The 72,089-nt window shown below is 31.6% G+C and overlaps 3 protein-coding genes and 1 non-coding gene across 4 annotated transcripts; 1 reads left to right on the top strand and 3 right to left on the bottom strand.

Annotated features, from left to right (window-relative positions):
* Positions 1–25,507: 25,507 nt before the first annotated feature.
* TRNAS-AGA (transfer RNA serine (anticodon AGA)) lies at positions 25,508–25,589 on the bottom strand. Its single transcript has one exon. It is a non-coding gene; the product is annotated as a tRNA-Ser (tRNA).
* A 5,269-nt stretch (positions 25,590–30,858) lies between these two features.
* On the top strand, positions 30,859–33,217 carry LOC108475211 (uncharacterized). Its single transcript, XM_017777195.2, has 2 exons — positions 30,859–31,445; positions 32,885–33,217. The coding sequence occupies exons 1-2, from the start codon at positions 31,021–31,023 to the stop codon at positions 33,048–33,050; spliced, it is 591 nt and encodes a 196-aa protein (XP_017632684.1). The 5' UTR covers positions 30,859–31,020; the 3' UTR covers positions 33,051–33,217.
* A 1,519-nt stretch (positions 33,218–34,736) lies between these two features.
* On the bottom strand, positions 34,737–37,197 carry LOC108475404 (uncharacterized). Its single transcript, XM_017777367.2, has 7 exons — positions 36,766–37,197; positions 36,302–36,371; positions 35,932–35,987; positions 35,713–35,788; positions 35,569–35,605; positions 35,278–35,392; positions 34,737–35,186 (listed from the first exon to the last, which is right to left on the bottom strand). Exons 1-7 carry the CDS (start codon positions 37,050–37,052, stop codon positions 34,946–34,948), a joined length of 882 nt encoding a protein of 293 aa, XP_017632856.1. The 5' UTR covers positions 37,053–37,197; the 3' UTR covers positions 34,737–34,945.
* Positions 37,198–57,995: 20,798 nt separating this feature from the next.
* Positions 57,996–61,185, bottom strand: LOC108475212 (2-oxoglutarate-dependent dioxygenase 21, chloroplastic-like). Its single transcript, XM_017777196.1, has 3 exons — positions 61,038–61,185; positions 58,332–58,462; positions 57,996–58,253 (listed from the first exon to the last, which is right to left on the bottom strand). The coding sequence occupies exons 1-3, from the start codon at positions 61,183–61,185 to the stop codon at positions 57,996–57,998; spliced, it is 537 nt and encodes a 178-aa protein (XP_017632685.1).
* Positions 61,186–72,089: the final 10,904 nt, after the last annotated feature.

Raw genomic sequence — 72,089 nt, 5'->3', positions numbered from 1 at the left:
CCCGAACCCGTTCTTTTATTTCGTGGACAAAAACTAATGATTTTAAAACAAAATGTTTTAAAGGTGATCCAATCACACCTAAAAAGATTGATGGCGACTCCCATTTTCGTTTTTAAAATCGATTCTTATTTTCTAAAACTCGATTTGAAAATGGTTTCGACAATTAATATACAAAAGATTTTAAATAAAATAAGAAACTTACAATATATAATATATAATATATAATATATAATATATAATACTTTGAAATTACATGCAAAAGGTTTAAAACATGTAAAAGGAATCTTAATATAAACAGTATACATACGATAAAAGGTTTAGTATAAATAATATATATAAAAAATAATGTATAAAGAATTTAGGATGAATTTTATATGAAAATTGAAATAGACAATCCATAAAAGGAGTTTAAGAATAAAGTATATATAAATTTATGATAATAAATAGTCCAAAAAAATAAAAAGATAGTAATAATAATAATAATAATAATAATAATATGTGAAATGAGTTTAAATTAAAAAATAAAACAATGTAAAGTAATTAATATATATAAAAATATTTAAAGTGACATACGTTAAAACAATTTGAGAAGAATACTAAATAAAAGTTTAAGAATGAATACTATATAAAGTAGTTTAAACTAAATATTATATGTAAAGATTTAAAATACATAACATGTAAAAATGATTTAAAACAAATGACTTATATAAAAACAATATCTAAGGTAGATAATACTAGAAGTTAATAGTCAATATACAACAAGATTTAAAATAAATAAAACAAGTGAATTTAATAAAATTGGTAAAGCAAATTTAGAACACGGTTCATAAAACAAATCTAAAGAATTAACATGTAAATCCAAAATAAATAATGTGCACAGAAAATGAATAAATAAACGATGGAAGAAATAACAAAGAAAATCAAACTATTTAGGGATTAAACTGGAAATAAAATAAAATTGAAAGCAAAAATAATGATAAAATAGGAGCACAGGGGTCGAAATAAAAAAAAAACGCAAGATTTGAGGACTAGATGGGCAAAAATCCAGCTTCTGGACACGTGTCCGTTATCCATTGCGTCCACGCGTTTGGGACCAAAATGATAATCGAGCAGATTTGTGAGGCCGAATTTGAAAATAAAAGGAAAATAAACAAGCGAATTAAATAAAGACAAATGAGAACGTGGAGGGACTGGGTTATAAATAACCCTTTTGTATATTAATAGGAGAACGTGTCCGTTTTGTACTGTTGTTTAAACTAATTTTTTTTTACTCTTTTATTTCTTCCCTTTTTTTTTTTTTTGCAAAACAAACAGAAGGAGAGTAGCCCCCTCTTCCCCATTTTCGTTTGTGCTCTGCTAGGGTTTCAAAAGAAACCCATATCACCATCATCACACAAAGCCACCGAGGGCGGTGGCTGGAGCCACACGAAGACCAGATTTTCAGCCCTTTTAAAGAGAGCTCGAAAGCAAAGCGCCTCCCAAACTCAGAAAATGCAAAAGAAAAGGTCTCTCTCTTTTCCCTTTAAGTCAGATTCTGACGACGGAGAATAGATCCGTCGAGGTGACACGAGATTCCGATGAGATTCCTTCTATTATTTTTTAAAAATAGATTCGTAATAGAAACAAAAGAAAAATAATAGTAATAAACGAAATGAAACCAAAAAATAAAGAAAGAAAATGAACAGTCAACCTTTTGTTTTTTTTTTTATTGCTCAATTATGCTGTGTGTATAATCGTTTTTTTTCTCGGTCTTATATAGTCAATTTACAAGTCATTATTTTTCTATTATTTAGCCACTGTTCATACTACTCTAATTTGATGTTTCTCTGCTACTTTTTCTGCTGTTGTTTCTTTGTTGCCCTTTTTGTTCTTGTTTCTGTTTCTTCCTTTTTTGCAAGCAAAGTCAACGAGGCAGGAGCTACTATTTTGGTGCAAACAGTACCAAGGGCGGTGGTTTTCGGGAGACGAGCGCACTGACCTAGCATGTGGAAGCAGCGGCGCAATTAGAAACCCTAGGGTTAGGGTTCGGGTTAATTTTTGGGCCACTGAGCCTTTAATTTATTTTGATTTATTTTTTGTGGGCTGTAGTTTTAATTGGTTTTCTTTTGTTTTTGTTTTTGTGTCTGATTTGGGCTTGTTGGGCCAGGGTAAATTTGGGTTCTTACACCCATCGTCTTCGATCTACTCCACTACTGCTTAGGGAGACAAGATTTGTAATTTTTAGCCTGTTACCCTACTGCTTAGGGGGTTAAGGCTTACGAATTCACTAATCTAGGGACATGACCTGTAGAGTCGGCTTCATGTATCTATGCTTATACGAAATAATTAGGATACTATGATCAAAATGAATCAAATGCTCCTAACTAGATATGTTATGAATGATTTATAAATGCATGAGCATAGCATGTTATGAGAATGATCCCTTTTTAATGTTTGGGTTGTCATTGCTCTTTGTTCAACAAGGTTCTATCACTGAAATAGTACCCTGTCTTCTTGTTCAGCTTAGATCATTGAACAGAAAATCGAAAGAGGTAGTCCTAATTTAAACTCTTCTTTCTCAAATGTTTCCAATCCTTAAGTTTGGTTAGTTCTAAATAACAGTCCTGTTTTAGGTTCCTGTACTATTTAGAAACTTTCAGAGTAATATGTAGAACTCCTTTTGTGAAAGTATTATTGGTCCATTAATCATTATTTCGATGCAAAATGCTTGAAAAAGATTGTAACAATGACAGAACTGAAATTTGTCAGAATGTTTAGGGGATCTAGAGTACTTTTGTAGATGCTCCAAGGTATAACATCTCTCCTCCTTGTTAATTTAGGTATCGTAAGACTACCGCATGCTCCACCTTCGATCAAAATTTGAATCGCCCTTTACGGGTTTTCAATTCAAAATCCCTTTGGTTTCAAAGTGTCCTTTGCAAGTTTTCACCTTGGCCTCTCCTCCCTTTTTTTTAGGTGAAATATTTTTTAACTGAATCTGAATTCACAGGATTGGGTAAAGTCTTGTCATCCATTTCGGTCAATATCAACGCTCCTCCAGAAAATGCCTTTTTTACCACATAAGGTACTTCCCAATTCGGCATCCATTTTCCTCTGAAATCCTTTTGTATGGGCAGGATTTTTTTCAATACTAGGTTTCCCTCGTAGAAATATCTGGGACGAACATTTTTGTTGTAAGCTCGCATCATTCGCCTTTGGTACATCTGACCATGACGGATAGCCCTTAGCCTCTTTTCTTCAATAAAATTCAACTGATCGTATCGGGACCGGATCCATTTTGCTTCATCCAACTTTACTTCTGACAAAACTCTGAGGGAAGGAATCTCGACCTCGATAGGTAAAACCGCCTCTATTCCATAGACCAATGAGAAAGGCGTTGCCCCGATGGAAGTCCTGACAGACGTTTGATAAGTATAGAGGGCGAATGGTAACTTTTCATGCTAGTCTTTATAAGTCTCAGTTATTTTTCCCACAATCTTCTTAATGTTTTTATTAGTTGCCTCAACTGTACCGTTCATTTTTGGGCGATACGGTACTAGTTGTAGTGTCTGATCTTGAACTGACTGCAGACCTCTGCTATCGTGCTGTTGTTCAAGTTCAATGCATTGTCAGATATGATCTTTTCTGGCATTCCATATTGACAAATTTCCTTTTTTAGGAACTTGCTAACTGCCAATTTTGTAATGTTGGCATATGAAGCGGCCTCTTGGTGAAATAGTCAATGACCACAAAGATGAATCGATGCCCATTTGAAGCTTTTGGCAAAATTGGCCCAATCACATCCATGTCTCACATCGAGAAAGGCCATGGAGAAGTCATAACATGCAGAGGTGAATGAGGCACATGAATTTTGTCTCATTAGATGTGGCACTTATGACATCTTTTGGCGTAGTTAATACAGTCTCCTTCCTTGGTGGACTAATAATAACCAAACCTTATAATTTGCCTGGCCATTGTAAAGCAATTATTGTGTGTCCTACAAACGCCCTTATGGACTTCTTCTAAGATTTTCTTAGCCTCTATAGCGTCTACACATCTTAACAGTACTTGATCCTTCCTTCTTTTGTATAGGATCTCCCCGTCCAAGACATAGTCATTGGCCAGTCTTCTTAACGTCCTTCTTTCATTCTCAGTAGCTTGGTCGGGGTACTCACGATTCTTCACATATCACAGTATATCGTGGTATAGGGATGATTATCCTTTTCTTCTTCTTCTTCGATGTTGTAACAATAAGCCGGAGCCTCGTAAATACTCATTTGGATTGGTTTCACATCCTCTTGCTTATTCACATTGATCATAGAAGCTAAAGTTGCTAGAGCGTCAGCCATCTAATTTTCTTCTCGCGGGAGGTAGCATAAGACAATATCATTAAACTCTTTAATTAATTCAAGGATCAGACTTCGATAATTGATCAACTTGGGGTCTCTCGTCTCCCATTCACCTTTGAGTTGATAAATCACTAGGGCAGAATCTTCATATACCTCTAACACCTTGATTTTACGTTCTATGGCCACACGAATTCCCATGATGCATGCTTCGTATTCTGCCATATTGTTCGTGCAATCAAAATCCAATTTACAAGTGAAGGGATAATGATCTCCGTTTGGGGATACCAGGACTGCCCCGATTTCGTTACCTACAGCATTTGATGCTCCGTCAAAGTTTAGCTTCCAAGGATAACCTTCTTGAGGGTCTTCTTCAGTGGTTGCTACGTATATTAGATCTTCATTTGGGAAATCAAAGTTCAGAGGCTCGTAGTCTTCTAGAGCTCTACTAGCTAGAAAATCTACTATTGCACTCCCTTTTACAGCTTTCTAGTTCACATAAACTATATCGAATTCGGAAAGTAGAATTTGCCATCGGGCCATTCTCCCATTTAAAGCAGTTGATTCCATCAAGTACTTCAGAGGATCTATTTTAGAAATTAGCCAAGTTGTATGGTACAACATGTATTATCTCGGTTTTCGGGTTGTTCAGATCAGGGCACAAACACAACTTTTCAATTGGTGAGTATCATGTTTCACACTCAGTGAACTTCTTTATGAGGTAATATATCGCTCTTTCTTTCCTTCCTGACTCATCGTGTTGGCCAAGCACACATCCCATAAAATTTTCAAATACTGCTAAATACAATATCAGTGGCTTATCTGGACTAAGTGGTGTCAACACTGGGGCATTTGACAAATATTGCTTAATCTTGTCAAAAGTCTTCTGGCACTCCTTATCCTAAACACCAAGGTTGTGTTTCTTAAGGAGACGGAATATGAGGTCACATTTCTCGGTTAGATGTGAAATGAACCGAGCGATGTAATTTAGTCTTCCTAAGAATCCCCGAACTTCCTTTTGAGTATGCGGTGGAGGTAGCTCTTGTATGGCTTTAACTTTATCTGGGTCAATCTCAATCCCTTTTTCACTGACTACAAATCCTAGCAATTTTCCTGACCTGGCCTTGAAGGTGCATTTTGCTGGATTGAGTTTCAGCTAGAATTTCCTCAACCTCAAAAATAATTTCCTCAAGACTTGCACATGCTCCTCTTCTATCCGGGATTTGGTGATCATGTCGTCGACATAGACTTCAATTTCTTTGTGCATCATATCATGGAACAAGGTTACCATGGCTCTTTGATATGTTGCTCCCGCATTTTTCAGTCCAAACGGCATCACCTTATAGCAAAAGGTTCCCCACACGGTTACAAATATGGTCTTATTCATGTCTTCAGGATTCATCTTTATCTGATTGTACCTTAAGAAACCATCCATAAAGGAGAACAATGAGTAACCTGCCATGTTGTCCACTAAGGTGTCAATATGAGGCAACGGAAAATTATCCTTCAGACTGGCTTTGTTCAAATCCCTGTAGTCAACACATATTCGTACTTTTCCATATTTTTTAGGGACGGAGACGATATTGGTTACCCATTTCGAGTACTTAACTACTTGTAAGAAACCAACATCGAATTGCTTCTTGACCTCCTCTTTTATTTTCAACAAAACATCTGGCCTTATCCTTCGGAGTTTCTGTTGAACTAGCTTGCATTCTTCTTTAATGGGAAGCCTGTGTACCACAATGTCAGTACTTAGCCCAGACATATCTTGATACGACCATGCAAAGACATCCTTGAGCTCTTGGAGTAACTTAATAAGGTCTCGCTTTGTCTCTGTGGTAATGCAAGCTCCGATCTTTACTTCTTCCTTTTCTAGTTCATCTCCCAAGTTCACAACTTCTACTGACTCTTTGTGAGGTAGAATTTGTTTCTCCTCTTGTTCTACCATCCTTAACAAATCAGAGGATAAGTTAGATTCTCAAAGTCCCGAGATCCCTCTAGACACATATCCCGCTTCAGAGGAGACTCTGAGTTAGTAGCAACATCGCTCATATCGTTGATATCTGAAGACCTGTTGTGGGTGCAAAGGAAGATACAAAGAACAAGAGAATCTAAGAACAATGATATGTATGGTATGATTATGAATGAAAGAATAAAAGAATATTTGCACGGAATAAGACAAAAGGATGCATTTTATTGAAATAACGATTTTGAACATAAGCCTATTTCACAAAAGGGACTCTTATTACTCCTAGGCTTAGAGCAATAAGCGTGTTTTGAACATTACTCTGTGTTAGTTCTAAAGACTACAGGAATCTCTTCCACAGTCTAATTATTCAGAACACTTCCCGGCTCATAAGGGCAAATGCCCGACAAAATCTCTACTCCAGTTCCTTCTTCGTATGTAGCGTTGATGTCCAAATTTTCCAATATTCCTTCCACGATTTCCTTTCCTGACATCCCCCGCTCATTGTGAATGACTTCTCCAGACACAAAAGTTTTCGATATATAGGGAAAGATTATTGGTTCCTATTCGATTTCTTCCCCGCTCAATCGCACTCTCTTTCTCTCTTGCTTCTTCTCCAGTTTTTTTTTCTTTGTTTCGTGTCTGGCTTAAATCCTAACCCAAAATGGTCTTGTTTTTCCTTCATTATGGGTGCCTTAATCTTTCCTTAGAGGTATCTTCCAAGTCCTCTTCCCGGTAGGGCTCCTTTTCCAACAGTTAGCCGTAGGCCCATTTTTGTGGTTTTAGAGAACCTGGGCGTTAGAATCCTATTGCCTTCGGTGACGAATGTCGCATTCACAAACTCTAAAGATCGAAAGGAACATTTGATTGCTTCATCGTTTGCCTCTATATAGGGCGCGTTGCTGGTCACCGCTGCGATGATGTCTTATTCAGCATTTATTGTTACCAACCGACCTTCGGTTACCAATTTTAGCTTTTGGTGTAGAGATGAAAGGACTGCCCCTGCTGAGTGTATCCATGGCCTCCCCAATAGGCAATTATACGAAGGCTTAATGTCCATGACTAGGAAATCTACCTCGTACTTGCTCGGCCCGATTAGAAAGTGTATTTCGATTTTGCCCATTACCTTCCTTTCTGTTCCATTGAATGCCCTCACTATGTTTTGGTAGACCTTCATGTGAGAACTATCTACAGGTAGTCTATTCAGTGTAGACAATGGTAGAATATTTAAGGCTGATCCATTGTCAATCAATACCCCCAGTAATGTATACCCTTTACAGCGAGTCGTGATATGCAAAGCCTTAGTCGATCCCCTGCCTCCTGGCGGTACTTCATCATCATTGAAGAATATGAAGTTTTCGGCACTTATGTTGTTGACTAAGCCGTCCAGTTTGTTTATAGAAATATCGTTAGCAACATAAGTTTCATTCAGCACCTTCATCAATACGCTGCGATGGGTTTCTGAGCTTAAGAGTAAGGCCAGTATCGATATACGAGCTGGCTGTTTGTGCAACTGTTCCACAACACTATATTCGCTATGCTTTAAAAATTTTAGGAATTCCTTTGCTTCTTTTTCTGTCACTGATTCATTGATAATCGGTTCAAGTCCTGCCGGCTTCTCTTTCTTTTACTTAATCGCCAATGATTTTCCTTTAACATGCTTTACTTTTGTATTTGGGGTATCATAATGCCTTCCACTGTGCGTATAAAAACCTTCGTCTTGACCTTCCTCTGATGCATTAACCGGGATCTCCTCTCCCGGGATCATCACATTACAGTTATAGTTCCACGATACCCTTTTGCTATCTTTATAAGGGAAGGCAACGGGCTTCTGGATTACAACTATTGGTACAACTTGTGCCCCGGCTTCATTAATTCTCAGACGTGATATGATAACCACTGGGTGGTTGACTTTGTAAACATTCTTCGTCGACCCCTCTTCTGAAGCACACACATCTGTTCCTTCTGGGCTCCCGACATACTCGAAGAATTCTAGCTCCTTATTATCCATCAATCCTTGTACTAAAGCCTTGAATTCGCTGCATTTCTGAATCTCATGATCCTCTTGATTATGGAACTCACAATAATTCTTTACTTTTCGGGGTCTGACCCTTGAATTCTGTGTTATCAACCCTCTTTCCACCATTTTCTTCCATACTTCCTTCAGCGGGGTATTCACTTCTGTGATATTCATCTTAATTTCTTTTCCCGAACTCTCGATTATCGCATTTATTGCATTTACGGGTAAAAGAGTAATTGAGCAAACATTGAATAAAACAATACCAGAAGGTTCCCCTTATCCACATAGTTAGGTAATGGATTCTCTGCACTAGATGTATCATCAAATTTCACGATGCCCATGTTGATGAGTCTTTCAACCAATTTCTTGAAAGTGGTGCAGTTTTCTATTGAGTGTCTTGTGGCTTCCGCATGGTATTTGCATTGGGCATTTACGTCATACCATTTGGGGTATAGGGGTTGCATTGGCTTTAGATAGAAGGGGGACACAACATGTGCATCAAATAAACTTTGATATAACTCCTTATACGTCATTGGGTTGGGCGTAAATTGGAGTTTCTCTCTATTTTACTTTATGTTGGGCTCTTGTCTGGGTGGGCCCTGCTGACCAGTGGTTGTCGACCTTGGTTGGCTTACGGTGATCGATTTCAGATATGTGCTCACATTATTTAGCTCGTGCTCTTTCTTTCTCGGTGCTGACCTTTTGACATTTTCTCCGGCATCTATTTTCCCACACCTTATCGCGTTTTCTATCATTTCTCCATACATCACTATGTCTGAAAAACTCTGGGTTGTGCTACCTAGCATGTGATTAATGAAAGGTGCTTTCAGTGCATTAATGAAGAGCATGGTGGTTTCTTTTTCTAGCAAATGTGGTTGAACTTGTGTGGCCACTTCTCTCCATTGTTGGGCATATTGTCTAAAGCTTTCATTATGCTTTTTCTCTATGCTCTGTAAAGTGATTCTATCAGGGGCTATGTCCGCCACATGACCGTATTGCTTCATGAAAGCTTGTGCTAGATCCTTCTATGAATTAATCTGGGTACGACTCAGTTGGTTGTACCATTTAAAAGCTGCCCCAACCAGGCTTTCTTGGAAGCAGTGAATCAATAGTTGGTCATTATTGGCCTGCTATTCGTCTGCAGAAAATAGTGATGCGGGCTTCAGGACAGCTAGTCCCATTGTACTTCTCAAATTCCAGAGTTTTGAACTTGGGGGGAAGCACCAAGTCCAGAACCAAACTTAATTTCTTAGCATCGATTCCACCACGATAGTCGACGTTTTCTATTTCTTTAATTTTTTCTTCTAACCATCTACACCGTTCTTTGAATTCTTTCGAGAGCTCTACATTTGTCTTTTCTGTTTACTTCATCGAGATCGGGGACAACAGGGTTAGTCGGGTTATCCGCTAGATTAGAGCCCGAGCCAGCCTGATAGTTCATCGGTACCAAAACACTAGCCTGAAATGGCTGGGGTCTAATTGTGACCGATGGCCTTCTTGGGTACATATCAGGTTGTGTCTGAACGTTTGTTGGGGCAAAACCCGGAGGGTAGATAAGATCTTGATTATCATCTCCAGCATTGATCATGGGGCTTTTCCCTTTTTCTAATCTGCCAGCCAATAGTTACGTTAATTGATCCATCACACTTTTTTGGGATTCCAGCATCTGGTCCCTCACATCTTGCTAGATTTTGGCCAGCTGTTCTTGCATATGTGTTTGTAGTTGATCCTGCATCTCTTTTTGCATTTGTTCCAATCTCTCTAACCTTTAGTCCATTGCTTTTATTTTTCCTCTTGTACCGTAATGATGTTCCAAGGTAACTGCCATGATTTTTAGGGTTTTTTGTGAGTTTTAGTGCATATAATGTACTGCTAATGCATGAATACAATGAATGCAATGATTACAAAAAAGGCGTTGATTCTAATTCGATTTCATTAGATTAAATTTTCTAAAAAACAAGTTTCTTTACATAAAACAGATTATATATAAGGCTTGGCCCTGATACTTAAGGCCTTTGCCTACCTAAGCAGCCAAGCTAGCTCTCAGCCTCGGTCCGATTCTGACTCGTATTTTAAACTCAGCACATCGACCTGTACTGCTAATGTTTGTAAGTGACCAGCCACTTCTTGCACTTGAGTCAAAGCTTTGCCCATGGCGTAATCCCTATTCTTGACTTGGTCTTGAGATTGATGAAGTTGCTCTTTCCATCGCTCGTTATTTACCTTAAGGAGTTCAATCTGAAGTTCACGATTTTGCAGCCCTATTTTAAGTTCTTCTATCTTCTCTTTTCATTCTTCAATTCTGTTCTGACTAGCCTTCAACTTGATTATAGAGTTACGCGTACGATACTGATACAAGGACCTCTCTAACTCTGACACCCGAATATTTAATCCCTCCTTCTTGTTTTGGCTTTCTACCAAACTTCTTTTCAGAGCACCTTCTCGAGCTTGAGTATCCCGAAATTTTTCTTCCCATTGGTTGGCTTTACTTTTCTATTCTTTAACATCTTGTCACCACTGTTCAGATGTTTTTCCTAACCCATCGGTTCTCATTGACCTTTACAGCTTCTTGTAGTCTGTTTTCAAACTGTCCCAATTATCTTCAGCCTTGTTTTTTTTCCTTTTCTGAGTCTTTCAGCTTCTAGTTTCTGGAAATCGACATCTAACACCAGCTACATTTTTTCTTCCTCCAATTGCTCGATCCTTTTTTCTAACTCCAGGCTCTTTCTCTCGAAATCTTGTCTGATTATCTCTAGCTCAGATAGGATCACTTTCAAATGTTCTTCCATCGATCGAGTGTTTTCTTGATCTACATAGGAATATTGTCGTTGATCCTATGATCCCACCACCGGTCATACTCAGGGATAGTCATAGGATTGGCTGCAAACCTTTTCATTCTACGATTCTGGTTCCAGGCATTTGATATCTCGCGAACTTTATTTTTTAGTTATTCGCTATGTATACGAACTCGCACTGAGCTAACCTATGTGTTGGTGGATTAAACTGTCTGGATATGTACTGCCTTAATGTAAGCAGAGGAGCATATCCGATGGCTCTCCATATTCCTAACGAGGGAACCCAATCGAAATCTCCGCATCGATATAATATTTCATTAGGAACCATCCTCGGGGCTCTGCATTCAACGTCTTCCTCTTGCAAATTCTGAAGAACCATCATCCAATTTTCTTCTGTAATATCATCTCGTCTCGGCGTAGCCACTAACTCTTTCAGTGGAGAGTAGTTTTCAGAGAAGATGCAATACGAGACCTTTTCCACTTTCCAAAAATGGCTGTGAACACCCAATAAATCTCCCTTCACCCGTTCTTCGACAAGCATTCAATGATCTGAAAGTTTCAGCCAAGATCGCGGGTACAGGTGTGGCCCCTTTATTAAGCCTATCAAAAATATCAGAAACCGCCTCGTCTATATACCCCAAAGCTTTGGGGAATATAACTAGTCCATAAATGCTCAAAGCAAACACATCTACCCTCTTCTTCACATCAGGATGCGCTAAGATTAGATCCCTCAAGTTCCTCCAAGGAATGCACTTACAATCTTCTTTTTGTTTGATCCGGGTTATAACCCACTGTTCGCTCATCCTAGTGATGTTCATCAGCCTTTTTGAGAATGCTGGGACGTTGGCGGCTCTGGAATAAATTCTGTCAACTCATTTTTTAAAAATAGTTTTGCATAATATTTATTTATTACTAGCTTCTTTATTGTCAAATACTTTTAACTTATTTAATATTTCTCTCTTATTTCTTTTAGCTCATCCGTTTTATTTTTGCTTTTATCGCTATCATTCACATTCACGTTTATATTCATTCTGTCATACCTGTCAATACCGAAATTTGTATTTGTTTATGCATTCTTTATTATCTCGTTTCATTACGAATTTATGTTTTATCCAACCCAATATTAATTCTTTCATAAAGGTAATATTTCGTATTTAAAAATTCGAGAAAATAGTGCCTTAACTTACTGGGTTTCGATTTTTCTCGTTTAGCCTAAATAACAGAATATTCTTTTAAACCGCAATACGGGTTTTTGAATAGAAAGGTTTACTCTCGGACGTACGAAGTGTTGTGCCCCAACTTAGCGGGTATGATAGCTTATTACCTCGAGATAAGATTTTGGTAAACAAAGGCAATATCTGGTATTTGAAAGTTCGAGATATCGTGCCCTAACTTATTGGGTTTCGATTTTTCTCGTTTACCCTAAATAACCAAATATCCTTTTAAAAATGGGGTTAAAATACATGAATTTTAAATAAAAGGCAACTCATTCTTGAAGGCTCGAGATGTCGTGTCCTAACTTACTGGGTGTGACATTTTATTACTTCGAGATGAGAAGGTCTTTAACATCCATTTCAATTTATTCGATCATTTTTAAATTAGCATTAATAAAAAGAGGGATCGTATTTTAAATTTTTTCAAGTTTTCAATTTTCGACACTAAGACACTAATTAATCAACTAGGTAACAATTTTTGGGCGTATCGAGGATGCTAATCCATCCTTGTGCATAACTGACTCCCGAACTCATTTTTTGATTTTTGTAGACCAAAAATTATCATTTTAGTAAATCTTAACTTTTATTAAAATGATTAATTTGAGGTGACCTGATCACACCTCATCAAAAAGGATCGGTGGCGACTCCTCTGTTCGTTTTTTCATTTTCAAAATCAAAGTCGATCCCGTTTTCAAAAAATGGTTTCGACAATATACATGGAGGATCATACCACATAGTTTCATGTTATACTTTAATACATGTTGAACCTAAATTCTAGACATGAGTATTTAATACAAGCATCAGATTTTGCATAAACTAAACACACTTGATTGCAAACAACTTGAAATCTAACTATTATTCAGTCCTATATACTTGTTTTTTGAAGGTTGTAATTCTATATACTTGTAAATCCCAAGCATAAAAGTGGAAAGATTTTGCAGGTTGGGTGAACTACTTGAGGCTGGATATCAATAGACAACAAAAGCAACATCTAGAGATGAGTTTCATTGGTTAAGTTCAAAATTTTCAACTGCAATGTAGGGGGCTAAGCTAAGAATTCATATGTAAAATCATAAAATGATAAAGTTTGGAGGGTCAAAATAGAATTTTAACTATTTTTAAAGTAAAATACTAAGATCTGTAGGTGCTTGAAGGAAGACAAAGGCCACTTCATGCAGCCCTTGGGATCCTCCCCTGTTCTAACGTTACTTCTTCTATGCAAGCTTTCATGGATGAATAGGCTGCTTGAGAGCTGATCGATTGATGGATCTCCTTCGCATCTCATAATAAGTTTCAAATTGTATAGTATAATCTCAAAAGGCTAACAAAGTGTTACATGTTTGAAAAAAGGTTAAGGCGCAGGAAAAGATTATAGATATCCACTCATCCAACTTGAGAAAAGAAAAAAAACCAAAAGTTACTTACAGAGAAGTCAGGCTGCAGCAGCATCAGCATCAGCATCAGCATTCAGGGTTTCCCTCACCAGCATGCTCGACATTAGTATCATTTTGCCAACGTTTCATACATTTGAGTATGATTAATGCTACGACAAGAGCAGAAAATATTGCTAGCGAAAGCAAAGCTTTCCTCTTAAATTTCAAGGTTTCAGACATGGAAAAACTCACTGTTGTTGTTGTTGATGATGATGATGATCTACTGCCTGAGTCCATTGTTTTCTTTTTCTTTCCTATCTTCAATCAATACAGTAACGATATTAGATTATAAAGAGAATCCATATGACATATCATTACTATCTGAAGACCCCAAGCATAAACGTAAACAGATTTTTGTATGAAAGCCATAGGCGTAGACCTGGGGGGATGTGGATCGTGTGAGACAGATAGCAGACTAACATTTGGTTATCATTGTTAGATACTATGTCTAATATTTTATCCAATAATATCTCAATGAGTGTCAAAAGCGACTGGGGTGGGGGGATCGTGTGAGAAATAGCAGGTTAAAATAGAGGCAAAAAACCCACCCCTAGGTATTAAAACTTATTGTTTGTCAAAAAGATTGACAATGAGGACCACAAAAAAAATTTATTGATTGTAAGTGAATGCCGGAAATACCCTTAGAACAGGGGAGGATCCCAACTTTCATAAACAACTGTGTTTAGTTTATGCGCAAGCGAATCTAGGACGTAAGGCCGGTCCTGGAAAAATATTATTTAGGTTTTTTAAAAATTTTAAAAAATTTAAATTAGTAAAAGTAAAGTTATATTTTACCCCTAAAATTATAAAAATTTAATTTAGTCCTTTAAAAATTATAAAGATATAGATTATAAAAATTAAAATTTCATTTGACCCCTAAAAAATTATTCTAGCTTCACCCCTAAGTTTATACAAAATCTAATGCTTGTATTAAATACTCATGTCTAGAATTTAGGTTCAATATGTATTAAAATATAACATGAAATTATGTGGTATGATCCTCCAAATACATAATTAATTATACCCATATCACTTTACTAGATATTATTTATCTCGTTTGCAATGTGATCCTAATTCTGTGGTAACTCAAATTGTTCCTAATAAAATCATTTGCATATCATTGCTTTGCGTCAAATATGAACACATTTGCCCAATGAAAAATATGTAACAATTTTTATTAGATACTAAGATGTTTCCTTTTATTTTCTTGAATGCCAAATAAGTTGTAGTTCCAGGAAGCATATATTCCATGATGGGCTTTGTACGTTGTTGAATTATATGAACGTGATGTGGATTTTAACTTTACTACATTTTTAATTATATCAATGATTTGTTAAATTTCAGTGTGTTTATTTTCTCTTTATATTTTTACTTAGATTGGATTTTTATGAAATAAGATGTAATTTTATGTTATAGGTTCTGCTCCATTATATGCCTCTTTACATGCTCCACTAATTTTTTTTTTTTTAACATATGGATTATGAATTGTGAGTAAATTAACTGAAGTGAGTGCCGTTAACCTTTTACTTTCCACTTCAAATTATATGTTGTTTGTAATGGGCCAATTTAGTTTGGACCCAAATAATAAAAATAAATTAAACCAGAAAAATAAAAATATAATAACAAAATCTACAGTCTAAGTCTATTTACAATATAACCCAATATGGCCTAAATGAAGAAACCTTAAAGTCTAACAACCTAAATCTCTTTTCAGTAAAATAAAAAAACCCTAAAGTCCTTGCGTCGTTGCCCTTGTCCACTTCAGCACGTGCGCGCCCCAAAGCCTAACGCGCCTTGGCCGCTGTTGCACCGAAATGGCAAGGGCTTGCTAGGGGTGTGCAAATTTCGGGTAAAACTGAATTAATTTGGTTAACTGATCGAATTCGGTTAATCGGTCGGTTAACCAAATTAATTTGATCGGGGGTTAGTTAATATTTTTTTGAAAGTTAGGGTAACGATTAATTCGGTTTGAAATCGGTCGGCTAACTGAATTTAATAAATAATGTTATGATATATAAGTACTCGGTTGGTTTGGTTAATTTTTTGGAAATATAAATTAATCGGTCGGTTAAGTAGGTTAATTCTTTATATGTTTTATACTTGTTTTAACCAAAAATAATATATATATATATATATAAATTTCGATTAGTTCTATTAACCGACTGAGTTAACGAAAAAGTTCAGTTCGGTTAATTTTTTTGAAAAAATTTCAGTTCGGTTAATGGTTAAGGGTTTAAAAGGTTCAATTAATTCGGTTAACGGTAGTTTGGGTCGGTTAACCGATTGAACACCCCTAGTGCCTGCTTTTCTCCTCGTCATTGACTTCACCGCCGCCTACAAAAATGGAAAGAATGAAAAGACAAGAAGAAGATGAACAGTAGATATAATAAAAAGAAAATATGTAAATAAACTATAAAGGCTGAATTCAAGATGTAATTTTTTTACACGAAAAAATACAAAAAAAAATCAAGTTTCAAAAGGTAGCACTCTATTTTCTGATTTTTACTTTCGAAGCAAATAAAAAAATAATAAGTAAAAATAAAAAAGGTTACCTGCCTTTTCGTCTTCGCACTGCCGTTGGTGTCTTTTTCGATCCGAGAGGCCTTCAAATCCTAGGGGATTCGACTAAGGCTACGACTGAGGGTGTCGAGAGTCGAAGAGTTTCTTCTTTTTTGGGGGTTTTGGCTTTAGTTTTTGGTCGTTTGAACTCTAAATCGGAGTTCTACGCAAAGAAATAAGAAAAAAGGAGGATTGTGATTTTTTTGGCCACTGGAGGCGGTGGTCATTGAGCAAATGACCTGTGGCCATGGCGAACGGGCGACGGCCTTGTGGCTGGAAGGGGAGAAGGTTTTGAGAGAAAAAAAAATAAGAGAAGAGTTTTTTTTTTAAACAAGGTTCAAAATGATTTTTGGGTCTGATTTTTTTTTTCTTTTTTTACTTTTATATAGAGTTCTATACGATGTTGTTTTGGGCTTAATTTTGAGAAGTCAAACGACATCGTTTTGACACAACCTGAATATCCAACCCGACCTGATCCTAATTTTGGACCCTTTTTAATTTGGTCCTAATTTCACTTTTTTTCTTTTTTTAGATTGTACCTTTTGATTTTAATCCATTTTCAATTTAGTCCTTATACCGTTGGCCCCCCGGGGAGTGACACGTGTACTGTTTTGGACTAATTGTCCTCGGCGTCCCTGAACTTTTGCTCTACATTTTAATTTAGCCCTTTTTTATCCTATTTTTCAATTTAGACATTAGATTTTCTTGGACCTTCAATTTCGTCCTTGATTCCCTATTTCTTTAATTATTTTGCGATTTATGACTTAATTTTTATTTAAATTTCAATTTAATCCCTCACTTGATTAATTTTGTCTCTTTCATTTATATTAACACTTAAAATTTATGTTGTTTACGTGTCCTTTTTTTTTATACGTTTGATTATTATTATTATTATTATTATTATTATTGTTATTACTTATCGTATTTTGATTATTTATATTAGAATTAGAATAGTAATTATGGATTGATTAATTTATTTGTTTATTTATTTATGTATTATTTCCTTACCTTTTTTATTTTAAAACTTTTATTACTCATTTTCTTTTATTTGCACATTTTTGTTGCCCCTATTATTATTATTATTATTATTATTATTATTATTATTATTATTATTATTATTATTATTGTCATTATTTATTTTTCTTTGATTATTTATATTAGTATTAGAGTAGTAAACATTATGTGATTATTGCCATTATTTTTATTACTTAATTGGTTTTATTATTATATTTGTATTATTGTCATTCATTAGCACGACATTTTTATTTTTCATATATTCATCTTTCTATTTTAATATACTACCATTTCATTTTATTTCATTATAACCGTGTCATTTAACTGTATTTAGATATATTTATCCATTGTTGTACTATACCTGAATAAGATAAATACACATTATTTTAGATGTTATATTTGTTATTACTCGATGGAGGAAATTTAAAAATTAAAGTAATGTTCCGTATTTGGAGATTCGAGAAGTCGTACTCTAACTTACAGGGTTAAACCTTCTTCTTGAATCTAGATAGCCAAATATTCCTTTTAAAACTAAAACATATGAGATTTAATTAATAATTAAATAATGAGCAAGCTTATTTTTTAGGATTCGAGTCGTCGTGTTCTAACTTATTGGAGTTAACCTTCCTGTTTACCTTGAGATAAGAATGCGTATGTTTTAATTCACTTAAATGATTTTAATTAAAAATATCATTATGCAATGTGGGATCGTGTTTTAAATTTTTTTCAAATTTTCAATTCTCGATACTAAGACATTAAGTAATCAATTAGGTATTAATTTTGGGCGTAACGAGGGTGCTAACCCTTCCTTATGGGTAACGAACTCCCGAACCAATTTTCTAGATTTTGTAGACTAAAAAATATTATTTTAGTAAATCAAACCTCTTATTAAAATGATTAAATTACGAGATGATCCGATCACACATCATGAAAGTGATTGGCGGCAACTCCTATTTTCATTCGTTTTTTAATAAAAAAGTAGAATTAAAAAAAAAAGTTACGACATTCTTGGCTTTGAAACTTTGGATTTATGGAAAAACAATTGATTTTCAAAGAATCAATTCATGTTAGAGGTACATGATGAAGAAATACAAGTTTTTAACCAATGATTCAAACATGGCTTCTGTCATTGTCGTCTGGTTTAGATATTTGTCAGTATCTATCTATAGGGATTCAATACATGAATGAGAGAATTGGATATTTTGTAGGTTTAGATCTTGGTTTTTAGCTTATTGGTTGAGATTTCAAGAGAAAATTCGTTAGGAAATCTAACTGGAGAAGCAAGTTTAGACTTTTACAAGCCTAACAGCATGTCGACATTAACAATCAAATCAGGGATACAGGAAAAACGACATTGTTGTTCCATCCTTCAACCAATGATCAAGTTCTTCAATGGCAGAATTTGATGAGAACCATCAAACCCAATTAATCAGGCTCAAGAACCTGACATAAAGATTCAACAAGGAATAAGATCATTCGCCTTTTAAATTATTATTATATATTTATGTTAGAAGTTACAAAGATGTGAATACCTATAATGCAAATATTTTACGAAAGGGTATCTTGAACTTTTTGCAAAAAAAGATATATATATATATATATATATATACATATATTATGAAGAATAAATCATGAACCACTCAAAAATCAAAGTGCCTAAACTTTAATAAAGAATGATGTAAATCATTGTTCATCAAAAATCAAAGTGACTTGATTTATATCATCACGTTCACTATTCCAACCTGAAAGTTTTATGGGTTTTTGAAAGACAAAATCAAAGCTAGAAATAAAGAGCTCACTAAGGTAACAATGGTGTTTTTCTTACCCTTCTAGCTTGATATCTGAAATTAGATATTACGAGAAAGTTTAGAAATTTTATTTATTTATTTTGGATGTAATTTTATGTGTATAAAAATGAGGAAATGTTGACATTGAGGTTTAAACTTTAAAATGTTTCGGCAATATCTTTCATTTATAGAGTTGGTCGAGACGGGTGAGGGTGCTATAGTTTAAAAAATGATATGAATATATTTTTCTCATTTCCAGGTTAGTTTTGTTGGATATTTTATATTTAGAATTAAATTGATATAATGTGTAAATATTAGAGGCTAAATTTGTTATTAGACTAATAAAAAAGCAAATATTAGACCAAAATATTTTATTTCGAAAAGTTTGAGGACTAAACCAATATAATTAATAATTCAATGACCAAAATAGAGAAAATGCAAATTAACCAAAATATAAAATTAATTTTTTTTTATCCCATATATAGAAGAGATTTGTAACAAGAAGTAAAGCGTGAGCGACAGGATTCGAACCTGCGCGGGCAAAGCCCACATGATTTCTACGGCACGCCCACATTAGTGATGGCAATTCTTCTTTATATATTTAATAGATTAGTAAAAATCTTCAGATATTTACTATATGGTATCAGTACTGGGGTTTTATAATTTGTTTTTGTTTTTGTTTTTGTGTTATATTTTTTATTAAATACTACATCCAGTTTTTTATATTTACTTATAAAAATTAAAACAATTTCATCAGTGTGCCCAATAAAAAAATGTTAATATTTACAAGTTTCTTGAGTTTGATATTAAAATAGTTAAATGTACTCATTTATTAAATTAGTCCATTTATAATTAAATGAATTAATTTAGTTTATATACTATTAAAAATTTAAATAAAGTTAAATTGCGATAGAGTTAATATTTACTATTTAAAAATGAAAAGAAAATTGTTATTTTTCATTTATAGTTCAACTTCAAATAAAAATTTCATTTGCAAAACTATAAAATCTATTAACTTCATTTGACTTTATATAATTCTTTTTAATGGTACATAAATTAAATTGATCTATTTAATAATAAAAAATTAAATTAATAAAATTCCTATAATAGCGGGACATTCCAACTATTTTCACCTATTAAAATACTATAACTCAAATCTGTACCAGTACATAAAAGTTGTCCACACTATAATAATATTTATTTTGAATTGGGGGTGGTTGATTTGGAGGCATCTAAGCAAAGGAAAAATTATTATTTATTGGGTATAATGTTAAAATATATTTTAAATTCCTATATATATATATTTTTACACTTAAAATTTAGTCTCTCAATTTTTATCGTAAAGAAATTAGTTTCTCTATTTTTAGATTTAAAATATAAGTCTAATTGTTAATACCAATAATTTTTTTGATAAATTATGGTTTATTATAGTGTCATTCTTTTTATTACATAGTTACATAGTGATTTTTAAATTTCAAGATATCCTAATATCAAACTTAACAAAAAATTTAGTAAAATTGATAATTGAACATTAATTTTGAAATTTAAAAATAAATAATTAAAATTTTAAATATTAAAATAGAACCAAATTTTAAATATACAAAAATATAGCCCTTAAAGTATATTTTAATTGAGGTATAATAGTTTCTTTTCAAAAAAAAAAAATCGAGGTATAATAGTTATTTGCTATTTAGGTTTAATAATTAAATAATCATATCTATTATACATTTCTATAAGGAAGGTGATCTGGCACACCCACATTTTTTTTTCATTTTATAAAAAAGGTTAATTCTCAATTTTGGCCTTTTGTTTTTAATATAATTTGATCTCTATTTTAATATTATCAATTAGTTGACTTGACACATGTTTTTTCCTTTTTTGAGTTTTTTATTTTTATTTTTATATTATAAAATAGTGGTCAAATTTTAGTTCACCATGATGAAATTAAAGGTTATACTTTTCTTTATTTAATTTCTTTCATCTACTTTTATATTGTTATTATTTAGTCTAAATAGTTAATATTGTTTAGAGGTGTTTAATCGATTAACTGACCCGAACTACTATTAACTGAATTAACTGACCCTTTTAAATCCTTAACCGTTAACCAAACCGAAATTTTTTTAAAAAAAATTTACTGAATCGAACTTTTTTGTTAATTTGGTCGGTTAACCGAATTAACCGAAATTTATATGTTTTCTTATTTTTGGTTTAAACAAGTATAAAACATATAAAAAATTAACCGACTTAATCAACCGATTAATTTATGTTTTCAAAAAATTAACCGAACTGACCGAATACTTATTTATTATCATATTATTTATTAAATTCGATTAATTCGGTTAACCGATTGATTTCGAACTGAATTAACTGTTAACCGAACTTCCAAAAAATTATTAATCAACCCCTGACTAAATTAATTCGGTTAACCGACCGATTAACCGAATTCGGTCAGTTAACTGAATTAATGCAGTTTTACCCAAAATTTGCACACCCCTAATATTGTTAACTACTTCAATCAATATGTTAATGAGTTTGAATGAGTGCTTTTAAGAAAAAAATATTAATCAATATTTTTAACATTTTTTTTATTGTTACATGACTTCCAAGTGAATCTTTTTCTTTCAAAATGTCATAGTGGTGAATTTAGTAGAAGAATTTTTTAACAGTGGTGACTATTGCACCTAAATTTTTAAAATTCAGAAAGTAAAAAGACTAAATTCTAGAAAATAAAAGTAGGGGACCAAATTCCAAATGTAAAAAGTGTATAGAGATTTAAAGCATATTTTAACCTTCAAATTTTTACTCTATAATTTGATAAAACAATTAATCAATCTAATGCAAAGAGTGGAAACCATACTAATTGTAGCGACGTAAAAAAAATTCTCTTTCGGTCGCTAATTGTGGTGATTTATTAAACATTTGAAAACCAACTTTCGATTTTATTAACAAAGGAGTCGCCACCGATCTTTTTTCCAGTGTGACCGGACACCTAATAAATCATCCTTTTAGAAAAGAAAACTTATTCTTGCACAAAAATGAAGGCGAATTTAGGTCTCGTCAAAAGCCAAAGTAAAGTTGGGTTCGAGTCGATTCTGCGAGAAAGGTATTAGCACCCTCGCGACGCCCAAAATTGGTATCTTATTAAACAAGTATTGTCTTAATTTTCAAAATTGCAAGTTCAAAGTAACATTGAATCGTGATCCAATCAAAACACGAAAAATTTCAAGTTTCGTTTTACGTGCCGTTTTAACACGAGTCGATTGATATTCACCCAACATAGCGATGAAATCGATGACTTAATATTAAATCGGCATGTTGCCTTATTTATTGAAATTAAAAATTATGAGTAAAACATTATTTAAAATAAGAATTAAGTAAATAATACAAAACAACGATGCAATTAATAATGAAATATTAAAACGAGAATATTAAAACAACAATATTAATATTTACAAAAAAATAGAAATGATGTACTACCAATATAATAAGAAAAATAATATATTCATAATGACAATAGAAAATAACAATATATACATAAAACATACATATACATATATATATATACATGACATACCAAAATGAAAATATACAACATATATTAGAAATATTAATAACAGAAAAATATATTTTATATATATATATGCTAACGACACTACATGAATATGTACTTATATGTATTAAAAATATCTACATATATAATGGACATGTACTAATAATGATAATAAGAGTAATAATAAAAGACGATATATACCAAATAATACATAATAATTTAAAACAAAATAGTAAGTAACAATAGAGAAAAATGATAAGTATAATAATAAATATAACGATATATGAAAATAATACTATATAAAGAAAAGAATATATATACTCCTATAATAAAATATGTGTACTAATATTAATAATAAGTATAATAGGGATAAAATAAATATAATAATATATACATGATATGGTATTAAAAATACATATATATATAATAGTATTTGAGTATGTACATGAGACAATATAAAATATATACATGGAAATATACAAGAAGTATACAACTAATAACATTAAGAATATATATATAATATAAATATAATATATACAATATACACATATGATAAAAACTATTAATATGTACATGTATATCTACATACACATTAAGTAAAAGTACTAATGCTAACAATATTAATAATAAATATAATAATAGATATATATGCATACAATAGTAAGAAACGGAATATAAAGAAAATATATATATATATAGCTAAACATAATATAATAATAACAATATATAAAATAATAGTGATAACAATATTACATATATAACATGATTAATATTTAAAGCTAAATTAAATAGCAAAATAATATGAAATCTAAGGTAAATACGAAAAATAAATGAAAAAGAAGAGAGAGGAAGAGAGAAGGAGGGGAAGGGAATCGCCAGGGGCAATCAATGGTCGACTTTCAATTTGTCAATCCGTCATTGGCGCCGCCACCATGAAAAATGTAATTTTTTTATATTTGTTTTGTATATATATTTTATTATATTTTTTATTATGATGTATATATATAGATTAATAGATTCGAAAAAGGAAAAAAATAAAAATAAAAATAAAAATAAGAATAAAATAATAAAGAAGATAAAATCACCTTTAGGTATTTTTGAAGATAAATTCTTTGTATTGATCAAAATTCCTCCTCTCTTTTACATGATTTTTGAATGGCTTTTTATAGCCATCTTTACATGATTTTCTATTTTTTTTTCTATTTTGTAGGTGGTGGTGGTAGACAATCGGAGGAAAAATGGGGCAAGTGGGAAAGTGGTTAGGTGGCTAGGTTTTTTATTTTTTATTTTTGGTTAGGTTTTTTTTTTCTTTTTTTTTTTGGGGGTTAGGTTTTTTTGGGGGCTTAATGGGCTTTTGAATTGGGTTTAATGTTTAGGTTTTGTAATGGGTTTGGGTAGATGTAAATGGGTCATGAGTTAAGGGTTTTAGTGGATTTAGAGGTTTGGTTGGATTTTGATGAAATCGGGCCCGGACAATTTGGGCTTCTACACTAATTAATATAAATCTTATGTTCAGAATTTTAATCTGAATTTTCAAAATATAGTGAGGGCTATATTTTAGTTTTAGGTTAGATAAAGCGAATCAACAATGGTGATTTTATGCTTACAGTATGCTATCGGTTGTTATACTATGCATTGCATTTATTTTTTTGTACTTTAATTTGATTTTTTTTAAGATTAGTTTGATGTTGTTTTTGTGGTTAAAGTGCTTTTGAAAATCTATATTTAGAAGAAGTATTTTTAAAGAGTGTCGTGAAAAAGTATAATTTGTTAATTTCATATGTTTGATATTGCTTCAAAAATAATAGTTTAAGGTTAAAATATTCATTTGAAACATGACATTGAAAGGTAAAAGAATCTATATAATAACAATTACTATTAGTTGGATAATAATCATTACTATTAAATTAATATTCTGAAGGATATTTTAAGTAATTTAATTTAATTTAATTTAATTTAATAAAAAAATTAACTGCTACTGTATAGTTAAAATTAAAATTAAAAATTAAAAATATAAAAATTAAAATGAATCAATTTAAAAATACGTAAAATACAAAAATTAATAGCAAAATTTCAACAAAACATAGAAACTCAACATTCCTCGTGGAATAACGGTGTGTTATCTGTTTGCAAATGGTTTTATTCGTTTTGGACATACATTAGGATGTATTAATTCAGTCCGATTTTTGTTTTAAAATTATAATATTTTAATTTTCTAAGAACTAAATCAATCTAAATAATCATATAGCTTAATTATTATTAAAAATAATTATATGGCATAACGATATTTTTTAATTTAAATATTTAGTATACAAAGAATAATTTCCACTTTAATCTTCCCATTTTAAAATCAATTTAATTTTGTTCAACTTTTAATTATTTTTAGAATAAAGTTATTGGCATGATTTTTTTCCTTTTGAAATTAAAAATTATTTTCAAAAAGAGCTAAAGCAATTTATTTAAAGTTAACATATAAATATAAATTTTAGAATTGAACTAAAATTGTAAATTTTATAAACATTGAATGCTAATTTTGTTGAATATTTTATATTTAGGAACAAATTGATATAATGTGTAAACAATAGAGGGAAAAATTTGTTATTAGACGAATAAAAAAGAACAAATAAGCTTTGATTGACCGAAATGTTTGATTTCGAAAAGTTTGAAGACTAAATCAAAATAATTAATAGTTCAGTGACCAAAATAGACCAAATGCAGTAATGTAATGACCATTTTTATAATTTACCCCTTTTTTACATAAATTAATGAGACCAAACAGAATATAAATTAATTTTGTTTTTATTTAACCCATATATTGAAGAGGTTTGTAACAAAAAATTAATACGTGAGCGGCAGGATTCGAACCTGCGCGGGCAAAGCCCACATGATTTCTAGTCATGCCCGATAACCACTCCAGCACGCCCACATTGGTGTGGACGTTTCTTCCTTATCTTTTTAATACCTTCTTCAGATATTTACTACATAGTGTATCAGTAATGCGGTTTTATATTTTGTTTTACTTTTTTTATGTTATATTATTTATTAAATACTACATCCAGTTTTTTAAAATTTACTTATAAAATTAAAACAGTTTCATCAATGTGCCCAATAAAAATATATTAATATTTACAAGTTTCTTTAGTTTAATATTAAAATAGCTAAAAGTATGTGGCAGATGTCTTATTTATAAGGTATCAAATTAGTTCATTTACACTTAAATGTATTAATTTTATCCATGTACTATTAAAAAGTCGAATAAAATTAAATTGTGATAGAGTTGATATTTACTATTTAAAAATAACATGAAAATTATTATTTTTCATTTGCAGTTCAACTTTAAATAAAAGATTTTATTTCCAAAACCATAAAATCTATAAAGCTATTAACTTTGTTAGACAGTAAAAGTTAACTCTACTAAAATTTGCCCTTAAATGATTTCTTTTAATAATATATAAATTAAATTAATCCATTTAATAATAAAAAGGACTAAATTAATAAGATTTCTATAACATAGGGACCTTTCAACTACTTTCACGTATTAAAATACTATAACTCAAATATGTACCAATAATAAAAGTTGTCCACAATATAATATAATTGCAGAATTTTGAATTGAGGATGGTTGATTAGGATGCCGCTTGAGAAAGGAAAACATTATTTATCGGGTATAATGTTAAAATATGTTTTAAGTCCCTATATTCTTTATACATTTAAAATTTAGCCTTTCAATTTTATTTTAAAGAAGTTTGTTTTTCTACTTTTTAAATTCAAAACACAAATTTATTGTTATTTTTAATATCAATATTTTTGGCCCTTCTAATATGTTTAAGTTTTAAATTTAATTAATATACTTTAATTTTTAACATAATTTGATCTCTATATTTTTTAATGTTATTAATTAGTCCACTTGGCAAGTGTTTTTCTTTTCTCTTTTTGGATTTGCCTTTTTTTTTAATATTATAAGATAATAGTCAAATTTCAATTGACCCTATTGTAACGCCCCAATTTTCGGGAATCCTGTGAATGTTGGTATAGGTTTAATTATGTTAGTGGGCCTCTAGAAGGCCCAAGCTTAAGATAGAACCCGGTAATTTTAGTTAATTTTTGTTCCATAAGAAAAATGGAGTGAAATTATGAAATAGGACCTATGTGAAAATGTTTGAAAATGCTATAGGCTAAATTGAAGTGGTCAAATAAATAGGAGTGCAAAATAGGAGGATTTGCATGACAAACCTCCCATTTTACATGAAGTGGCCAGCCATCATGTTGTTGTAGACAAAATGTGCACTTGATATCCATAATTGATGGTACAAATTGATACAAATTGATAATAGGTTAGGTAAATGTTCCATGATAATAGGTTAGGTAAATGTTCCATGATAATGGGTTAGGTAAATGTTTCATGATAATGGGTTAGGTAAATGTTTCATGATAAGAATTTCATGTCTTTTGTATTAAAGAATTAAATGGATGAAATATGAAGTTTTATTAAAAGAAAAAGGGGTGAAAAGAACAAAGTTTTGTTCATCTTTGTTCATCATAGCCTAAAGTTAGAGAAGAGAAAGGAGAGGAGAAAGCTCTTAAATGTTTGGTCACTTGGGGAAGAAAATTGAAGGTAAGTTCATGGTAGTTTGCTTCTATCTTGATGTTCATGAGTTCTTCTTGATTCTACCTTAACTCTTGAAGTATATTTTGATTTTTGGTTGTGTTGTGAGCATTTGGTCATGAATTAAAATGAAGGAAATGGTTGTTGTTTCATGTTCTTTTGATGAAAAATGGAAGATATGTGAAGTTGAGCCAAACAAATGAGCATGCATGTGCCTTAGATGCTAAAGGGAAAAATCGGCTAACATGTTGTACTTTAAAATGATGAAATGGAGATTATGCTTAAGTAAAAATCATAGATATGTGATGATTGATTGGTGATATACATGTTTAAATAACATGCATGCAAGATAGGTGTATGAAAGACTGATTTGGTAATAAATCTGCTTGGGACAGCAGCAGTAACGTGACTTTAGAAAATCACCATAAATTGTGAAAGATGAATTAGAAGCTGAATAAATTATGTAATTAAAGATTGTTGAGTCTAGTTTCAAATTAAATAAACGAGAACATATTTTGAATTCTGTACAATGATAAATTTGATTCGTAATGACGAGTGGTCAGATTAGTCAAACAGTGAAACATGCGAAACTTTGAGAAAAATCTGGTATTGATTGGCCAAACCAAAAATTCTGAAAATTTTATGGATAGAAGATATATGAGTCTATTTTCAAGGAAAATTAACGGAACTTTATTTGGAGTTTCGTAGCTCCAGTTATAAATGATTTAGTGACTGTTGCTCAGGAAGACAGCTTGCTGTGAAATTATGATTATGTGGTAAACATTGACAAAAATTTGTTAATGAGTTACTTATTGTTTTCTTATAAGCTTACTATGATCTGTAGGTGTGGTTGGCCGAATATTGTAAGGGGTTAATACGTAGTTTGTATTTGAATAGTTAGATTAACGTGTTAGTAATCCAATTGTAGGCGGTTCGTGTGTGGATCTCAAAGATATCGTCGCAAAACAGTGTGTAATTAACACCTCTTTCTTAGTCTAGATCGGCAAAAGTCGAAAAGCCGAAATGTCGAAAACCGGTATTTTGTAGATTTGCGAGTGTGCGAATGCTCGTGAGGTAAATCGATTAATGTTTTTGGTAAGCTGCAATGTTTGGACTGCAAAGTGCATGATTTCTGTGCCCTCGATATTTTTGGGCTTAATGGGCCAAAATTGGAATGATGGGCCAACGGGCCCAATTCGGTAAGAATCCTCGGTACGTGATTTTGTAGTACGTAAAAGGTAGAAATATGCATGAAAAACCCTAAAATAGATAAATTACTGAAATACCTTTAAAAGTGAAAAATTTACAGTTTTACCCTTAGGAGATAAATTACCAAAATACCCCTAGGGTTAAATTGACCTAAATGCATGTTTGATGTTGTTATTTATCGCATGCCATGTTGTTATTATCTCGATGCATGGACTGGGATATTGACGGAGGAAGTCTTGAAAGTGGCTTGTCCATGTCTTGGAGGCTTTGCCTCAATTTATGATAATCGAGCAAAGCAAGGTCGCAATCTGTGGAGTGTTAGGTGGGTGGGTTGAGCTATTCCCACATGGAGTGTAGGGCTGGTACGGGTGGAGTGTAGTGGTTGGTGGGTTGAGTAGTCTCCCAAATGGGCTTGCATATGTTTCTTGATGTTGCATGTATTTTGAAATGGGACTATGGGCCATCTTGTTATCTGAATAAAGGGCTAAGGCCCGTTTATTGTAATCTGAAAAGGGCTCGCCCAAGACCACTTATTACTGAATGGGCTTAGGCCCAATAGGCTTGAGCTGACTTGGGCTTTGAAATGGGTTTTCCTTACACATCGAGTTTCCCCAAACTCACCCCTTTTATTTTCGCTCACGCAGAAATCCCCAACCATAGAGGGCTTGAGTCGTGAGGGAATTCGGAGTGGCCACCCGCTCGAAAGTTTGATTTTCTTCGTGAACTGGACATCCTTTTAATTACGTTTGAGGTTTTGGGCTTTTAAATGTAATAAGGCCGCTTATTTATTTTTGATGGTTTTTATATGTTTTATTAATATAGGTAATATTTATATTTTAAATGTTGAAATTAGATAGCTTTAGGGCGCGTTTTCAAAAACAGTAATTAATTTCAAAATAACACGAAAACAAGCAAAGCTTCCGCAATGAAGATATTTTCCAAAATTAATCACTTTTCCTAAAAAGGATTTAATCAAATCGGTTTCCTAGAAATATACATGACGTTAAGGTATGGCAATGGCGGTTTGCATGTCTAGGATTGGATCCGAAGGGAGTTTGGTACTTAAGCAGTCCGATGGACTCACCTCCTCTTTCCCGGTTTCCTACCTGGTGCACAGCTTCCATTCACTTTAACCTATAATGAAATCATCTTTTAAAACACTCAATAAGTTTTCTTTCTGGATCGGAAATGTTTTGAATGCTTCGATGTTGCATGTCGGATCCGACCATAACGTCTATGCCGGGTTTGGGGTGTTACACCTATAGTTTGTTCAAACTTAAGGTTGAATCTATACACTTAAGTTTTTTTATTTAATTTGATTCATCTATTTTTATAATGTCATTATTTAGTCTAAATAGTTAATATTGTTAATTGTTTCAATCAAAATATTGACGAGTTCAAATGAGTTTTTTAAGAAAAATCTTAATCAATATTTTCAATATTATTTTTATTGTTATATGACTACCAAATGTTTTTTTTTATTTCAAATGTCACAACGGTGAGTTTAGTAGAAGAATTTTAATGGTGAATTTTAAACTCAAAAAGTGGAGAGACTAAATTTCAGAAAATAAAAGTAAGAGACTAAATTCTAAATGTATGAAGTGTATAAAGACTTAAAGCATGCTTTAACCTTCAAATATTTACTCTATAATTTGACAAAACAATTAATGAATCCAATACAAAGTGTGAAAACCATACTAATTAATATAAATTTTAGGTTCAAAATTTTAATCTAATTTTTCAAAACATAATGAAGGCTATATTCTAATTTTAAGTTAAATCAAAAGAATCAACAATGGTTAAAGTCTACTATTAGTCGTTGTATTATGTATTTTTTAGACTTTGTATTTTAATTTAATTATTTTAGGGTTAATTTGACATTGTTGTTGTGATTGGAAAAAGTGCGGTGAAAAAGTATAATTTGTTAATTTCATGTGTTCGATATTGTTTTCAAAAATTATAATTGAAGATTAAAATGTTTATTTTAGACATGATATTAAATAGTAAAAAATTTATATAATAAAAAATAGTATTAGTTGGATAATAACCATTACTATTAAATTAATAATTTAAAGGATATTTTAAGTAAATTAATTTAAGTATATAAACCATATATTATACAGTAGTAACATGATAACAATTCCTCGTCGAATAAAACAGTGTCATTTGTTTGCAAATGGTTTTATTCGAATTTTTTAAAATTATGATATTTTAATATTCTAAGAACTAAATCAATCTAAAATAATTAAACCCTAAATCCTAAATTAAATATAAATTTACTATTAAAATCAAATCTCAATTTTCTGGATTTTGTTAATTCACTAAATTTAGTCACCTTCTCAAAATAACTCAAAAGCCACCAAAATCTCAACCTGTTATTCACAAAATCAAAGCTAACTGTTTGTTAACATGGTTAAACTTCCCAATAAGTTCATAAACCCTAAAAAATGATCCCATCATATTTCATGCCATTGTTTTTCACCACAATCCCAAACATCTCCTTCACGGTGGTGTTGGTGATTCTTTTCGACCGTGGCCAATCATGGTGACTTCACCTTCACGGTCACGAAACGTAATGGTGGTGGTTGACCCGACACCGCAGTCGGCAGCAGCCCTCCAATACGCTCTTTCCCATGCATTGGTAGAGCAAGACAAACTGATCCTTTTCTACATTGAAAACCCTAGTTCGTGGAAAAACGCTCTTGCCACCTTCCTTCGGAAATCGAGTAATTCTTCATCCTCGGCTCCAAACTCCATCTCCGAGGGAGCTTTCGGTACCGACGCTGATTTTCTCGATCAAATGAGACGCGCTTGCGAAGTCGCTCAGCCAAAAATCAATATAAAAATCGAGAAAACCGACATGGATGGCAAAGATAAAGCTAGTGTGATTCTTTCAAAGAGCAAAGATTTGAGAATTGATCTCATTATCATAGGGCAAAAACGGAGTCTCTCTTCGGCAATACTCGGGTGAGTTTTCATACACCTTCTCTTTCTATTAACTACTAACTTAACCTAAATTGATTTCAAGGGATGACAAAAATCCCCAACCCCATCATATCTGATTTGCTCCGATGATTTTTCAATCAAATTTCGAGGGTCGATTTTACTTAAAATTTGTCTGCCTCAATATATTATTTCTTATATAAGAAATTATAACATTTACTTTGATTTTATGATTTTTAAAATTTTTTATTAACTTTGATTTTTTACAAGATTTTGGTTTCTCTTTGTGAAAGAAAAATAAAAATATTATAAAACAATATTTAAAATTTTGAGGTGGGATTAAAGAAACTATTTCGAGGTTATGTAAGGGTTGGGGATGAAAATGCTTAATAAAATCGAGTTCGAGGTAGGATCAAGATTCGGGCGAGTAAAAAAACCGTTTCACCTTAATCACAGGTGAAGTTAGAAAATTTTTTTAAAGGGTCAAAAGTAAATTGTAACTTTTACGATAATAACATATATTTTTATAATTTTTAAAAGATTAAATTATATTTTTATTATTTTTAGGGAGATTAAAGTGTAATTTTATCTTTACTAATTTAAAATTTTAAAAGATCTAAATAAAAAAATTTTTATTTTAAGAGGAACAGTCCTGCTAGCCCCCTAACTACGCCCTTGGCCTTATACATTGCCATCCCTAAAATTAGTCTAACAAATTAATACTGATGGATAAAATTTTGAAATATATGAATACAAAAACAAGGAGAAATTATTATATAAACGCTTCTCATCACATCATTATAGGCTCAATCAATTAAATGATTCCACGTAATATTTCTTTACATGTCATAATCTAAGCACAAATCTTCAAGCCATTTTTTATGTGTTAAATAGAGTTAATTTTTTTTTCTTGTTTGCCTCTTCTATTTGTAAATATAGCATGTAAAAAAAATATGATGTCGAATCGTTTAATTGGTTGGTTTTATAGTTAATGTGGTGGGAAGGGTCTATATAATAATTTATCACAAAAGGTATAGGAGGTAATGGCTTTCTCTCCCTAAAATGATAAATTTTTATTAAATTCTTTAAACTTTAAGAAATTTCAAATTAGTATAATGATAAAATTATATTTCAACCCCTAAAATTTATGATTAATCTCTTGGCCCTTTAAAAATAATTTTCTGACTTTGTCTCTATTTGAATACTCTATTATTATCAAGAGTTTTACTATGTTAGTGTCATCCATCATTTGTAAAGTCACCAAACCCTTTTTTTTTCAAATCAATAAATATTATTTTAAGATTACCTATATTTTTTTTATATTTTGAAAATTTAAAAAAAGACATAAATAAAAATGAGATTTGACATTATAATTATATTTTTACATTTAATTTTTATAATTTTGTTATATATATATTTATGTTGGATTAACTCGGCTTCTTTTGTGCAATGTAAAAAAACAGAATTAAGCGACAAAGTGGGTCATTAAAAGGACAAAAGGCAATAGACACAGTTGATTATTTGATTGAGAACAGCCCATGCTCATGTGTTGCAGTCCAGAAAAAGGGTCAAAATGGTGGCTATGTTCTTAACTCCAAGACCCATAAAAATTTCTGGCTTTTGGCATAAATATATATATGCACTTTACTTTTCAATCAAAATCTACCCTTTTCTATTTCATCTTATAAAAATTTCAATTTTAACTCCTTTTTTGTCATGAAAATGTTGTAACTTCAAAATTACGTGGAAATTGTAAATTTTTGGTCAATGGAAATCATCGGTTCTTAATAGCAAAATTCCTATGGTGTTCGGAAAATTATTTAATAATTAAATTTGGGAGTAATTACTTGTAATTATATAAAGGTGACAGGTAATTGTAATTGATGTGTTTCATTGAATTTGGTGTAATTGGACAATCTCTAATTTTAGAAGGTTAGAATTAGAGTAATTATGCAGATAATTATACTTAAATCTAAATTTTTAAAATAACTTTTATACAAATTATAAAAATTGTGTTATAAGCATAGATACTTATAAATGTTTGGGATGGTTATGGCTAAAAATTCTTATATTATAAATACTAAAAAAATTATATTATAAAAATAATTTGTGTATTTTATAAAGTTATAAAATTATAAGGTCAATGCTAGTTATGCAAATAGAAAATGTTTTCTTATAATGTATTGTTGGGTATGATGAGAAAATGATATAAGACACAAGCACCATAGACAACTCGCGAACTCTTTAAATTGAGACATTCAAGGCTTCGAAATGTGATTGAGAAGACATTTATTGTTCTAGAAAAAAATTATTATATTAATATCACGATAGTGTAACATAAAAGATAAGCTTGGATCGTATTAGCATGTTGCATATTTCATAACATCAACCATAAGTGGAATTGAGATTATCTTTACCTTGTAGAGAACATGGAAGAAAGAGATCTTAATAATCTTAATTAATGATATATATTCAAATTCAGGTGACGATAAACTTAGTTAAATTTGAACAGATGATGATAATGAGCATATGTTAAATATTGAAGAGTGAATAACCCAAAAAATATGCAGTAGAACAATTAGATAAAATTACATATATTGTTTATTTTTCTTACTATTTTTATTAGTAACTGTGTTATCAACTAATATTTAGACTAAATTCATATTAAATTTTTATATTAACTAATATTTTAAAAATATAAATTATGTAACTGTTTAATTACAAATTGGATTACCAAATATAACATAAAGAATTACGATGCGGTTATACTCTTATAACCAAACACGTTTAAGGAATTACAATTCTTTGTACTGTCCAAACATACCCTTAATGAAAATGAAAAGTTGTTTTCAAAGGTTTTTACTCAATTGTGAGTGTTAAATACGATATATATTTGCAAAGATATATTATATTTTTCTAATTTTTCATGTATTTAATTTGTTGTTAAAGGATATTCTTATACCCAATTTCGAATATGAAAGGATAAAAATATGAATGATAACAAATTTAACCTTTAATATTTACATATTTTTCAATTTAATCCTTATTCCTTTTTAGCTAAATTTGATATAATTATTGACTAAAACCCTTCTTGGCAATCCATTGTTCATCATGCTATTTTTTTAAAAAATTATGACCTTAATATATATTTTGAATTTTGAATTTTTATGATTTTTAGATTATTTGTTGACGTTGTGTGACATATAAAATAAATAGTGACATATCAACATAAATTATATGTAGATTATCCAGTGGATTGTCACACCAACATCATTAAAATTAATATTTTAATCAACATTTTATTAACAAAAACAATTTAATTCTTTTAAAAGGTTAATGACAAATTTTAATTGAAAAATGACTTTGTCAATGTAGATGTTGGGAGCCAAATTTATAATTACGACAAAAAATAAAAGTCTAAGCAACATAGTAAAATAGTGCTGTTTTTTTTTTTTTTTTTTTTTTTTTTCCCTCTAACCAAACATAATGATAAAGGAGAAAGGAGACAGGAAACTACATCATTTTCACAGTTCATCACGCATTGGTTGCTGTAACGGGAGTCCTTTACCGGGAACTACATTACCGTCGAATCGACCTTGGTTAATACCCTCTTCTACAGCTTTGCGAGCAAGCTCTGGTTTTCCGGCCATACCGGCCTTTATGGCTGTGGTAATTGTCCTTTGCAACTTAAGTATGCCAATACGTTTTGAAACAACGTAAAGTACAGCACACGAGAACAAGATGAATCCAACTACGAGTACAATCCTGTCCGGATAAATCGCAGCAATATAAGCCGTGACATCCTCAGATCAGTAGTCACTACTAGAATATAAAGGAAAATCTAACTTGTTAATACCTGTCAATAACATCATGGCGTTGCATTGTGGACAGTAGATTCCGAGTTCGCGACAACAATGAGCGGTGTCCCTTATATTCACTTTCAGCCTTCTTTAATACTCCCGTTGATTCCTCTACACATTCAAAGCGTAAAATATAAGCAAACAAATCGTATGCACGTAACGTCAGTCATCTCAGTTTCCGACAAACATGATAGTGTCATTTGCAAGTACCGAATTTTGCAACACCGCACTATTTTTCAGAAAGTTCCGTTAAATAAACATTTCAGAATAGGGATATGAACACATACCAAAAGTCATGAGTGTGTTTGTGCTTCTTTCGACCTCCTATACACACGTACATGTAAAGCAACAAAACCATAAGGAACCACATTATAAGACCATCGATGATAAATAAAAATGAGGAAACGGAAGACAAAAATCATGTTACTAACCTGAACCATCAATTGACGGGTACGGCGAAGGCTCTCCGTAATGCTTTCTGCTGCAGATGTCATCCCCGCCTTTGTCCTGAAAATGATTATGAATTATAAACATGCAGAAGATTACTCTATTTTTTGTTCAACAAAGCTACCGTATAAAATACAGGGATTCTAAGTTGGTTGCAATGTCAATGAACACCAAAGCAAAAGAAAAAAGAAACTAATACATACTGCAGATTGCGCCGACGAACCGTGGATTCTTCTCCACCACCCAGCAGAAGTTCTCTCTACAAAACATACATAAATATAACGTAATTAACAACATGTCTATCAAGCTTTATATGGAAACGTAATGATCGTAGGACACTGTCAAAAACAAAAAGATCTTATACATCAAAGGGTCATCATCAAGGAATTGCATTGTTTTTATTACAATTGCGGACATAACGAATACTATTACGGTCAATTACGACACAGCAAAGTGAACCAAAACCACAAAGAACGACAATTCATGGCTATTACTATCAGTGGTACTGGAAACAATCCCAGAAAGTACAAATTTGAAGCAAAATCTCAACGTTAGCAAATGGAATTTACTTACCTCTTTTTGAGCAGTTTTCCTCATATTATCCTTTGCTTGCAAATTCGCATTCCTCAGATTCATTCTCAAACTAATCACAGCAATAACAATGAAAACCTCATTAGTAATTGCAATTAACATACAAACAAGAAGCTTTGCTAAATTGCAACTAAACCAATGTTACCAAGAACGCAGATCGGTCCGTACAAGGAACGAAAGTTGGAATGCAAATCTGCTACTTATATGAAACGTAATTCAATAGGGTTAGTCTTCTACAATTACGATATCCGATTTCTAGTAACAAAGCTAAATCCAAGTAACAATAATAAGAAAACCACGAACATTGGATTTTGAAGCTTAAATCTTTTGAAACAATAATAAAAAAAGTAAAACCCAGAATCAAATAACCAAAAATTTCGCATCTTTGATTCGAAAATCTCAAAAGTGTTTGTGTGTGTGTTGGGGGGGGGGGAGGTTAAATTTACCTTTGGGATTGACTTCTCCAAGTTTTGAGCAAAGCTTTAGCAGACTGGACCTCATCATCGGTAGGAAGTTGTGGAGCGAGAAGATCGAGATTGAATTGCAATGAATTAAGAAGAGCCAAACCGTCTTGAGCCAATCCGTTTAATCTGGGCAACGAATTTTTGTTCTTAGTTTCCTCCATTGTTGAGTTCCCATATTCCTGAATCTCTTTTATATGTTGTTGGGTTTTTGAATAGGCTTCGTCCCACTCTTTCTTTGTCTTCTCCACTTCTTCCACCACCTTGTCCATTATTTCTGTTTTTCAATTTTCGTTGGGTTTTTTTTTGTCTGTTTGAGTGATGGGAAAATTGAATGGAAAATTTGGGGGAGGTTTGATTTCAGGTATCGCCGATGACAGGGAAGGGAAAAACCGTGAAGTAGACTTTAGATATTAATAAAACGTTACCGTATTGTTATTTGGTAATTATATAATTCATAAAGGTATAATACTAAATTTAGCTTTCAATGTTTATATATTTTGTTAATTTAATTCTTATTATTATTTAATTAAATTTAATGATTAATCTTAAAAAGAGTCAAATCATTTTATTTAATAGAAATGTGGATTAAAACTCTAATTTTCTAATGATGTTAACGTGTAGTCTACATATATTTCATGTTGACATGTCATTATTTATTTTATGTCATGCCAATAAATAATTTAAAATATATTTTAAAAATTAAAATTCAAAAATATATAAAGTTCATAAAAAAAAGTATAGAGTACTTGTGGATTGCCATGTTTAAAATATTAACGTTTTAGTAAGTATATTCGTTAAAAAGCCAATAATTTAACTGTTTTTGAAAGATTGATGATGAAATTCAACTCTTTTAAAAAGGCTGAGGGTCAAATTTAGTTAAAAAAAGAATAATGGTCAAACTGACAAATTATGTAAATGTTGAGGGCTAAATATGATATTATACTTGTAATGAACTGGTTTTAGTCATTGTCGAAAAATGTAGTTTTGAAGTCAGATTTTATAAATCGAATTATAGGCAATAGTAACCGACTTATTGAGTGATTAAATTGTAAAAATCATTAAATATAACACAAAGAATAAATTGCAAAGTCTCATCACAAACGAGATTTGATTAAAGAAATGGAAGACGCCTTATATAGCCATCATTGCTTCATGATTATTGCCATAAGATTCATGGCCATTCTTTTCGAGTTAGATAAGGAAAATTAGGTTTTAGCCCTTGGATTAATAATGTCTAAAGATTAATTAAGTTACTAATTGCCTATAGAGTGAGTGGGAGAGAATGAATATTATCATCATCTTCTTCCCATTGCCGTTTATGCTAAAACAAAAAATAAAATTTTTTTTTTCACTAATGTTCATGCCATTGTCGAACGTTAATTAGCAACGTAGGTGAGTTCTTTCTTTGATATTTTTATAAATTTATGATAATTTAAGCTTGATTTAGTTAGCTCAAGTGATGGATTTCTCAATTGTTAAATTTATATCAATTTGTCATTGTTGAGTTCATTGTTAAACTAGTTTAGATATGTGAATTAAGTTTGAATTTGAGTTATGTTATATGGTTAAGTTTGTGACATTAGGGGACTAAATTTAATATAATGAAAGTTATTGAATATCTATACTATAGGTCGAAAGCTTGAGGTCTCTAGTGAATAAATATGAAGTCGAATTTTGATTTAATTGAGAATCTCGAAAGATACAAGCTTTTTAGATATTAAAGCTTCGAGGGACTAAAATGAATAGATTGCATTTCATATTTAATGGATGTGCTTCTATGTTTGATTTGTGGAAGTAATAAGTTTTCAATAATTAAATTTATCGTATATAGCAAAAGTCGCGGTCGAAACATTTAGGAATAAAGGGAATGAAAAAGACATATATGAGTTGCCCTAATTTGGTTTGTGCTTCCATGATTTTATTTCAATTTATGTCCTAATGTAATAATTGTTGCTTTCTATCATGAATATAAAAATTTAACCATGATTAGATGATTTGTGAAATTATGACCAGATGGTTATTGATTTGTTATGAAAATGTATATTTTTAAGTAAATTTCCTATTAAATGGTTTAAGATAGAGTTACAGGTATAGTTGGCATACTATAGGATCCATATACATCGATATTGTAGCACTAATTGTGTATTACTTTGGTTGTATACCGATGAGTGCTAGACACGTATTACTACAATTATATACCGATGATCCAGGGTGATTATATGGTATTTGGTGGTCTAATATATATATCTGTCTTAAGTTCATGTTCAGTTAATAAGGGCTACAATATAAGTAATTCATAATGATTCAATTGTTATGTGAATTCACTACAGGAAAATAGACTTTTAGCGGTGTTTTTTTTTGCCTTTAGCGGCGCGCAAAAAACGTCGCTATATTAGTGCCACAAAAATTAGCGGCATTTTTTAAAAAAAGCGCCGTTAAAAGTACAGGTCTATAGCGGCGTTTTTTATAAAAGCGCCGCTAAAGACTAGGACCTTTAGCGGCGCTCTTATAAAAACGTCGCCAAAGACCAGGACCTTTATCGGCGTTTTTTTTAGAACGTCGCTATTGCTCTGAATTTTAAAATTTTGGCGGCGTTTTTTAATAAAACGCCACTAAAAACGCCGCTAAAGCCCTATTTTCCTGTAGTGATTAAAGTATTTGAATAGCTATGATTGAGTTGATCATTTTGGACATTGATGCCAACCAAATGGTTGATAGCATGTGAAAGATCATACAAATTGTGTATTTATGAGTCTTGGGGGCCGATGAAGTTGTAAACGAATTGATATATTCGAATTGGTAAAATGAGATAAAAATTATATGCAAATTCTTGAGTCAATGCTTCTTGATGTATACTTGATTATATATGTAAACGGGTCAATTTGGCCGGATCCACACCAAAACCAAAATACAAAACAATAATAAACCAAACTAATAAATAATTAAGTCCAAGTCCAAAGTCCATAACCCATTACAGACCCAAAACCATTACAGTGGCCCAAAACCCAAATACTTAGAATCCAAAACGGACCCAAAATGCTACAAACCCAGCTCGATGACCCAACACAACAGAAAAGGCCCCAAGGGCCTGTTACTCGAACAACCAGCCAAACAGAAACCCTAAGGTTTCCACTCTAGCGCTGCAGCCCCCAGCCCACAGCGCTGTACGGCCTCCTTGCTCCATAGCCACGCCCATGCCTCCACGTCAACGAGCCGTACACCACAGCTAGCCCTGTACCTCCATGCCTGCAAACAAACAAGAGAACGACAGCAAACACTAAAATTTTTTTATTTTTATTCTTTCGAGTTTCGGCTATAAAGCGAAGAGCTTTTCAATGTATTTTTTTTACGCATATTGAATACAAAGAAAGCAGAAAATTTTGAGAAGGTGATTTTTGTTTAAATTTCTTGAAGTTTTTGCATTTCTTGGGTTCATTTTTCTTCAAACCATTTATCATTACATTAGAAAACAAAGAAAAAGTGAAAGAGGAGCCTTACCTTGCGAATGGGCCACAGATTTCTTCTTTCGCTTCGTTGAAATCGAAGCCTAAAAGGGATCTCAAGGCTAAAAAGCCATCCTCCCAAGGTTCGAATACACTGGTCGCCGATTGTAGTGGCGGATCGGCGTTTGAGCAAAAGGGGATTAGAGTTCGGCCAAATATGGAAAAGGGGAGTGCTTAGTTTTTTTATTTTTGGTTACTAAATGGTTAAGTGTATTAGTTTTAGGGTTTGTTTTTGGTTTTAATAACGGATATAAAACAACACCGTTTAGGGCCTGTTTCAGTGGCTCTAAAACGGTGCCATCTTGGCCAACCCGTTTCGACCCGACCCGATGGCCCCCAGGATCCGCGCGTTTCCGAGGAGAGGGGATATTTGCGCGTTGGTCCTTCCCCTTTCGCGCTAACATTCAATTAGGCCCTGTTCACATTTTCTTTTTTTTTTAATTTATCCCTAAATTTCGCGTATAAATGCAATCTAATCCGTGGCTAAACGCAGCGTTTTGGGATTTGGTTTATTTCCAGTTTTGGTCCCTATGCATTCGCGCGCTTTGAGCTTCAATCTTTCTTTTAATTTCAATAGTCTATTTTATTTATTAAGTATCCTTTTTAGTTTAAATTTCTTTAATTGAGTCCTTTCGATTTGTACAATTCATTACTTTTAAAATTTATTTAATACTTATTTTTATATTTATATATATATATATATATATTTGATTTACCATGATAATTTTACCCCTTTTTTATATATAAAATCTTTATTTTAAGGCTTTTTTATATTGTATTGTTTTAAAAATTTCAGTATAATATTCCACTTAAATGTTCTTATATATTATTAAACATATGTAGCTCATGATAGAGTTTGATTTTATTCCATATATATTATTAATCCTATGCTACTTTACATGCATAATTCCTTTTAAACCTATTTATATATATTTGTGTGTGTGTTTTTAAACCCATTATGTATATGATTCATATCTCAAGAACATATCTTATTATATATATTTTAGAACCTTTCATATTTTTTACATATTATTTAAATTATCTTTTATTATAGGTACATTGTCAATTTTAAATAGATGTATCATTTTTTAAAACAAAAATATTTGGGTATGTTGTTTGATTCAAATTTCTCCCTTTATAATATCTTTTAATAATCATTTATATATTATTAGTTTTATTTTATACATGTAAATTAATTCAAACCCTAGCATGTATAGTTCATTTTAAATTTTATTATTATTATTAATGGTTTTGAATTGTTGCACATTATATTGACTCCTAGTGTTCGTATTGTTTTGTCTATTATGTATTGTTTTTAGTTTTCATTTCATTTCACACATAACTGCTGCATATTGTTTACTCTTCATTTGTATTATCATTTCAATTGTGATTCATCTATATTTGAAAATTTGTTGTATTTCCTTCTAATATGTTTCTTTGGTGAATTATATTTTAGTTTCTTATTAATGTTTTAAATAAGATATGAACTCATTGCCATGATGTGTTTATTAATTCATTTTTTATGTTTATACTATTATTCTTCGCCAAGTATAGTACTTTATTTGTGCGTATTCTCCCATGTTTATAATTTCGCTTTTTGTTTTATAATTTCAAGTCAAATTAATGCGTTTTAAGTTGGTTTTACAATTATTCATTTGAAAATTCCTTAAAATGAAGGCAATGTTTGATGTTTGAAAATTCAGGAAATCGTGCCCTATCGTGCTGCGTTTCGATTTCATGTTTATTCAAAATAATATATTCCGTTAGAATTTCACTCATGTTTTCTAAATTCTAAAACAAGGCAATATTCAATGTTTGGAAATTCGAGGAATAGTGCCCTACTGTGCTGGGTTTCAGTTTTTCGTTGGACTAAATAATTGGGCATCCTTTTGTAATTTTCAGCATATAAGCTTTTAGAAATCGGAATTGATCGTAGTTTCGAGGGCTTAAAGGATCGTGTCCTAACGTGCTGGATGTGATGCTGTATTCCTTTGAAACAAGCGAATCTTGATGTCCAATTTGAGTCATTCAAGTGTTTTAAAAGAAATCATATTTCAAAATATTTTTAGACATAAGGACATTATTTATTCAATTCGGTACCAGTTTTAGGCGTAGCGAGGGTGCTAATCCTTCCTCGTAAGTAACCGGCTCCCGAACCCGTTTTCTCAAATTTCGTAGGCCAAAATTGATTTAAATGGAATAAAATATTTCATTAAGGTGATCCAATCACACCAAAACAAAAGATTGGTGGTGACTCCACATTCGATTTTAAAAGTCAATCCCCGTCCATTTTTTTTTAAAATTAAAAAATGGTTTCGACAATATATATATGAAATTTCAACTAGTTTATATACTTAATTTGATTATGCATTGTTTTTGAATTATGTAAGCACCATTGAGCTCTTTTGCTTAGCTTGCGAATTTTTTTGTTTCCGTGTATAAATGACGTTTAGGTATTGAAATTTGGGGTAGATCAACAACATACAAGACTCAAAATTTCAGCACAACAAAGTTTATGAAAGTATTTTGAATATTATGTTTTGAGTTGGCATGTAACTAATGTCAAAGATAATTTTGAAGTCTATTTTTATGCTTGGTATCCATAACACTAGTGTTTGTAATCTAAAAAACCATATTTGTATGTGTGTTATGGTGTGGTTATATGAACATGATTATAAAGGCATGCTATGATCTTTACTAAGTTTGAAATAATATTTCATGTATTGTTAGATTTATTAAAATAAATCTAAAATATAACTTAATAAACCAGGATTTGTCATGTCAAATAATCAAGAATAAATCAAGAACAAAACTAGATGCGGAAGCGTACCTGAATCCATGGATTCCTTGAAACTTTCTAGATCTTGGGGATTTGATCTTCCAAATTAGCACACAAGAAATTCAGAGAATATCTACTCTCTCTTTCCTAATGATGGGATATTAGAAAAGATATCTTGTGTATAATTTGGGGACCATAACCCTAATATTTATAACCTTAGCATATTACTTCTAATCAAATTCTAATTAGCCCATCATTAATTAGAATTTAATGAGAAAAGTATCTACACATATTTGACCCATACTTTATTTAATAATTAAAAGCCCAATAAAATTCTAACCAAATTAGATCACTTTTAATTTGGGCTAACCTATCATGATAGTAAATAATAACACATAATTATCTTTATTATATATGTAATGTCCAAATTTTCCAACAATCTCCCACTTGGACCACATATATATACTGATTACTTTATAATTACATGTCATTATATAACCTTATGAGCTCAAAATTTTACTATCATATCCAAAAGGTATTTCGAACAATCTCATCCATTAATTATGTTAACATAGAACCAAGGCGACTTTTGTTACATATATCGTAACTAAATCCATCCATGATCATGTATATTAACACAACCAAATGACATAGATCAAGTATGGATGTGTAGCATGGAAATTACATGCAATATGATCTAAACATGTCTATTTCCAACTGGTCCTCTTTAAACTTAAGTGAGGTCAAATTCAAAATAATAAACAGAGTGAATAAACTGAATACTTCATTTTTGATCAGAAAATAACCAAATACATAAATGTATGAAATATAAACTCCTACTAAATCATGATATCCTCAAACAATGTAACACCCATGTGAGCAGTGTGCTCATGAAAGACCTTAGGTGGTAAACCTTTTGTGAGCGGATCCGCTATTATGGAGTTTGTCCCAATGTGCTCTATGGATATTTGACCATTTTGCACTCTTTCTTTTACAACTAGGAACTTTATGTCAATATGCTTTGACTTAGATGAACTCATGTTGTTATTGGAATACAGCACTGCTGACTTATTGTCACAAAATAATTTGAGTGGTCTTTCTACATTCTCCAAAATGCGTAGCCTTGTGACAAAGTTCCGCAACCATATTCCATGGTTTGATGCCTCATAGCATGCTACAAACTCTGCTACCATAGTGGATGAAGCTACAAGTCTCTGTTTGACACTTTTCCAAGATATAGCTCCTCTGGCTAATAGGTAAATATAGCCTGGTATAGATTTCCTGCTATCTTGGCATCCAGTGAAATCAGAATCAGAATACCCTATGACCTCCAAAAGATCTGATCTCATATAAGTAAGCATGTAATCTTTTGTTCTCTGAAGATATCTCATAACCCTTTTGGCTGCTATCTAATGGTCTATATCATGGTTGCTTAAATATCTGCCTAACATCCAACAATGTACGCAACGTCCGGATGTGTACATACTTGAGCATACATTAAACTCCCAACAACTAATGCATAGGGAATCTTTTGCATTTCCTGAATTTCAAGGTTACTTTTAGGGTATTGAGTAAGACTAAATTTGTCTCCTTTAGCGACAGGTGTGTCACCTAGTCTACAACTCTGCATGCCAAACCTTTTGAGTACTTTATCGATATAGCTCTTTTGTGATAATCTGAAAATACATCGATATCGATCTTGATGTATCTAAATTCCTAAAATAAAGGAGCCATCCCCAAAATCTTTCATCTCAAAATGCTTGGATAAAAACATCTTGGTTTCGTGCAATAAGCCTATATCATTAGTGGCAAGCAAAATGTCATTAACATATAGAACCAGAAATATGCACTTACTCCCATTGAATTTGTGATACACACAATCATCAAAAATATTCATCTCAAAACCAAACGAAATAATTATTTGATGAAACTTGTGGTACCACTGACGAGAAGCTTGTTTGAGTCCATAGATGGATTTTGTCAATTTGCAAACCATATTCTTTGAGTCTTTTGATCAAAATTTTTTGGTTGCACCATATAAATTGTTTCTTCAATGTCGCCATTAAGAAACGCAGTTTTAACATCCATATGATGTAACTCAAGATCAAAATGAGCAATAAGCGCCATGATTATCCTGAAGGAGTCTTTTGATGAAACTGGAGAGAAAGTCTTTGTAAAATCAATACCTTCTTTCTGAGTATATCCTTTAGCTACAAGACGCGCCTTATACCTCTCCATATTACCATTTGCAGCCCTCTTGGTTTTAAATATCCATTTACAACCAATTGGTTTTACACCTTCAGGTAATGAGACAAGTTCCCAAACTTTATTGTCTTGCATAGATTTATACTCATCTTTCATGAAATCAATCCATTTTTTAGAATTAGAACTTTTCATGGCTTGATGAAAGTTGATTGGATCATCTTCCATCATTCCATTATCATCCTCATGTTCTTGGAGAAATACAATATAATCATCTGAAATAGCATTTATCCTTTCTCTTGTGGACCTCCTTAATGGCACTTGTTCTTGAGGTTGTTGAGTTTGTTCTTCTGGAACAATTACCTCATTTTGAATAGGGAGTTGTTCAACATTGTCTTGTAGATGTTCTAGATTCACTTCTTGATCAATGATAGGTATAAGAACCTAAACATCGTCAAAAGTGATAGTAGGAATTGAGTTAGAACCCAATTCCTCCTCAAAAGCAATGTCTCTAACTTATTTCTCCCCCCAAACTCAACATTCTCAAAAAATGTTGCAGTTCCCGTCTCAAAAATATTCCTTATTATGGGATCATAAAATTTATAGCCCCTAGATAGTTCAGAATAACCAATAAAGTAACTTCTTACTGTTTTGGAGTCCAATTTCTTTTCATGTGGCTTATAAGGCCTTACCTCAGCTGGACATCCTCAAATGTGAAATTGCTTTAAACTAGGATTTTTACCTGTCCAAAGCTCATAAGGTGTTTTTGCAACTGCTTTATTGGGTACTCTGTTCAAAATGTAAGCTGCTGTCTTTAATGCTTCTCCCTAGAGGGACTCAGGTAAGGTAGAATGAGCAATCATGCTCCTTACCATATCTTTAAGAGTTCTATTTCGTCTTTCAGCTACACCATTCGTACTAGGTGATCCTGGCATGGTGTACTGTGGGACAATACCATATTCCTCTAGAAATTTTACAAATGGTCCTGGACATTGTTCACCTGAGCCATCATATCTACCGTAATACTCACCACCACGATCAGATCTAATATTTTTAATCCTTTTGTTGAGTTGATTCTCAACTTCAGCTTTATAAGTTTTGAACACGTCCAAAGACTGAGATTTCTCATGAATGAGATATAGGTACCTATAACGTGAGTAGTCGTCTATGGATGTTATGAAATATTGTTGACCATTCTAGGATGCCGTAGGGAATGACCCATAGATATCTGTATGAATTAATTCTAAGACGTCTGAAGATCTATTTGCACCCAATTTTTTGGCTTTGGTCTGTTTTCCCTTAATGCAATTGACATAGACATCAAAGCCTGTGAAGTCAAGGGACTCTAAAATACCATCAGACATAAGGCGTTCAACTCTAACTTTTGAGATATAACCCAAACGCCTATGCCATAATGATGCTGAATTTTCCTTATTTAATTTGCGTTTAATACTACGTGATTCCACATGCAAGGTTTCATTATAGGATGCAACTATTTCTAGCAAATAAAGGTTCTCATAGGTATTTAAATAACCAGTTCCAACAACATTTGAATTTAAAGACAAATTAAATTGATTGTTTCCGAATGAACAATAATATCCAAATTTGTCCAACGAATAAACAGAAACTAAATTCTGTCTAAATAACGGTACAATAAAAGTGTCTTTTAAATCAAAATAAAAACCAGTTCCTAATAACAACCTAAAATGCCTATTTGCTTCTACTTCTACCGATTTTCCATTGCCCATAAAGATGTGTCTTTCACCATCACTTGGCTTTCGGTAACTCAGGCAACCTTGCATAGAAACACTTATGTGAGTAGTAGCACCAGAATCTATCCACCAACTGTTTCTAGGTACTGAAGCTAAATTAATCTCAGAACAGACCAAATTAAGAATTATACCTTTCTTTACGCGCCAAGCATGATATTTGGTACAATCTTTCTTCACGTGTCCAGACTTATTACAAAAGAAACAACAACAAAAGAAACAACTCTCTTTAGCTTGTTGTTGTTTCTTTTGAGCTAGACCTTAGCAGCTTCATTCTGATATTTTCTTTTCTTGCCCTTGTCCTTAGGGGCATTGGCCAAATGAATACTTTCAGACTTATCACACTTCAACCTTTCTTCCTCTTGCACACAATGAGAAATGAGCTCATTTAGGGTCCATTTCTCCTTTTGACAGTTATAACTAATTTTAAATTGGTTAAACTGTGCAGGAAGCGATACCAAAACCATAAGAACAAGTAATTTCTCAGAAAGCTCGATCTTAAGTGCCTTAAGTCTTGAAGCAGTATGAAACATCTCCATAATGTACTCCCTTACGTTTCCTTGACCTTTATATTTCATAGACATCAAAGAAGTCAGAAGTGATGTCATCTCAACCTTATCGTTTTTAGCAAAACGTTTCTCAATTTCATCAAGGAAACCTTTAGCCTGAGTAATCTCTTCAGATTTTGTTCCCCTAAAGGCTTCTGGAATGCTATGTTTCATGATCATTAGACTCATGCGATTTGAACGATCCCACCTCTCAAAGTCCCTATTACTAACAGGGGTGCTTTCCGCAGTGAGAGGTGCAGGTTGTTCTTCCCTTAGTGCAAGGTCTATGTCCATACAGCCAAGCACTATAAGTAAGTGCCTTTTCCATTCTTTAAAATTAGTTCCATTAAGCATGGGTATAGAATTTATATTAGCAAATATTGTGGCAGCAGAAGATGAATTAGCTGAATAGAGAACAAAAACAAGCTTAAATCAATATTCATAAGTAAACAATAAATTCAAGATAATGGCTAGTCCCATCTCAAGATACCAAACACTACATTAATATCATCAAGTCTTTGGATAGTAATATTGACAGTAAGCGGTACTCTTGTTGTAGCAATCAAACATTGACAATAAACTATTTCAAGCAATGAATTAATCTTTGGACTAACTTATTGCTCATATAAAATACCTTATAATTGTCACACATTTATCACCACAGATGTCGTTATAATTCTGCCAAATATTAACTTACCTTTGGGTCAATCAATAAACGCATGAATTACAAAAACATATAACCATCTTAATATTTCAAATAAACTAATCTACACAAAAGAGGTCACTTTAGCGGTATTTTGTTTCAACTAATTTATTTAAAATATTAGACATCCTTAATTAAAAGTCAAAATCTGAATTTATTTGTTCCAAAATATTTACCTTAATTTCATCTTTCAATCACATTAAAAGATAAACATATATATATATATATATATATTTATATAATTTTCCAAAACATTAAACCAATCAAAGTATGCATATATTATATATTTATATATATAAACAAAACATTTATATGAATCAACTTCTATATATATATTTAAATGTCATATAGGATTAAAATAATAATAATCACATGCCTTGCAAATACACAGAACCGAATCGTAATATTTTCAAATAAAGTTTAAAAAAGTAGGTATCAAATAATAGTACACAAATATTTTAAACTTTATAATTGAATCTATTAATTCGAAAATCACCCATTTTTTTAATTTGTAACACCCCTAACCCGTATCCGTCGCCGGAACAGGTTACAAGATTTTACCGAAGTTTATAGAATAATTACACATAATTTCAAAAATTTTCCTATGTTCATAACAAAACTGTCCACCTGACTCATAGTCATTAAATTATTTATATCTTGAGCTACAGAACTCCAAATTGAGAACCGCTAATTTTCCCTGAAACTAGACTCACATATATTTTTACCATAAAATTTTCAAAATTTTTTGGTCCAGCCAATAAGTACAGTTTATTCTTTAAATTCACCCTTGTTTCACTGTCCAACAGTCTTGACCCCTCTTCACAAAAATTTTATTATCTCTTATTGAATGATGTTCTCGTTTATTTATTTTGAAAATAGACTCATCAAGGATTCTAAACATATAAATTATAACTCATAATTATTTTTGTACGATTTTTAATGAGGGATTTCAAAATCATCCTGACTCTGTCTTACACAAATTCAAATATCTCTTAATATGAAATTATTTTGCTTACAAAGTTTTCTTTATATGAAACTAGACTCAATAGGCTTTAATTTCATATTTAATTCAACCTCTAATTCAATTTCCACAATTTTTGGTGTATTTTCAAAGTCAAACTACAGCTATTATGTAAGACTATTTTAGTGCAAAATATTAATGACTAAGTTTATAACACCTTTATTTCCTTTCACTACAATATTTCCTATCACTCCCTTTTATTTTCCTTCACTATCATATTATGAACATAGTTCCTCATGTAAGAAAACTCTACTTTAACATCACAAATACCTATTACATAATATCATATATCCTTAATTAATATACCATATGGCACATCAATATGTATTTTTCCTTACCATACTTATACTATTTCATCCATGTGTGTATGAGAACCATTTATAACCTTCTAAACTCATATGTTTATATATATATATATATATATATATATATACATCATTGCTAGCCATACCAATGGCTAACTTCCAAACATTGTGTAACATTTATTATTTCAGTAATTTAGCTATACATGCCATTTTCAAAATAAGTAAACCATTATACCAAAATTGACAGGATGATAGTGTGATGAAGTCTTCGACTCATCTTCCACTTCTTTCCAGCTTTCAAGCACTATAAGACAAGGAAAATAAAATCTAATAAGCATATTTATGCTTAGTAACTTTATATAACATGAATCAAACTTACCAATCATATTTAATATTTAAATCATATAAAAGCATAATTTCCATTTATTTTGGTTATTTGCCTATTCATAAACATTTCAATCAAACACGTTAGTAACAAACGTACCAATAGGCATAGATGAGCTCATCATGCTATTTTCTCATTCCATCTCATATTTCTCATGTTTTGTTTTACTATCTCATCCGTTGAATCATTGGAATTATCGATGGATTTTCTAAGAGTACACACAAAGTGTACTTTTTCATATTTCGTCAATTCATATCCAGAATTTAGCCTTTAGGATGTTAAATCATCAAGCACTCTCTCGAGTTACATATCAAGTAACCGTAGCGAATCAGGATTACCAATTTAGGGAAAATCCTATTCACCTTAAGTTACCATAGTGAATCAGGAACAAATCCTATCCACTTTATATATTTCTAGTGAACTAGGAATAAATCCTATTCTCTTTAATTTCTTTTAGTGAATCAAGAATAAATCCTATTCACTTTTAATTCTCGAGAAGGCTTTTGTCAGATTTTTCCATCCTAGTTCAATCCATTTCTGCAACACATGCAGAACCTCATATATTTCGGGAAATTTCCATTATTCATCAATCACCAATATTCAAACGGAATTTCACCCATTTATTAATTTCCAAACATGTATCATTTCTTTCATTTCACATCTATATAATTCATATATTCAATTTCATACATCATAAACAATACAATACAACATTTAAATTAACATATTTACATACTCATTCAAGTTATACGAACTTACCTCGATAGCAACTTGTAATCGAAATTCTTTTAGTTCGATATCTTTTCTTTTCCACGATCACTTTCCTTTTTATTCTAGGATTCCAAAAACATCAAAATTATAAGAAAAGGAACTAAATTGGCTTACCAATTGAACTTGAAACCTTAAACCCCAATTTCTCCCTTTTCTTTCTTTCCCTTTTTCCTTTCTTTCTTTCTCCCCTGTTTTTTCGTTTCTATTCTGTTCTTCCTTTTTTTTCTTTCTTTTCTTTCTTTTGTTTATTATATTTTAGTTATATTATTATATTATAATATCTATAATAAATAAATACATATATGTATTACAAATGTACATATGTATTTATTACACATTTACATTATTATTACCACACAATTGTCATAATTTAATTTAATTTATTTGCTTTATTTAATTAATATAATATAATAATATAATAATATAATAATATAATAATATTTACTTAAATTATAAGTAAATATATAATAATTACTAATATATGTATATTATTTACACACATGGAAATTATTTTTACCACACACATGTCAATTCATGGTGTAATTTCTTATTTAGTCCCTTGAATATTCTCTATTCTATAATTCAACTTTTACCCTATGTTCAATCTAGTCCTTCCACTCAATTGCTCCTAATTTAACAAATTCACCTATCCAAAACCTAATTAACCACACAACTAACTTCGTAAATATTTATAATAAATATTTACGAATCCGGTTTATCGAAACGGAGTCCCGAAAATGCATTTTTTTAACTACAAAATCAATAAAATTTTCTTATCAAAATTTTCATGCAACCTTTCTATCATAATATAGACCATGCCATAATTTTAAAATAAAATTTCCTTTTAACTAAGATTTGTGGTCACGAAACCACTGTTCCGATTTCACTGAAAATAGGCTGTTACATAATATGAATTCAAGATAATAAAAAACTTTAATATAAATCTTCAAAAAACAACATATATATCCGAAATATAAAACCCATGAAATTTCATGAATCAATTATTCAAATGAAGAACCTGAATCAATTCCCAATGATTCGATATGACAATGCTCGGATGCCACTTGTTAGATTTATTAAAATAAATCTAAAATATAACTTAATAAACCAGGATCTGTCACGTCAAATCATCAAGAATAAATCAAGAACAAAACTAGATACGGAAGCGTACCTGAATCCATGGATTCCTTGAAACTTTCTGGATCTTGGGGATTTGATCTTCCAAATTAGCACAAAAGAAATTCAGAGAATATCTGCTCTCTCTTTCCTAATGATGGCATATTAGTAAAGATATCTTGTGTATAATTTGGGGACTATAACCCTAATATTTATAACCATAGCATATTAGTTCTAATCAAATTCTAATTAGCCAATCATTAATTAGAATTTGATTAGAAGAGTATCTACTCATATTTGACCCATACTTTATTTAATAATTAAAAGCCCAATAAAATTCTAACCAAATTAGATCACTTTTAATTTGGGCTAACCTATCATGATAGTAAATAATAACATGTAATTATCCTTATTATATATGTGATGTCCAAATTTTCCAACATGTATTACTGGAATGTAAAGTTAACTAAGTTGACGTTCAACTTGATATCTTGTGACCGCGTAGGTAGTGTTTATTTCTTAGATTCCATGTTTAACTAAGTCGTAATAGTGTTTGGAACTTGTTATATTAGCGCTTTAAGCCATAGAAATGAATTGGTGTAACTTAGGGTCAAGCTAGGAACCATTTGGTAGGTTCCAGGTCAGATGGTAAGTCACATCGCGATGTCCACTGTCCCGACATCGTGACATTCTTGATCAAAGTTATGAATTGGCCCTTCCATGTCACGACATGGCCAAGCGTGAAAGGACATTGCGATGTCCCCTATTTTCACGTCGTAACTTAACTTACTATTTTAGCATCAAGTCCCCAATCCCACCGAAGGTTCACGATTGCCTTTGGAAGCACAATTAGAACACATATGTGTTTTGGAATGTTTAAAAATGCTCTCGTATCTTGTTTAATTTCATTGTGTTTTGGTATATGTTTAGAAGCTTTTTTTTTTAGTTTCTAAATGTTTGATTGGATCGGAGTTGCTCCGGCAACGATTATGACGTCACGCACTCGGATTCGGCGAACAGTCAGATGTGGGGCGTCACAATGGCTTTCATAAATTTTGTTTATGTGAATTGGTCAAATTCTACTATTAGTTTTTGTACTATGCATAAGTTGCAGATTCAATCCCTATATTTTAATTTGGTCTATCTTAATATATTTACTTTTCAAAAATTTGAAATCTTATTATTGACTAAATAGTAGTTGTTAAATTTGTTAGGTTAAATTTTGTTATTTACATATCTTATGTGGCAAACATATTATAACAAGTGTCGTGTGTAGTGCTACGCCAATTTTCCATTTCATACAGTACTCCAAAAAAGCCACATTATTTTAGTTAATGGATTTAAAGAGTATCGTTTGATTCAAGGTCAAAATTTTAATGTTTGAAAAACATAGAGACTAAAAATGATCAAATTGGACTAAAGTCATAATACAAGACCAATTGTATAATTTAATTTAATAAATTTAATCACCATAGTTGTAAAACTATCTTGACAACGCACAATGATTAAACAATAATTTATGCACATGAAGTAAAACTATCAAATTAAAATACAATGATTAAACAATAATTTATGCATAGGGATAATAATAGAATTTAATCATGTGGATTGCATTATGTTGGAAGTTTTACGTAATTGAATTTTCTTTATTTTTTATATTTTTTAAAAATTATATATTTTAATTTTGGTGGAATTGTATGAATGTTTTTATTTTTATTATAGAGATAAGATTAAATTAATCTTTTTACTATTAAATAGATGATTTAGTCATTATATTATTAATAAAAATCAAATAATGTCAAATTTTAACAAAATTAATATTTACTATTTAAAAATATTATTTACTATTTAACAATGTTAATGTTTCAAAAGCTTTTATGGATATGTAACAAAAATATTTTATTTGGAGTTAAATTGTAAATATAAAAATATATTTTATGATTTTTAAATTTAACTAAATTATAATTAGACTTATTTAATTTTTAATAAAAATTAAATTTATTTGTTTAATAGTAGAGAGCTCACAACGTAGAGGATTTAGGAAGTAAAATAATAGAACGAAAAAATCAGTAAGGCATTCACAATCGCTCGCCCTAAAATGAAAAATTTTCATTAAGTCATTTAAAATTTTAAAATTTTAAATTAGTAAAGATAAAATTACACTTTAGTCTCCCTAAAATGATAAAAATTAATTTAATCCTTTAGAAACTATAAAGATAGAGGCTATTAAAATGGTGAAATTTATTTTTACTATTGTAAAAATTACAATTTAATTTTATACTTTGAAAAATTTTCTAACTTCGTCCCTGTTGGGAATTGTATCAAAAGTTAAGGTATTAGAATTTTGGTTGTTTAAGTTCGTATATATATGTAAATGTTGTTCGTAAATTTTAATTCATGGAATATATATATTATAATTACATCATACTAATTAAAATTAGTATAAAATATACTATAATAATTAAAAATCTAAACAAACGAATGTAATGTAAATGATGATAGAGCTAAAGACAACTCTAGGAAATAAGATGTGGCTAACAAATTTGAATTTATTTAAAACCTATACTATTTGTTTGGGTAAGTTTTCATTTTCATTTTGAACTATTTGTCACAATTTCTTCACTTAATTAAAAAAAGTTACACTTTGGTCATTTAACTATTTAAAAGCTTTTCATTTAAGTCATTGAACTATTCAAAAGGTTTTATTTAAGTCACTGGCTGTTAAGTTCTTTTTAACAAAAGTTCAATCAGTAAGCTCCAAGCGATGATTCAACGATCGGTACAGTAGATTATTATCCATCAACAAGTAAAAGAACATACCTTAGATCCAAGTCGATCTAAGGATCAGTGTTGGAGATTGAAGAAAAAAGTCGTTTGAATTTTGGTTCGCAGATTCGTGACATCCAAAGCTGTATCATGAAAAAAAAAACCCGAACTATAGAACAAAAAGGAAAAGAGAGCTTTCGATTTGTGCAGACAATGTGAACAAAGAAAGCTATATAACATCGATTTTAACAATCCAGTGATTTAAATGAAAACTTTTGAATAGTTTAGTGACCAAATTGCAACCTTTTTTTTTCTATTTTAGATGGGTTTAAATTTAACTAGGAAATGCAGATAAAAAGGAATGTCATCACACAAATGCTTGATGACAATGACGATGTAACATCCCGAAATAGGGCCCAAATGGAATAGTGGTTGCGAAACCACAAATCCGAGGTAAAAAAATTTATTTTATTATCATTTTAAGGTCTATGGCATGATTTCATGATTGTGTGGAAATTTTGTTTAGAAATTTTATCGATAGAGGGTCCAATTTGATATTTAGCACTAAATTGCAAAAGTTGTAAAATGTGTGTTCTAGTTCGCAAAGGTACTAAGTACTTGTGAGTAATGGGTTTTTAAAGTGGAGGTCCTTGGATAGTAGTTAGACCATTACACTAGTTTGGACAAAAATACCTAAAGGAAGATAAAACACCATAGTTTTTAATTAAGGGTATTTTGGTCATTTAGTTATTAAAATGAATTAAAAACAAAATTAAAAGCCAATTTTTGTCCATCTTCAACCCCTTGGTCGAATTTCACATGAGGAAGACACAGCTAGGGTTTTTCAAGCTTCCAAGCTCGATTGTAAGTCTATTTTAGCCCCATTTTTAATGTTCTTTACGTTTTTAGAGCCTCGGTAACTTAATTAAGCTTATTCTAGCAATAATTTAACCTAGGGTTTATATTTGGAAAAATACCCATAGGTGAAATGTGTTTATTTTGATGTTTTATGGTAGAATATGAAGCTTGAAATTGTGTTAAACAACTTTTGCTAAGCGATTTTACATGAAAACGAGTAAAACGACATAATTGGTAAAAATACATAATGTTCATAAGTACATGTTAGAGTGAGAATTTGATGTTGTCATAGAAGGGAAAAATGATCAGCATGTCATAAAAAATAAGAAAATAGGATGAAGTTTAATTTCCGAGCCTTGGGGAAAAAGTGTAAATATGTAAAAGTTTAGGGGCAAAAATGTAATTTTTCCAAAGTTTGAGTCAAGGACTGTTTTAATAAATATGAGTATTAAATAAGCTAAATTTTTTTTATTATAGATCAAGAAGAATGAAATCCGGAGTTAGACTGGGGAAAGAAAAAGATAGTGAACTAAATCGATATAGTTGATCGTATTTTGTTTCGCGGTAAGTTTGCGGTAAATAAATGCCATATTCTATTGTTTTATGTTAATGTTGTTAATTTCCAGCATGTGTATATTTATTTTATGAAATTATTGAAAGAAGACTCAAGCATGAATTGACGGAGAAGTAATTTCAGAAAGTCCCAGTTGAACCTTAGGAATGTGTAGGATACAAATGTCATGACATTAGGGTTTAAGGATACCATGTGAGACCATGCCAAGGTATGGCAATTGGTAAGGTTTCTAAGGCAAGGAAATCATGTAAGACCATGTCAAGGCATGGCATTTGTGAGTTCATAAGGCAAGGATACCATGTAAGACCATGTCAAGACATGGCAATGGTAAGTTTCAAAAGGATACCACGTAAGACCATGAAAAGTCATGGCAATGGTAAGGTACCTGTGTATCCTTAGTATTCCAAGTGGTTCAACGGGAAAATTTAAAGAGAATATCAAGGTAAGGTAAGGTAAGACGAGTTATGCTAAAAAGGTAAGACAAGTTCATGCTAGAAGAGCAAAGATAAGTATATAATGTTCATGCATGCTTGATAAGGAAAAAGATAAGTAAAATGTATTAATAAATTTGATTAAGTAAGTAAGTATTTAAGTCAGTGAGTAAGTAAAGAAGTTTAAAATATGTCTATGACAATTAATGAAGTTGCATTAAGTAGTATCATGCCAGGTAGTAAGATAATTCTTATAAATATTGTTATTTATTTGCATGCAAACTTACTAAGCTTAATGCTTACCCCCTTTATTTTTCTTCTTTTTATAGTTTTGTCAAGTTAACTCAGGGATCGTAAGTACGTCGGAGGTTCGGGCACACTATCACAAGGATTATTTTGGTATAGCTAGACGTTTCATTGAGTATGGCATGTATAGCATCGTAGCCATTTTGTGTGTATGATCTTATGATATGGCTGATGAATGGTATGTAAATGCTTGATAATGATTAGCTGTTGGAATGGCTAATCAAGGACATGTTTGGTGTTATGTATGCCTAAATGCTAGTTATTCCATGGAAATCATGAAAAAGGTGAAATTAGCTTTAAAATAGTATCGAAAAGCAATATTGATGTGAATTTGGAAAATCACTAAAAATAGTATAAATGGATTTAGATAGTGATTGAGATATAAAATTAAATCTTATTGATCTGTTTTCATATGAAAGAAACAGAGTAAATAAAGGAGTTGTATTTTATGAGATATTTAAATTTTGGTGAGACAGGGTCAGAGTGATTTCTGAATCACCTGTTCTGAATTTAGAAATTCACTAAAAATTGTACAAAAATAATTAGGAGTTATAATTTATATGTATAGATTCCTTATTGAGTCTAATTTTAAAGAAAATAAATGGAATGGTTATTTGAATTCTTTACAGGGAGAAAATTAATTCATAGTGAACAAAGGTCAGAGCAGCCAAACACTGAAACAGGGGAAATTTAACTAATAAACTGTACAAATTGGCTAGACCAAAAATTCTGAAAAAATTTTAGTAAGAATATATATGAGTCTAGTTTTAGAGAAAATTTACGGATTTGGATTTCGAGTTTCTTAACTAGAGTTATGATTTATTTAGTGATTGTGATGCAGATGGACAGTTTATTTATGAAAGATGAAATAAATTGTTTTGATTTGTTTAAGTGATATGAAAATTTTTATTGATTCCGGTTTGTTCCTGAACTATTTCAATTTCATGTTTTAGGGTCTCGAGGACCCTTTTTAAGGACATATTGAATGAATGAAACTAAATTAATTTTAAAAGCAAATTTTTATGCCCTGAATTAGCAAGCTAAGTCAGGTAATGCCTCGTGCTCGACTCCGGCGACGGTCTCGGGTAAGGGGTGTTACAGACGATAACAAGCTTATTTACATTATCTCAAAAATACTGAAAGGCAATTATAGAAATACAACACCATGCACAAAATTAGTGAGAGAGTGGCATTCGAAGCTGAATAAGGGATGACTGCATATCGATTTCATCAAAACCATTGAACTCCAAGGATTCCTTGTAGGTCATCCCTCGGTAAGTTGGTGGGTGAGACTTATCAATTAACCTTGGTGCTGGGGCTACAAATGTGTCCAATGAAGGTCCATGAAGTGTCGCCGTTGAGATTCTTTTCACTTTGTTGTTATTCAGGATCACTTGATGTATATGACTCTTGTACTTCCCATTGGTTAATATCTAATTAGCACACAAGAATATAATATAAACTATTAGTACATCTTGCATTGAGAAAATGATAATAATAGAAAGAGATACCTCAAGATGATCCCTAATACCGACGAAAATGGTGTTTCGAGGTATGTTAACAGTGATCCAATTTGCTTTATGAGAGAGCATTTGAAGGCCCTCGTTAACATCTTGTACAAGGGAAACAAAAAAGACTGGGTCTGTATGTTCCGCCAAACCAATAAAATCTTTGGATTGTAAAGATGGTGGATATAGCTAGATTGAAGGTAGCCACATCGAATCCTGCCTCTAGCTTGAATTGTTTCTCGATGTAAGTTTCTTCATATCCCAAAATTGTCAAATTGCTTTAGCTAAACCAAGTTCAACCTCATGTATCCTTTTCAAGTACTCTCCAATGGCATCTTTGTCAAATATGGATCAAATCCACCAGTTTAAGATATTTATAACAAAACTATAAACGGTATTATAACATATGATGTAACGCCCCAAATTTTTTATTTTTGTTTTTGTGAATTTATAACACAATTGTGTATTTGCTTCAGTGGTTAACTGTTCTGGGTGTGTGTGGGAGGTCCCAAGTTCAAGCCTTGTCTTGGGTAAATTTTGGTATTTTTATGAACAAAGCCCTATCTCTGGTTAGTAGGCTTTTAAGTAATTATTTGTAAATACTTAATAGAATGGGCCTGTTGGTTTGGTGGATAAGTGGAATGTTGGTAAGGAGGAGGTCTTGTGTTCAAATCTTGGTGTGGGCATTATTTTTGCTCGTTCGTCCAGGAGAGTTTGAGTTGGACTTAAAATATGAATAGTGGATGGAGTAAGGAGTTTGGTGGAGAGAATTAAGGGGAAAGATTTGGGGTTATTAAATTTTATTCAGTATTGTTTTCTTTTTTGCAAAATTTGACTATTCATTTTCCTCTTTTCCGCTCCCATTGTTCCTTTTGCTGCCGAAATTCCATTGATTTCCCCCTCTTTTCGTTTCCTTCTTTCTTTCAATCGTTTCTGTTATTCATCTTTTGGACGCACGTTCAGAGTGAACCAAGGGCTTGCGAATCGTTCTTAATTGACGAGTTGAGCGCATGGAGTTCTCATTTCGATCAAAGGTACTGGAGTGTTCAGGAGTGTTTAGACAACAAAACGATACCAGGTATGTACTCGATTGCACAGAAAACGAGGTTTCAACGAAAGCCAAAAACCTCACTGTCGATGCCACACGAGTGTGTGGGCCTACACGGGCAAGCCACATGGGTGTGTGAGTCCATTTTTACTGAAATGTGTGTTAAGGATTGCACGGATCACCCATGTAAATTGTGAACTGTCCGTAGGGTCGGTAAACACTACTTAGACCCTTATCTATGTGTAACTAATTATGCGAATTATGTATCGAGCATGTTATATCTAAGCATGTATACTGAACTGTATATGTATCTGATAGATCTATGATAGCATGACATTCTATTGTATGTTGCATTGCATTGGGTTGAGATGACATTATTTGGAGGAAATGTATTGAAAGGCTCTTAAGCCTAATATACTAGCAGCTTAGCTGCAAACTACTGTTTGTGCCGCTTTCGATACTATTTGGAGTGTAGGGATGGGTGGGTTGATTTAATCCCCACATGTAGTGTAGGGTTGGACAGAGATGGTGTGTGGAGGCTGGTTGGGTAGGACTTTGTTACTGAAAACTGCATGACTGATATTGATACTGAGATGGGCTAAGGCCTAGACTGCTACTGATACTGAAAAGGGCTTAGGCCCGGGACTGTTTTTGACTGTGTACTGTGTTACTATTGTTTGATTTCTGTGGGATTACACACTGAGTTTACGTAAACTCACCCTCTTTGTTTAATGTGCACAGGTAATCCTCAAACTTGACGGATCGGTGCAGCGGAGGACTCGACGGTGGCCACACATATTTTAGCTATTTTAACTTCGGCTTTGGTATTTAATTCTTAATTATTATTTTTTTCTGGGTTAATTTTTGTATGTAAATTGGACGTTTAGACTGTTTGACGTTATGTTGGATTTTAAACTGCTTATGGGTTTTTAAAACTGCAAATTCAACGAACAAATGGCTTTCTCTAAAACAAAGGGGTTTTTCCTAAAATGGACAGATTTATCTAATTAACTCGATTTTCCATAAATTAAATGATTTCTTAAGCTTTCGCAACGAATTGAGTTTTAAAACAATCGAGTAAGTAAGAAAGGATTCTGGAGTTAACAAGAGTAAACAAATGAAAACGGTTTTATTGTAACAACTTAGTTTCAACACGCTATCATGTGACATCACCAGATTCGACCATAATGTGTAGTCCGGGTTTGGGGTGTTATTATGAGAAGAATAATAGGAATAATGAATACTTGCAACTATCAGGTTTGCTAGGGCAATGATATTCAGGGTGTGTTACTATCTTTAGATTCTCTCTGTTTTACCCAGCATCAGATCTTAAATACCACCTTATCCTATCCATGGAATTCTTCTTTAAGTACTCACCCCTTTCCTCCTAATTTGTCAGTTCAAAGAAATTTGAAATACCCTTCAGTGCTCCTTCTACCACCCTTTCTTCAACATCATTTATCAGCTTCAAAAAGAAAAGAAAAAACCCCTAAATTATTTGGAAAAAGGCTACCATATATGTATATGTAAAAAAATGCAAACAATAACTAATATAATTAAGAAACAATGTTAGGTTTTCAAGAGTTTTTAAGATTTTGATAACCATAACCAGTTCATGTGTATATGTGTGTGTGTACTGGAAGTTCGTACATAAAAGAAACCGAATTCTTGGCATGCTTTTCCAAGGTGTTCCAAGGACTTAGCCGGTTCATTATGATCCTTGGGAAACAACAAAGAGTTATCAATTGTGGGGATTTCATCCATGAAGGAATAATCATGGAGACCAAGCATCCCAACCGAGTGAGCCATAGGGGAAGAGAAACTATGATGACAAGTTAAAAAGCAGAAATAAACATATTGAAGAGCTTCTTTAAAACGGGGATGGTTGGATTTGCATGCAGGTTGGGATGCAGTTTTGATCCTTTTATAGATCAACTCCGGGATCCACTATTTGTTTATTTTAATGTTAAAAGTTGTAGTCATAAAAATGAATAGTAGTTTTTTTCTCTTAATCATTTTCAAAATTAAATAATTTAATTCATCCTTGTATAATTTTTTTTTTCAATCAATTATATCTCACTTTCCTCCCAGTCTATACCTTTAAACTTTTGCCTAGCTTTTTTAGGAAAAGAATTGTACAACAGCCAAGCTTACCACCTAAAATTTATAAGAATAACTTGCTCTCTTATTTTTCTTCAATTAGCTTTAAAAAAATTAAAATTTAACCTCATTTTTTTTAACAATTTCATTATAGATTCTAATTCTAATGATACCTGTTCTTTTTTACAACAATAGTCCCTCCCTAATCCATAAATAAGAGAATAATATGTTTTAACGCACTCGAACCCCCATCTTCTTGCATTGATAACAATATCCATACTAATTAAACTAAGACTCAATTGACAACCTCATAAAAATTAACTTCGAGCAAAACGAGAAAATAAACATCTACCAAAATTAATATCAATCAAATAAAATCTTAAAAATCAAAAGATTACAAAATTGATGTGATTATGAATAATAATTATAAGATGAACTTTTCTATCCATAATCACATCCAATAATATAATGTCATGGACCATTCTTCATCTCGTTCCTTTCTCTTTTAATTAGTCATTCCTAATAAAATATGTTTTTAAATTACTGTCTAACAACTCCAAATTGAAAAAAAAAAAGAAAAAAAAAGACTGAGAAGCTCAAGACAGCCTAGCAACTTTAAAAATTTCTACCCAAAAAATAGATCGAAAACATCAACATTCATTTGGTAAAAGATCAAAGTTAAAAAAAAAAAAAAGTTAAACACGTATATAAGTTTGTGATTTTCTTTTTTAAAAAAATCAATCAAGTTTATATATTTTTACTCAATTGAGCCTTTGAACTTTAAAATATATAATCATTTCAGTTCTTTGACCGTTAAAGTTAACAGACAACCATTAAAGTTTAACGGTTTTAGAGGCTATTTTTTACCATGTTACATGCCATGATTATGCCACATGGAGAAATATGATGTTTTACATTTAAAATTATTACAAAATTTTAAAAATTACAAAATATTATAGAAAATCATAAAAAATTATAAAAATATAGATATGTGAAAATGTTATAAAAATTATATAAATTGTAAAAATATATATGAATTACGAAAAATAAAAATAAAAATATTAAAAATTAATTTTTTTAAAGTTGGGATGATTAAAATAGAATTTACTTAAAAATTAGGTAACCAGGTAGTTTACCTTTTCTTTTCCTTTCTTTTAGTAATAATTCAAATATTTACTAATTTCTTTTTTAGTCAAAAGTTAGAAAATAATAACTTAGAATTTGTCTTTTTAATTCATTTCCGTTCAGTAATAAAAATTGACGTGGCCGTTGACTCTATATATTTAATCCACCTAATATTTGACTCAGTTCCAAGTAATATTATTTCCTTTTTAAAATTCTAAAACTCTAATTTTCTTCTTCTTCTTACTTCGTTCCTTCTAGCCTGATTTAACCCTAACTAATGGTATTAAACATTTAGTAACAATATGTAATTTCAATCCATGCCATGACCTGAGCTCATCGAAGGACTCCTTTCAATCCAAAATTACCTTAGTTTTCCTCTTACACCTAGATTTTAATTTTACTTTAAATCTTTTTGTTAACTAGTGAAATTAACAAGTAAGAAGTGATGGTTGGAATAGTGATGCGCTTGTTAGGAAGCGGAGTGGTTTTTTGATAAAGATGTTCTGGGAGAAGAAAGATTCATAATGATGTAATGAGTGTCATGAATCATTGCATGAGTTTTTTTTATAGTATACGTGTTTAAGAACTATTCACATGGGGTTTGACTTTTTCTTTTTGGCAATGATGTTAGATGTCTTACGATAATTAGTAATCAATGACTTTAAGTTTTCACGCAGATTTTATTAAATAATATGGACATCGCATATACGATAAGATTAATTATATGTTATTATTTATTATCATAAAATGTTAGCTTAAATTAAAAGTGATCTAATTCGGTTAAAAATAAAATATGAGTCAAATATGTATACATACTCTAGTAACTAATTTATAATTAATGATAGGTTGATAAGAAATTAAAGTTAACGTGCAAAAGATATATATTAAGATTATGGTTCTCAAATTATATTATGACATTCCATCTTAAAAAGAGACAGAGTCACCTTTTCCGAATTACTTATGTGCTAATTTAGAATATCAAAACTATAATATCTGAAAATTTCAAAATATTGATAGATTCAAGTACTCGTCTACATCTAACTTTATTTTTAAGGATTTGACATAATAAATTTTAATTTACTAAATTTTATATTGATTTTCTCTGTTCTAACAAATCTTACATATATCTTTAGCGAAGACGCCGTGAAGTTCGCCAGGTCGAGGTTTGCTGCTTAGGATGTTAGAAATGCGTGGTTTACTAGGATGTCAACTCCGTCGGAGAACATGTGTTGGGTTTTTAGTGGGCGCACAATGGGGTTTGCGGTGTAGGTATGACACTTTCACTTTTTCAGGATTTATTACCATTGCCCGTGAGTTCTTTTTTAGAAGAACATATAATTTCAATTTGTATGACATGTGATATCTCTTAATCTCAAATTTTAATATACAAATTTAATAATTTTATTGTCGATATCATTTTTCTGAAAAAAAAAATGGTCGACTTTGATTTTGAAAATAGAAAGGAACATGAGAGTCGCCACTAATCCTTTTTGATGAGGTATGATCGGGTCACATTGTAAAAGTGGTTATTTTTAATAAACGGTTTGATTTATTTAAACAACGATTTTGGTCCACGAAATTCAGAAAGACGGGTTTGGAAGTCGGTTAAGCACGAGGAAGGATTAGTACTCTCGTAACGTCCAAAATTGGTACCTAGTTGATTAATTAGTGTCTTAGTATCGAAAATTGAGAATTTAAAAAGATTTTAAAAGTACGATCCTTTATTAAAATATTAAAAAAATCTTTCGAGAAAAGGGCGCATTTCACATTAATCAAGGAAAAAAATTACGTCTCGTAAGTTAGGACGCAATGTCTCATATTTTCGATACGCGAGTGAATGCCAAAAAAATTATTTATTTTGAAAGATGTTCGATTATCTCGATTTTAGAAAGAAATCATATTCCGTAAGTTAGAACACGATCTTTTCGCACTTTTCGAAAATATTTAAAAATTATGTTTTAAAAAATATTCTTTTATTCGGATTTGTCGAGAAAATCGAAACCCCGTAAATTAAGGAATGATATTTCGACTTCCAAAATACGAAAGATTGCTTAAAAAACGAAATTTTATGTGTTAGGTAAGGATTAATGTAATACGATTTGTAATAAAATGTAAAAATAAATAATTAAATAAATAAATAAATAAATAAATTACAATGCTTACGTGCATAATAGAATAATAAATGTGTTAATGACAATATGAAGAAAGAAAATAAAATAAAACAAGCTGAAAATCAAATGAAAAATAATAATGTCGAAAATAAAACAAAATAAAGAGCTAAAACAAGCTATATAAAAAGAAAAATAATAGGTAAAAAAATAAATGAAGAAATAGATAAATAAATAGATAAAGAATAAAGAATAAAACAAAATAATAGAATCTAATAGTAGACTAATGAATAAATAAATAATACGTAAAATAGTTTTAAGGATAATAATTATAACAATAATGATAATAATATTAATATAAATAATGTAAATAATAGAATACCTAAAGTTAAAAAAGAAAATAAATAATTAAAAGAATGAATAAAGTAAAATAAGTATATTTAAAAGAATACTAATAGATAAATAAACACAGAGAAAGAAATATAATACTACTAATAATAATAATGCTAAATTAATAATATTAATAATAATAATAATAATAATAATAATAACAGTAATAGTAATAAAATAATGATAATAATATTAAAATTACTCAATTTAATAAAATAATCGAAATAACACAAAAAAATGAATTGAATCGAACTTTAAATAAAAGTTTAGGACAAATCTGAAAATAAATAAAAGAGAAAGGGACCGAATTGAGTGTGCGAATAAAGATGGGGGACTAAAGGGGAAAATATCCCCACCCTCCAAAACGCAGCACTTTACACGGGGCGAAATGCAATCAAATCAAAATTCTAGGGCAAAATTAGAAATAAAAGAAACTCGATTGCTAAACTATAAAAAGTAGAAGCACTTGCAGCGCTATTAGCCCCAAAGGTAAAAAACATGCGGATCCCCTCTGGCGGGCCGGGTCGACTCTCGGATCTTGGGGGAAACGACACCATTTCAACGCCTAAATGCCTGGCCTAAAACGACGCCGTTTCAGACTCTTATAAAAGCCCATTTTTTTTTTTGAAAATTTCATTTTCACCACAGCTCTCAAAAATAAATGAAAAAAGGCTCTCATTTTTCTCTGGGTTAACCCAGATCCCGACCAAGAAGCCGACGGGCCCCGTCGCAGCTCCGCCACAGCTCTGCCGTAGCTGGTGGTCGAAGTCGTGTAAAAAATGGCCCTTTCGATTCCCTCAGTCCCTCTTTTATATATATATATTATATATATATATTTAAAAAAAAACCTTATGAACCCTATGTTCACTTTAGAAATAAAGCATAGATAAAGGAAGGGGGCTCTCAGCGCCTTTCGAACCCTCGCTCGAACTACCATGGGTTCGAGGCTTTCAAACGCCAACGGTATTCGTCGGAGAAGAAGTCGATCGACTCAGGTAACCCCCTTTTTTATTCTCTATTTTTTGACTTTAAAATAAAATGGATTAAAATAAATAACAAATATAAAAGGATCTCCTTTAGCAAAGTTTTTTTTTACTTCTATTTAATTTGATAAGTCCGAATGTCTGTAAAAAAATACATTGAAGTTCTTGTGGCTATATATAGCCAAATACATATTATTTTCAATTTCTTTTTTTTTATTTTTGTTGCTATCTACCTTTGCGTGTTGCTGTTTTTGTTCTCCTTTTGGTTTGTTTGCAGGTTGGAGGAAGGTCAACGAGGCAAGGTTACCATTTTGGTGCAAGGCGCCAAGAATGGTGGTTTTCGGGTGACAAGCGTGCTGACTTAGCACGTGAAGGCAGCGACGCATAGGGAAAGAGGGGCTAGGGTTTCTATTTTGAAAATTATCTTGGGCCATTGGTGGCTTTGGGCTAATGTAATTGGGTACTAGGTGTGGTTTGGTTTTGAGTTGTGTAATTAGGTATTAGTTTGGGTTTGTTTTAGTCCGGGACAAAATTGGGCTGTACATTTATATTTTTATTTAAGGGTGAGTGTTCGATCAAATCAAGTTGAATTGAATGAACTGAGTTGACGAATCTCATTTTATCATCCTAATTCAATTTGAATTCTTTTTAAATTGAGTTGAGTGAAATGAAATTCGAGTTGACTCAAAATGAATGATTTTGTTTGAGTTAAATTAAAAAAAATTTGAACATGTCAAATTAAAATTTTGTTGCAATATAATTAGTGTCATGTGAAATTAAAACTCTTTCAAAGATAAACAAGAGAGAAAATAAGATAGTTTAGTATGATAAACTTGAATATATAATTTACTTGTTTAGATCCTTAAATTATTATTTTGGAATTTTTGTTTTTTATTTAAATTTTCATATATTCCTTATCTTTTAGAATTTTTATTTTTAAAATTTTATAAAATTTTTAAAATTTAAAATTATTTTGAATTTTATTTTATAAATTTTGTTGAGAAAGACCAATTTGTTGATTTTCAAAATTGTCGGGACCAAAATTACACCAATTTTTTAATTTGAATTACTCAAGTTATTTGAATTGTCAAATTCAACTTGACTTGAACGCGAAAAAATTCAAAAAACATAATTACTTGTTTAAGTTGACTCAAAAGAACTAAATAACTTAATTTAATTAACTCAAAATTTAAGATTTTTTCAATTTTTTAAAGTCGAATCAAGTTTTGTCTACAATAATTATATTATTTCCTTGAATATTCCTAACCACTAATAAAAAGAAACTGTGAAGGAAGACTGACAAATAAATAATTCTGGGTTTCTTTTTAATATATATTTTTTGAAATATTGAAATATGATTTTATGAAATAAAAAGTTGAAAACAGGGGGAAAGAATCAATGCTTATAAGTTAAAATTAAAGACTTGTTTTCTTTAATTCTTGATTTTGGGGAGGTGATTCCAACCGTAGCATAACAGCTCACATAATCAATCCATAATTGTTGCTTTGTTTTCATTTTAAGATGAGGGTAAAAGTAGGGGACGATTATTGTAACAATTCTCGTCGAACTCGATTGTCGGGTTTGAGCTACAAAATGCTCAGTCGTTGTCGAAATAACTACAGTTAAATTCATGATAAAATAATCATTTCCACAAGCGTTCAAACATCAATCACATTCATTTTAGGTTTAGCAATCAATCACTAGTCTTAATCGAGCTTATGAAAGTTTTTTGATGATCTGAGCACAAAATAAGATCAAATTGCAAAGTTTTAAAAGTTCAGGACCGACGTCATGACATCACCAATATAGAATGTCACGTCACAACATTAGAACACTTGACGCCGCGATGTCGAGGACTCTATTTTTGATAAAAATGAACCATTTAGTAGCTATTTCAATGCTTCCCGACAAAACCTACTGTAAGGACCAATTTCTGCCTGGGCCCATGCAAACACTAAAAAAAACCCAAAAAAATAAAGAATAAAACAAAGTAATTAACAGTCCATCAGCCCAAATATTACAAAACGGCCCAAAATAATTACAAGGACCCAAATTAACCCTAGCCCAATATTACACAGCCCAGCAGGCCCTTAGGGTTCGGGTTCGGGTTTCTCTCCGGGGCCGAAAACCCAGAGCCCTTAGGGTTCAGTTTGGGATTCGGTCGCGACGGTTTCTTGCAGGAATCAAGTCTTTTGTCGCTATTTTCACTTCTTTTTTTATCTTTGTAGATGGAGGGCGAGTCATTCGGAGGGTTTTAAAAAGAAAAGGGTCGAAAGGGTCGATTTTGGGCTCCTCCGGCCGTTGTTTACGGCGGGGATACTGTGGGGCCACGATGGAGACTTAACGGATCCCTTGGCCGGATTTTGGGTTTTCCCCAGAGAAAAACCAAACCCTTTTTCTCCTTTTTTTTTCTAAAACATGGAAAGAATGAAGTTTTGAAAAAAAAATTGACTTTTAAAGGCCCCTGGTATGGCGTCGTTTTGGGGCAAGCATTTGACGCCCAAAACGGTGTCGTTTAACACCCCAACTTGAGATCCGATCTGAAACTGCTTAGGATCCGCTTGTTTTTGGACTGAGGGTCTATTTCACCCTCAGTCCTTCCGCTTTTGAGGCCGTTTTCAATTGGATCCTTTTACCATTTTTATTTTCGCAAATTTGGCACTTCAATTTTATTTCACTTTTTAATCTAGTCCATCGCTGGCCAAATGAAACGCTGCGTGTGAGGGCCAGGATTAATGTCCGAATCAGTCCCCAGTTATTTTTCACGCGTTCATTTAGGTCCTGATTGATATTTTGTTAATTTTTACTTTTTAATTCATGCCCCAAATTTTATTCTGATTTGCAATTCAATCCTCTATCTTTTGGCTTCATTTTAAACTGCTTATTATGTTATTTATTTCAATTTGTATCATATATCACATGTTTTAGATTGCCTCGTATGTGTTTGTTCTAAATTGTATTTATGCATTATTTATTGTATAACGCTTTACTATATATTATTTAAAATCGTTTATACTACTTACCTTAAATTGCTTTGTATACATTGCTTATTCTAAACCTGTTTTTATGTATTATCCATTTTAAAATAGTTTTATTATTTACTTTAAATTGTCATATATATCATTTATTTAAAATTGTTTTGTATATTATTTATTTTAAATTGTTTTGTATATTGTTTATTTCAAATTGTTTTTACATATTATTTATTTTAAATTGTTTTACACTATTTACTTCAAGTTGTTTTACATATTATCTTGTTCCATTTTCTTTGATCGTTGATAATGACATCAAAATAAAACGCGTTTTATGATCATTGCCATTATGCATTTTATAATTTGTTTATTCGTATCATCATGTCATTGTGACTCATTATCGTAACATTTTATTCACGAATCGTTATTCCATGTTTTATATTATCAACCCATCTCGCTTCATTAAAATCATTTTGAAGTCACGTTTATTTTTTATATCCAATATAGATCATGTTATTTTACTCTAAATAACACAAATGCACACCTTTTAAGTGTTATACTTGCTATCATTCATAAAAAAAAGGGATTTTTAATAAAGGCAATATTTCGTGTTTGGAAATTCGAGAAATAGTGCCCTAATGTACTGGGTTTCGATTTACCGTTTGACCAAATAACCGAATATTCCTTTAAAATTTCAATGCATGAGTTTTGGAGATCCTGAGTTGATTTTGGTATCGAGGGTTTGAAATGTTGTATCCTAACGTGCTGGATATGATATTTTATTTCTTCAGAACAAGAGAATCTCAATACCCACTTCAAGTTATCCAAACATTTTTTAAGGGATTGTATTTTAAAATCTTTTCAAATTTTCAACATTAGGACATTAATTAATCAATTAGGTACTAATTTTGGGCGTTACGAGGGTGCTAATCCTTCATCATATGTAATCGACTCCCAAACCTGTTTTCTTGAATTTTGTAGGCCAAAATCAATATTTTGATAAAATAAAATGTTTTATTAGGTGATCCGATCACACCTAAACAAAAAGGATTGGTGGCGACTCCATATTCCATTTTAAAGTCGATCCCCGTTTTTTTTCAACATAAAAAATGGTTTCGACAGCTTGGCGACTCCCCTGGGGACATAAGAGGGTCAAGCTGTAAATTGATTAATTTATGTCTGTCAAAACCATTTTTTAAAGGGATGTTTGACAAATGGGGATCGACTTTTGAAAAACGAAAACGGGAGACGCCACCAACCTTTTTAGGTGTGATTGGATCACCTTATAAAACGTTTTGGTCTATGAAAATTAAGAAATAGGTTCGGGAGTCGATTACGTACGAGGAAGGATTAGCACCCTCGCAACGCCCAAAATTGGTACCAAATTGAATAGTTTTCTGTCTGAATGTCAAAAATTTGAAAGGATTTAAAAATAGGATCCCTTTTTTTTAAAACCGGAATTTTTTAAGTTGAAAAATTGTGATTCCTTAGCTCCGAAAGAATACAAACATCACATCCAGCATGATAGGACACGATATTTTTAAACTCTCGTAACTGAAATCATCTCGTGATTTATAGTTGAACCTCCTCAAATCCAACGGTACAGATCAATTACATCAACGGTTAAGATTAAAAGGTATCTACAAATTAAATATCTAAGATTACAAAATCATATCTTCTAAGATTGCATATCATATCTAAGATTGCATATCATTGAAGATTATATTTCCATATGAGTCAAGCTTGTAGATGGACCTTAAATCTTTTCAAGTAATAGGCCATTCCGATCGGGCCAAATTATATTTGTAATTTTGGACTGAACTTGGAATTCGTTTTTTTTTAGGTTTATTATTTTTGTTTTTGGACATATTTCTGGGCCCGGGCAAAATTGAGTGTCTACAACTGCCCCTCTTTGCTCATTGCTGTGTAACAGGAATAAAGCATAGACTATAAAAGGACCAATTTTGCCCAGGCTCACTGAGTCTTGAGTTCTTGATCCTTGATCTTCTTTAAATGGCCTCTTGACGGCTTCAATCGCTTCATCGCAACTCGTGAATGCGATATCTCGCTATCTTTGATCTGCTCCCGCCTAATCTGAGACGCCAAATCTGTTATCTTCGATCCGCTCCTCGCCTAATATAGAGAAGCCAAATCGCTTCTTCAATCGCTTCCGTCTAATCTGAGATGCCAAATCTGTTATCTCTGATTTGCTCCTCGTCTAATACAGAGATGCCAAATCTGTCATCTTGGATCTGCTTCGATGTAAACACATGAAGGTCAGATCTGCTATGTCTTCGATCTGTTCCCCGTCTAAAACAGAGATGCCAAATCATCTTGGATCTGCTTCAATGAAAGTCCAATCTGTTATGTCTTCGATCTGCTCCCCGTCTAATACAGAGATGCCAAATCATCTTGGATCTGCTTCAATGAAGGTCAGATCTGCTGTGTCTTCGATCTGCTCCCCGTCTAATATAGAGATGCCAAATCATCTTGGATGTGCTTCAATGAAGGTCAGATCTGCTATGTCTTCGATCTGCTCTTTGTCGAATATGGAGATGTCAAATCTGTTTCTTCGATTTGTTCTCTGATAGTACAGAGATGCCAAATCATCTTAGATCTGCTTCAGCGTAAACACGTGAAAGCCAAATTTGCTATGTCTTCGATCTGCTCCCCGTCTAATACAGAGATGCCAAATCATCTTGGATCTTCTTCAATGAAGGTCCAATCTGTTATGTCTTCGATCTGCTCCCCGTCTAATACAGAGATGCCAAATCATCTTGGATCTGCTTCAATGAAGGTCCAATCTGTTATGTCTTCGATCTGCTCCCCGTCTAATACAGAGATGCCAAATCATCTTGGATCTGCTTCAATAAAGGTCAGATCTGCTGTGTCTTCAATCTGCTCTCCGTCTAATACAGAGATGCCAAATCATCTTGGATCTACTTCAATGAAGGTCAGATCTGCTATGTCTTCGATTTGCTCTCCGTCGAATATGGAGATGCCAAATCTGTTTCTTCGATTTGTTCTCTGACAAT

This window comes from Gossypium arboreum, chromosome 3 (assembly GCF_025698485.1).
Source record: "Gossypium arboreum isolate Shixiya-1 chromosome 3, ASM2569848v2, whole genome shotgun sequence".
In the NCBI taxonomy this organism is placed as follows: domain Eukaryota; kingdom Viridiplantae; phylum Streptophyta; class Magnoliopsida; order Malvales; family Malvaceae; genus Gossypium; species Gossypium arboreum.
The sequence above is the reverse complement of the archived record's forward strand: the minus strand, read 5'-3'. Positions and strand labels throughout refer to the sequence as shown.

Excerpts from the sequence above, each read along its gene's own strand:
- LOC108475404 (XM_017777367.2), bottom strand. The coding sequence starts at position 37,052 with ATGGACAAGGTGGTGGAAGAAGTGGAGAAGACAAAGAAAGAGTGGGAC. Across the intron at positions 36,372-36,765 it reads TGGAGAAGTCAATCCCAAAG|TTTGAGAATGAATCTGAGGA; the intron begins GTAAATTTAACC and ends TGCTGTGATTAG. Across the intron at positions 35,988-36,301 it reads GGAAAACTGCTCAAAAAGAG|AGAGAACTTCTGCTGGGTGG; the intron begins GTAAGTAAATTC and ends TATGTTTTGTAG.
- LOC108475211 (XM_017777195.2), top strand. The coding sequence starts at position 31,021 with ATGGTGACTTCACCTTCACGGTCACGAAACGTAATGGTGGTGGTTGAC. Across the intron at positions 31,446-32,884 it reads CTCTCTTCGGCAATACTCGG|AATTAAGCGACAAAGTGGGT; the intron begins GTGAGTTTTCAT and ends GTAAAAAAACAG.
- LOC108475212 (XM_017777196.1), bottom strand. The coding sequence starts at position 61,185 with ATGGCTCACTCGGTTGGGATGCTTGGTCTCCATGATTATTCCTTCATG. Across the intron at positions 58,463-61,037 it reads AAAAGCATGCCAAGAATTCG|ACCCAGTCTTTTTTGTTTCC; the intron begins GTTTCTTTTATG and ends CGGAACATACAG. Across the intron at positions 58,254-58,331 it reads GTATTAGGGATCATCTTGAG|ATATTAACCAATGGGAAGTA; the intron begins GTATCTCTTTCT and ends TGTGCTAATTAG.